The sequence below is a fragment of the Palaemon carinicauda genome, chromosome 38, assembly GCF_036898095.1.
Source record: "Palaemon carinicauda isolate YSFRI2023 chromosome 38, ASM3689809v2, whole genome shotgun sequence".
In the NCBI taxonomy this organism is placed as follows: domain Eukaryota; kingdom Metazoa; phylum Arthropoda; class Malacostraca; order Decapoda; family Palaemonidae; genus Palaemon; species Palaemon carinicauda.
In genome coordinates this window covers 1,276,761-1,331,760 of record NC_090762.1, presented here as the reverse complement: position 1 = coordinate 1,331,760, position 55,000 = coordinate 1,276,761, and the positions used below count along the sequence as shown (strand labels likewise).

Genomic DNA, 55,000 nt, shown 5'->3' with positions numbered 1-55,000 from the left:
GCACCCTCTCAACCCGGAGCCTACCCTATCCAAGTTTTTGTGACTTTTCTGCTCATTTTATTTTTATCTAAGCTTTTTGGAAGTATGTGCACATTGTATTGTTTTATGTACATTTTAACATTTTATCCGGGCATTTTATTTGTATCAAAGTTATTGGGGATGTTTTATGTGCACATTTGATTTTTATCCAAGTTTTTGGGGCTATAAAAAATGAAATGTGCACATTGTTTTAACAGTTTCATTTGTCAATTTTTGGTTTAAAAACAGTTTCATTTGTCAATTTTTGCTTTTATAATACAAAATTAACAGTTTCATTTGTCAATTTTTGCTTTTATAATACAAATTTTTAACAGTTTCATTTGTCAATTTTTGCTTTTATAATACAAATTTTTGTCTCTAATATTACTGCGAATAATTGTCTATCGCATATTTTAAATTTTGTTTAATTGTGTTCCATTAGATATTTTCCACATTTTAGAAGTTTATTCCATTTTGCATATTAACTAATTGTGCTATTATTTTGCATAATAACTAATTGTGCTATTAATTATTTCGCAGGTAAATCATTAGCCGACGGTGTGGTGACACGGTGAGATGAAAGAGGCAAGAGGATCACCGGTACTCAAGAACATGACACGGTGAGATGAAAGAGGCAAGAGGATCACCGGTACTCAAGAACATGACACGGTGAGATGAAAGAGGCTAGAGGATCGCCGGTACTCAAGAATCATGACACGGTGAGATGAAAGAGGCGAGAGGATCGCCGGTACTCAAGAATCATGACACGGTGAGATGAAAGAGGCAAGAGGATCGCCGGTACTCAAGAAACATGACACGGTGAGATGAAAGAGGCGAGAGGATCGCCGGTACTCAAGAAACATGACACGGTGAGATGAAAGAGGCGAGAGGATCGCCGGTACTCAAGAACATGACACGGTGAGATGAAAGAGGCGAGAGGATCGCCGGTACTCAAGAAACATGACACGGTGAGATGAAAGAGGCGAGAGGATCGCTGGTACTCAAGAAACATGACACGGTGAGATGAAAGAGGCGAGAGGATCGCCGGTACTCAAGAAACATGACACGGTGAGATGTAAGAGGCGAGAGGATCGCCGGTACTCAAGAAACATGACACGGTGAGATGAAAGAGGCAAGAGGATCGCCGGTACTCAAGAAACATAACACCAGACGCTGGTAATCCAGGGCGGACTGACTTTATATCTGGACGCGACACGGTGAGATGAAAGAGGATCGCCGGTACTCAAGAAACATAACACCAGACGCTGGTAATCCAGGGCGGACTGACTTTATATCTGGACGCATAAATGTATATCTCTAAAATTTGAAGTTTTAGTTTTTTTTTTTTTTTTTTTTTTGGGGCCGCGACATCAGCTGTTATTGGCATTACGAGACAGCAATCGGCATTGTATCTAGTTATCATGTTTTATGAAAAATAAAAGTAATAAGGTCATTTTGTAATTTTATTTGAATCCAAAATTTGTATTTTTTATAATGGTAACAATACAGGTAGCATGAGGGAGCAGAAATATTGGCGTGAAGCACGAGAGTTGCCATGTAGAATATTATTTTTCATTTTTGAGAGATAGGTTTGCAGACCTTTACTCAAGGGTAGGCACAAAAGGCAGGCCACCCCTCCATGGGAACTACGCTGCTCTCTGTTCCTCTTCTGCACCCGTCCGGGTCCGTTTACCTCAATTACCTGGAAATACCAGATTTCAGTAGTTTTAGTAATTTACACAAGGGAAACAGACACTGTTGCCTTTACAATATGATCAATTATGCCACCACACTCACATGGAAACACATTTGTATAACTAAAGACAGGAATATATCAATAAAAATGGTGAATACAATAGGAAAACTGATCTAATAATTCGAAAATATGGTCAATTAGACATCAGAACTAATATATTTAAAGAGTGGAATAAATCTGTGGAATAAATCTATAAAAAAGGACAATACAACAGGAAAACTGACCTGATAATTCGAGAACATGATCAATTAAGCTTCCAAACTCATATGGGACATCATTTATATTTCTAAAGAGTGGAATAAATCTATAAAAATGGTGAATACAAGAGGAAAACTGATCTATTAATTTGAGAATATGATCAATTAAGCTTCCAAACTCATATGGGTCAACAGTTATATATCTAAAGAGTGGAATAAATCTATAAAAATGGTGAATACAAGAAGAAAACTGACCTGATAATTCGAGAACATGATCAATTAAGCTTCCAAACTCATATGGGACAGCAGTTATATATCTAAAGAGTGGAATAAATCTATAAAAATGGTGAATACAAGAAGAAAACTGACCTGATAATTCGAGAACATGATCAATTAAGCTTCCAAACTCATATGGGACAGCAGTTATATATCTGAAGACTGAAATAAATCTATAAAAATGGCAAGAATATGACCAATTAAGCTTCCAAACTCATATTGGACAGCAGTTATATATCTAAAGAGTGGAATAAATCTATAAAAACAGTGAATACAATAGGAAAACTGACCTGATAATTCGAGAACATGATCAATTAAGCTTCCAAACTCATATGGGACATCATTTATATTTCTAAAGAGTGGAATAAATCTATAAAAATGGTGAATACAAGAGGAAAACTGATCTATTAATTTGAGAATATGATCAATTAAGCTTCCAAACTCATATGGGACAGCAGTTATATATCTAAAGAGTGGAATAAATCTATAAAAATGGTGAATACAAGAAGAAAACTGACCTGATAATTCGAGAACATGATCAATTAAGCTTCCAAACTCATATGGGACAGCAGTTATATATCTAAAGAGTGGAATAAATCTATAAAAATGGTGAATACAAGAAGAAAACTGACCTGATAATTCGAGAACATGATCAATTAAGCTTCCAAACTCATATGGGACAGCAGTTATATATCTAAAGAGTGGAATAAATCTATAAAAATGGTGAATACAGTGGGAAAACTGATCTATTAATTTAAGAATATGATCAATTAAGCTTCCAAACTCATATGGGACAGCAGTTATATATCTAAAGAGTGGAATAAATCTATAAAAATGGTGAATACAATAGGAAAACTGATCTATTAATTTGAGAATATGATCAATTAAGCTTCCAAACTCATATGGGACAGCAGTTATATATCTAAAGAGTGGAATAAATCTATAAAAACAGTGAATACAATAGGAAAACTGACCTGATAATTCGAGAACATGATCAATTAAGCTTCCAAACTCATATGGGACATCATTTATATTTCTAAAGAGTGGAATAAATCTATAAAAATGGTGAATACAAGAGGAAAACTGATCTATTAATTTGAGAATATGATCAATTAAGCTTCCAAACTCATATGGGACAGCAGTTATATATCTAAAGAGTGGAATAAATCTATAAAAATGGTGAATACAAGAAGAAAACTGACCTGATAATTCGAGAACATGATCAATTAAGCTTCCAAACTCATATGGGACAGCAGTTATATATCTAAAGAGTGGAATAAATCTATAAAAATGGTGAATACAAGAAGAAAACTGACCTGATAATTCGAGAACATGATCAATTAAGCTTCCAAACTCATATGGGACAGCAGTTATATATCTAAAGAGTGGAATAAATCTATAAAAATGGTGAATACAAGAAGAAAACTGACCTGATAATTCGAGAACATGATCAATTAAGCTTCCAAACTCATATGGGACAGCAGTTATATATCTGAAGACTGAAATAAATCTATAAAAATGGCAAGAATATGACCAATTAAGCTTCCAAACTCATATTGGACAGCAGTTATATATCTAAAGAGTGGAATAAATCTATAAAAACAGTGAATACAATAGGAAAACTGATCTATTAATTTGAGAATATGATCAATTAAGCTTCCAAACTCATATGGGACAGCAGTTATATACCTAAAGAGTGGAATAAATCTATAAAAACAGTGAATACAATAGGAAAACTGATCTATTAATTTGAGAATATGATCAATTAAGCTTCCAAACTCATATGGGACAGCAGTTATATACCTAAAGAGTGGAATAAATCTATAAAAATGGTGAATACAATAGGAAAACTGATCTATTAATTTGAGAATATGATCAATTAAGCTTCCAAACTCATATGGGACGGCATTTATATATCTAAAGAGTGGAATAAATCTATAAAAATGGTGAATACAGTGGGAAAACTGATCTATTAATTTGAGAATATGATCAATTAAGCTTCCAAACTCATATGGGACAGCAGTTATATACCTAAAGAGTGGAATAAATCTATAAAAATGGTGAATACAAGAAGAAAACTAACCTGATAATTCGAAAACATGATCAATTAAGCTTCCAAACTCATATGGGACAGCAGTTATATACCTAAAGAGTGGAATAAATCTATAAAAATGGTGAATACAAGAAGAAAACTGACCTGATAATTCGAGAACATGATCAATTAAGCTTCCAAACTCATATGGGACAGTTTTTATATATCTAAAGACTGGAATAAATCAATAAAAATGGCGAATACAATAGGAAAACTGACCTAATAATTCGAGAATATGATCAATTAAACCTCCAAACTCATATGGGACAGCAGTTATATATCTGAAGACTGAAATAAATCTATAAAAATGGCGAGAATATGACCAATTAAGCTTCCAAACTCATATTGGACAGCAGTTATATATCTAAAGAGTGGAATAAATCTATAAAAATGGTGAATACAGTGGGAAAACTGATCTATTAATTTAAGAATATGATCAATTAAGCTTCCAAACTCATATGGGACAGCAGTTATATATCTAAAGAGTGGAATAAATCTATAAAAATGGTGAATACAGTGGGAAAACTGATCTATTAATTTGAGAATATGATCAATTAAGCTTCCAAACTCATATGGGACAGCAGTTATATACCTAAAGAGTGGAATAAATCTATAAAAACAGTGAATACAATAGGAAAACTGATCTATTAATTTGAGAATATGATCAATTAAGCTTCCAAACTCATATGGGACAGCAGTTATATACCTAAAGAGTGGAATAAATCTATAAAAATGGTGAATACAATAGGAAAACTGATCTATTAATTTGAGAATATGATCAATTAAGCTTCCAAACTCATATGGGACGGCATTTATATATCTAAAGAGTGGAATAAATCTATAAAAATGGTGAATACAGTGGGAAAACTGATCTATTAATTTGAGAATATGATCAATTAAGCTTCCAAACTCATATGGGACAGCAGTTATATACCTAAAGAGTGGAATAAATCTATAAAAATGGTGAATACATGAAGAAAACTAACCTGATAATTCGAAAACATGATCAATTAAGCTTCCAAACTCATATGGGACAGCAGTTATATACCTAAAGAGTGGAATAAATCTATAAAAATGGTGAATACAAGAAGAAAACTGACCTGATAATTCGAGAACATGATCAATTAAGCTTCCAAACTCATATGGGACAGTTTTTATATATCTAAAGACTGGAATAAATCAATAAAAATGGCGAATACAATAGGAAAACTGACCTAATAATTCGAGAATATGATCAATTAAACCTCCAAACTCATATGGGACAGCAGTTATATATCTGAAGACTGAAATAAATCTATAAAAATGGCGAGAATATGACCAATTAAGCTTCCAAACTCATATTGGACAGCAGTTATATATCTAAAGAGTGGAATAAATCTATAAAAATGGTGAATACAGTGGGAAAACTGATCTATTAATTTAAGAATATGATCAATTAAGCTTCCAAACTCATATGGGACAGCAGTTATATATCTAAAGAGTGGAATAAATCTATAAAAATGGTGAATACAGTGGGAAAACTGATCTATTAATTTAAGAATATGATCAATTAAGCTTCCAAACTCATATGGGACAGCAGTTATATATCTAAAGAGTGGAATAAATCTATAAAAATGGTGAATACAATAGGAAAACTGATCTATTAATTTGAGAATATGATCAATTAAGCTTCCAAACTCATATGGGACAGCAGTTATATATCTAAAGAGTGGAATAAATCTATAAAAATGGTGAATACAGTGGGAAAACTGATCTATTAATTTGAGAATATGATCAATTAAGCTTCCAAACTCATATGGGACAGCAGTTATATATCTAAAGAGTAGAATAAATCTATAAAAATGGTGAATACAGTGGGAAAACTGATCTATTAATTTGAGAATATGATCAATTAAGCTTCCAAACTCATAGGGGACAGCAGTTATATATCTAAAGAGTGGAATAAATCTATAAAAATGGTGAATACAATAGGAAAACTGATCTATTAATTTAAAAATATGATCAATTAAGCTTCCAAACTCATATGGGACAGCAGTTATATATCTAAAGAGTGGAATAAATCTATAAAAATGGCGACTATAATGGGAAAACTGATCTATTAATTTGAGAATATGATCAATTAAGCTTCCAAACTCATATGGGACAGCAGTTATATATCTAAAGAGTGGAATAAATCTATAAAAATGGCGACTATAATGGGAAAACTGATCTATTAATTTGAGAATATGATCAATTAAGCTTCCAAACTCATATGGGACAGCAGTTATATATCTAAAGAGTGGAATAAATCTATAAAAATGGTGAATACAATGGGAAAACTGATCTATTAATTTGAGAATATGATCAATTAAGCTTCCAAACTCATATGGGACAGCAGTTATATATCTAAAGAGTGGAATAAATCTATAAAAATGGTGAATACAATGGGGAAACTGATCTATTAATTTAAGAATATGATCAATTAAGCTTCCAAACTCATATGGGACAGCAGTTATATATCTAAAGAGTGGAATAAATCTATAAAAATGGTGAATACAATGGGAAAACTGATCTATTAATTTGAGAATATGATCAATTAAGCTTCCAAACTCATATGGGACAGCAGTTATATATCTAAAGAGTGGAATAAATCCATAAAAATGGTGAATACAATGGGAAAACTGATCTATTAATTTGAGAATATGATCAATTAAGCTTCCAAACTCATATGGGACAGCAGTTATATATCTAAAGAGTGGAATAAATCCATAAAAATGGTGAATACAATGGGAAAACTGATCTATTAATTTAAGAATATGATCAATTAAGCTTCCAAACTCATATGGGACAACAGTTATATATCTAAAGAGTGGAATAAATCTATAAAAATGGTGAATACAATGGGAAAACTGATCTATTAATTTAAGAATATGATCAATTAAGCTTCCAAACTCATATGGGACAGCAGTTATATATCTAAAGAGTGGAATAAATCTATAAAAATGGTGAATACAAGAAGAAAACTGACCTGATAATTCGAGAACATGATCAATTAAGCTTCCAAACTCATATGGGAAAGCAGTTATATATCTAAAGAGTGGAATAAATCTATAAAAATGGTGAATACAATAGGAAAACTGATCTATTAATTTAAAAATATGATCAATTAAGCTTCCAAACTCATATGGGACAGCAGTTATATATCTAAAGAGTGGAATAAATCTATAAAAATGGCGACTACAATGGGAAAACTGATCTATTAATTTGAGAATATGATCAATTAAGCTTCCAAACTCATATGGGACACCAGTTAATATATCTAAAGAGTGGAATAAATCTATAAAAATGGCGACTGCAATGGGAAAACTGATCTATTAATTTGAGAACATGATCAATTAAGCTTCCAAACTCATATGGGACAGCAGTTAATATGTCTAAAGAGTGAAATAAATCTATAAAAATGGCGACTACAATGGGAAAACTGATCTATTAATTTAAAAATATGATCAATTAAGCTTCCAAACTCATATGGGACAGCAGTTATATATCTAAAGAGTGGAATAAATCTATAAAAATGGTGAATACAATGGGAAAACTGATCTATTAATTTGAGAATATGATCAATTAAGCTTCCAAACTCATATGGGACAGCAGTTATATATCTAAAGAGTGGAATAAATCTATAAAAATGGTGAATACAATAGGAAAACTGATCTATTAATTTGAGAATATGATCAATTAAGCTTCCAAACTCATATGGGACAGCAGTTATATATCTAAAGAGTGGAATAAATCTATAAAAATGGTGAATACAATAGGAAAACTGATCTATTAATTTGAGAATATGATCAATTAAGCTTCCAAACTCATATGGGACAGCAGTTATATATCTAAAGAGTGGAATAAATCTATAAAAATGGTGAATACAATAGGAAAACTGATCTATTAATTGAAGAATATGATCAATTAAGCTTCCAAACTCATATGGGACAGCAGTTATATATCTAAAGAGTGGAATAAATCTATAAAAATGGTGAATACAATAGGAAAACTGATCTATTAATTGAAGAATATGATCAATTAAGCTTCCAAACTCATATGGGACAGCAGTTATATATCTAAAGAGTGGAATAAATCTATAAAAATGGTGAATACAAGAAGAAAACTGACCTGATAATTCGAGAACATGATCAATTAAGCTTCCAAACTCATATGGGAAAGCAGTTATATATCTAAAGAGTGGAATAAATCTATAAAAATGGTGAATACAATAGGAAAACTGATCTATTAATTTAAGAATATGATCAATTAAGCTTCCAAACTCATATGGGACAGCAGTTATATATCTAAAGAGTGGAATAAATCTATAAAAATGGTGAATACAATAGGAAAACTGATCTATTAATTGGAGAATATGATCAATTAAGCTTCCAAACTCATATGGGACAGCAGTTATATATCTAAAGAGTGGAATAAATCTATAAAAATGGTGAATACAAGAAGAAAACTGACCTGATAATTCGAGTACATGATCAATTAAGCTTCCAAACTCATATGGGACAGCAGTTATATATCTAAAGAGTGGAATAAATCTATAAAAATGGTGAATACAAGAAGAAAACTGACCTGATAATTCGAGAACATGATCAATTAAGCTTCCAAACTCATATGGGAAAGCAGTTATATATCTAAAGAGTGGAATAAATCTATAAAAATGGTGAATACAATAGGAAAACTGATCTATTAATTTAAGAATATGATCAATTAAGCTTCAAAACTCATATGGGACAGCAGTTATATATCTAAAGAGTGGAATAAATCTATAAAAATGGTGAATACAATGGGAAAACTGATCTATTAATTTGAGAATATGATCAATTAAGCTTCCAAACTCATATGGGACAGCAGTTATATATCTAAAGAGTGGAATAAATCTATAAAAATGGTGAATACAATAGGAAAACTGACTTAATGATTTGGGATTATGATCAATTGAACCTCCATACTCATATGGGACAGCAGTTATATATCTAAAGAGTGGAAAAAATCTATAAAAATGGTGAATACAATAGGAAAACTGATCTATTAATTCAAGAATATGATCAATTAAGCTTCCAAACTCATATGGGACAGTAGTTATATATCTAAAGAGTGGAATAAATCTATAAAAATTGTGAATACATGAAGAAAACTGACCTGATAATTCGAGAACATGATCAATTAAGCTTCCAAACTCATATGGGAAAGCAGTTATCTATCTAAAGAGTGGAATAAATCTATAAAAATGGTGAATACAAGAAGAAAACTGACCTGATAATTTAAGAATATGATCAATTAAACATCCAAACTCATATGGGACAGCATTTATATATCTAAAGACTGAAATAAATCTATGAAAATGGCGAATACAATAGGAAAACTAACCTAATAATTCGAGAATATGATCAATTAAACCTCCAAACTCATATGGGACGGCAGTTATATATCTAAAGACTGAAATAAATCTATAAAAATGGTGAATACAATAAGAAAACTGACCTAATAATTCGAGAATATTATCCATTAAACCTCCAAAATCATATGGGACAGCAGTTATATATCTAAAGACTGGAATAAATCTATAAAAATGGTGAACACAGTAGGAAAACTGATCTATTAATTTGAGGATATGATCAATTAAGCCACCACTCTCACATGGAAACTCATTTGTATTACTAAAGACTGGAATAAATCAATAAAAATGGTGAATACAATAGGAAAACTAACCTAATAATTCGAGAATATGATTAATTAAGCCTCCAAACTCATATGGGACAGCAGTTATATATATAAAGACTGGAATAAATCAATACAAATGATGAATACAATAGGAAAAATAACCTAAAAATTCAAGGATATGATTAATTAAACCTCCAAACTCATATGGGACAGCATTTATATAATCAAAGACTGGAATATATCAATAAAAATGGTGAATACAATAGGAAAACTGACCTATTAATTCGAGAATATGATCAATTAACCAACCAGACTCATATCGTACAGTATTATATATCTAAAGACTGGAATAAATCAATTTAAATGGTCAATACAATAGAAAAACTGACCTATTAATTCGAGGATATGATCAATTAAGCCACCAGACTCACATGAGAACGCATTTGTATAACTAAAGACTGAAATAATTCAATAACTATAGTGAAAACAATAGAAAAACTGGCTTATTAACACTACGATATGATGAATTATGCCACCAAACACATATGGGACAGCATTTATATATCTAAGACAGGAAAAAAAACAATGAAAATGGTCAATACAATAGGAAAACTGACCTAATCATTCAAGGATATGATCAATTAGCCCCAGACTCATATGGGACAGCTTTTATATATCTAAAGACTGGAATAAATCAATAAAAATGGTCAATACAATAGGAAATTTGACCTAATAAATCGAGGATATGATCAATTAAACCACCAAACTCATAAGGGACCGCATTTATATATCTAAAGACTGGTTCATGGTCTACATCAGGTGACACCAAGAAAAGGTTGTACTTTATACAAAATGTTGTCGACAGCTTTTTTTCGTAAGTGGCAGAGAGATTATTTCCCTACACTCATTGCAAGGCAAAAATGGCACACAGATAAAAGAAATGCACAACCTGGTGATATTGTTCTGATTAAAGACACAAATGTTGTGCGATGAAAATAGAAAATGGGGCAGGTTGTAGATACAGAAACAGGCAGAGACAATAAGGTGAGAGATGTAAGCATTAGATACAAAATACAAAGACCATGGGTGTCCTATTTTTGTGAATTATTTGGTACTGAAACTCTGTATTTCGAAAGGAATGTTAAGCCAACCTCAGCCAAAGGATTGCCTTTACTTGTTATTTAAAGTGATAGTTCAACAAATGTTTATGGTGCTGTTGCATATGCTAGGTGGGAGTTAGAGTCTGGTGTATTTGAGAGCAGGCTCATTGTGGCAAAGAGTAGGATGGCCCCTAGTTGACAGTGATCGAGAGATCGGTTCACAAGTTGGTGGTATTGCTACCCGTTGAAGAACAATAAAGGAGGCAGGAGTGTATTATTAGTTAAACACTAATAATTATCTTTAAGTATTTTAGTAATGTTCAAGTTTTGTGAAGTTTGCGATAGTGTAAAATTGTGACGGTGGGCAGTGGTACTGTCGACTGTCGACGTGGCCAGTGACTGGCAGGTGGAGGTTGTGCACGTAACCAACTGTTCGTGCGTAGTTGCTGAGGAGTGCAGCTGTGCACTCATGCAAGCAAATGGTGTTATGTAGCTTGTGTTCTTTAAGGATGTGTTAATGTAAGAGCTGATAGAAGAAATTAGCCGATATTTAATGCACGAGATATCTGCTGGGTATCAGAGAGGAGGCATTGTTGTCGAAATGTATGCTCAGGTACCAGATATAAACTCAGCTTGTCGTAAAACGTTTAATCAATCTTTTCTCTGTGCCTTTCAGTCTAGCTACAGCTACAGATACATTATTTTGCAACAGTTTGGGATCCTTAGTCCATGGAAATTTAGCAGACCATTCTTTTCTGTCCAGGTAATATATCAACCCACTTTCAATAAGAGCCAGCTCCTTTTCCTCTTTTATACTATAATTGCCATTGCCTGTTGCACATTTCCCACAACGACTGGAAACATGATTAATGCTAATACCTGGATTACTCCTGAACACTGATAAGGTAACAATATCGGGATGACTGCCTGATCCTCACCACCGATAAATGTAGAAGAGACTCTTTAGCTATGGTAAGCAGCTCTTCTAGGAGAAGGACACTCCAAAATCAAACCACTGTTCTCTAGTCTTGGGTAGTGCCATAGCCTCTGTACCATGGCCTTTCACTGTCTTGGGTTAGAGTTCTCTTGCTTGAGGGTACACTCGACCACACTCTCCTATTTTATTTCTCTTCCTCTTGTTTTGTTAAAGTTTTTATAGTTTATATAGGAGATATTTATTGTTGTTACTCTTCTTAGAATATTTTATTTTCCTTTTTTCCTTTCCGCACTGAGCTATTTTCCCTGTTGGAGCCCCTGGGCTTATAGCATACTGCTTTTCCAACTAGGGTTGTAGCTTAGTAAGTAATAATAATAATAATAATACACACACATTCCAAACTGTGATTCCCTGAGCTGTAAATTTTCAGCCACAGTTTCCTTAACTGTTGGAATTAAAGAGCAATAATCAGAACCAATTAGGAGATCTATTTTCCCATAAGGTCTATCTAATGCACATACATTAACACCCTGGAATAAATGTTTCACTTTTGATAAATCTACCTTACCGACTTGAAATGTAATGTCATCGATTCCATAAGCAGTAACATTGACATCATTCCCATCCTTGTCGGTTAAAACCAGATCATACTCTATACTGTATGTCAGAGTTTTGTCGCCCAATTTAGTCACAGCTAATCTGACACATTTTCCTTTCAGTCCCAATGCCTTAGCCACATCATTTCTGATCATAAGGCCTTTTCTCAGTAAAATCTCATATATCTTCTATAATTTTAGTCGGAGAGCGAAAATATGCGATGACCTCATTTATACCCATAAAACGACTCTATGCTGCAGTCTAACACAAAATCTGACACCGAAAATTTTGGGGTATTTTCTCTGACCCCAGCCCTTACTCGATTCGGACCCCAAAAATAGGGCCTTTTTTCAATAAAATCTCACATATCTTCAATTATTTTGGTCGGAGAGCGAAAATATGCGATGACCACATTTATACCCATAAAACGACTCTATGCTGCAGTCTAACACAAAATCTGACACCGAAAATTTTGGGGCATTTTCTCTGACCCCGGTCCTTACTCGATTCGGACCCAAAAAATAGGGCCTTTTTTCAATAAAATCTCTTATATCTTCTATAATTTTAGTCGGAGAGCGAAAATATGCAATGACCACATTTATACCCATAAAACGACTCTATGCTGCAGTCTAACACAAAATCTGACACCGAAAATTTTGGGGCATTTTCTCTGACCCCGGCCCTTACTCGATTCGGACCCCAAAAATAGGGCCCTTTTTCAATAAAATCTCATATATCTTCTATAATTTTAGTCGGAGACCGAAAATATGCAATGACCACATTTATACCCATAAAACGACTCTATGCTGCAGTCTAACACAAAATCTGACACCGAAAATTTTGGGGCATTTTCTCTGACCCCGGCCCTTATTCAATTCGGACCCCAAAAATAGGGCCCTTTTTCAATAAAATCTCATATATCTTCTATAATTTTAGTCGGAGAGCGAAAATATGCGATGACCACATTTATACCCATAAAACGACTCTATGCTGCAGTCTAACACAAAATCTGACACCGAAAATTTTGGGGCATTTTCTCTGACCCCGGCCCTTACTCGATTCGGACCCCAAAAAAAGGACCCTTTTTCAATAAAATCTCATGTATCTTCTATAATTTTAGCCGGAGAGCGAAAATATGCAATGACCACATTTATACCCATAAAACGACTCTATGCTGCAGTCTAACACAAAATCTGACACCGAAAATTTTGGGGCATTTTCTCTGACCCCGGCCCTTACTCGATTCGGACCCCAAAACTAGGGCCCTTTTTCAATAAAATCTCATATATCTTCTATGATTTTTGTCGGCGAGCGAAAATATGCGATGACCACATTTATACCCATAAAACGACTCTATGCTGCAGTCTAACACAAAATCTGACACTGAAAATTTTGGGGCATTTTCCCTAAGCTTGGCCCTTCCTCGATTCGGACCCCAAAAATAGGGCCTTTTTGAATAAAATCTCATATATCTTCTATGATTTTTGTCGGCGAGCGAAAATATGCGATGACCACATTTATACCCATAAAACGACTCTATGCTGCAGTCTAACACAAAATCTGACACCGAAAATTTTGGGGCATTTTCTCTGACCCCGGCCTTTACTCGATTCGGACCCCAAAAATAGGGCTTTTTTTCAATAAAATCTCATATATCTTCTATAATTTTAGTCGGAGAGCGAAAATATGCAATGACCACATTTATACCCATAAAACGACTCTATGCTGCAGTCTAACACAAAATCTGACACCGAAAATTTTGGGGCATTTTCTCTGACCCCGGCCCTTATTCAATTCGGACCCCAAAAATAGCGCCCTTTTTCAATAAAATCTCATATATCTTCTATAATTTTAGTCGGAGAGCGAAAATATGCGATGACCACATTTATACCCATAAAACGACTCTATGCTGCAGTCTAACACAAAATCTGACACCGAAAATTTTGGGGCATTTTCTCTGACCCCGGCCCTTACTCGATTCGGACCCCAAAAATAGGGCCCTTTTTCAATAAAATCTCATATATCTTCTATAATTTTAGTCGGAGAGCGAAAATATGCAATGACCACATTTATACCCATAAAACGACTCTATGCTGCAGTCTAACACAAAATCTGACACCGAAAATTTTGGGGCATTTTCTCTGACCCCGGCCCTTATTCAATTCGGACCCCAAAAATAGGGCCCTTTTTCAATAAGATCTCATATATCTTCTATAATTTTAGTCGGAGAGCGAAAATATGCGATGACCACATTTATACCCATAAAACGACTCTATGCTGCAGTCTAACACAAAATCTGACACCGAAAATTTTGGGGCATTTTCTCTGACCCCGGCCCTTACTCGATTCGGACCCCAAAAATAGGACCCTTTTTCAATAAAATCTCATATATCTTCTATAATTCTAGCCGGAGCGAAAATATGCAATGACCACATTTATACCCATAAAACGACTCTATGGTGCAGTCTAACACAAAATCTGACACCGAAAATTTTGGGGCATTTTCTCTGACCCCGGCCCTTACTCAATTCGGACCCCAAAACTAGGGCCCTTTTTCAATAAAATCTCATATATCTTCTATGATTTTTGTCGGCGAGCGAAAATATGCGATGACCACATTTATACCCATAAAACGACTCTATGCTGCAGTCTAACACAAAATCTGACACCGAAAATTTTGGGGCATTTTCCCTAAGCCTGGCCCTTCCTCGATTCGGACCCCAAAAATAGGGCCTTTTTGAATAAAATCTCATATATCTTCTATGATTTTTGTCGGCGAGCGAAAATATGAGATGACCACATTTATACCCATAAAACGACTCTATGCTGTAGTCTAACACAAAATCTGACACCGAAAATTTTGGGGCATTTTCCCTAAGTCTGGCCCTTACTCGATTCGGACCCCAAAAATAGGGCCCTTTTTCAATAAAATCTCATATATCTTCTATAATTTTTGTCGGAGAGCGAAAATATGCAATGACCACATTTATACCCATAAAACGACTCTATGCTGCAGTCTAACACAAAATCTGACACCGAAAATTTTGGGGTATTTTCTCTGACCCCGGCCTTTACTCGATTCGGACCCCAAAAATAGGGCCTTTTTTCAATAAAATCTCATATATCTTCTATAATTTTAGTCGGAGAGCGAAAATATGCAATGACCACATTTATACCCATAAAACGACTCTATGCTGCAGTCTAACACAAAATCTGACACCGAAAATTTTGGGGCATTTTCTCTGACCCCGGCCCTTACTCGATTCGGACCCCAAAAATAGGGCCTTTTTTCAATAAAATCTCATATATCTTCTATAATTTTAGTCGGAGAGCGAAAATATGCGATGACCACATTTATACCCATAAAACGACTCTATGCTGTAGTCTAACACAAAATCTGACACCGAAAATTTTGGGGCATTTTCTCTGACCCCGGCCCTTACTCGATTCGGACCCCAAAAATAGGGCCCTTTTTCAATAAAATCTTATATATCTTCTATAATTTTAGTCGGAGAGTGAAAATATGCAATGTTCTCATTTACACCCATAAATCGACTCTATACTACAGTCTAACACAAAATCTGGATAGGGCCAGTGACTAACATTAACCTTGATCAGTTTTCCTCAAAATCCACAAATAAAAAAACTCGTTCCTTGAAATACATTCAGAACTCGAAAATGTCAGGGAAAAGTAACCAAATTATATGATTTACTTCAAGATTTCTTGAAATGACCTAATGAATATCTTGCTTAAAACATTCCAGTGATATCCAATCTATGGTATACTAAGCACAAGTATCCTCAGACACTTATGAGTGTTTTAAAACATATCTGAATTCGGTGGATTTGATGGTAAAGAATTCATTATAAAAATTATATTTTCATAATAAAATAAATTTTTTAATATACTTACCCGCTGGTTATATAAGAATGGCTAAAGTCCCTTGGGCGTCCAGGGACTTTAGCCATTCTTATATAACCAGCGGGTAAGTTTTATATTAAAAAATGATATTTTCATAATAAAATAAATTTTTTAATATACTTACCCGCTGGTTATATAAGAAAGGCTAAAGTCCCTTGGGCGTCCAGGGACTTTAGCCATTCTTATATAACCAGCGGGTAAGTTTTTTATTTAAAAAAACTTGTTTCGATGGGGGAGATTTTAGGATAAAGAACTAGAAATCTATTTGGTCTAATTGGAAAGGTAAATGAAAAAAAAAAAGGCTTTTGATGTGTAAAGTGTCCAAGAACTTTCCCGATATATTTTTAAAAATTCAAGGAAAAACGACAGATATATAGTTGTATCAGAGGATATTTAAATTCAGATTAGTGTTAGCCAGACCGACAAACAAGATAAGATAGATTTAATGGTATAATAACAAATAAAGTCATCAGTATTTTCAAAGGGGCCAAGGAAACAAATCGTGTAAATGGTGTCCTTGTCTTATTAAAGGTAAGGCTATCTACACACACACATGTGTAATTGATCTGATGCTGATATCTAAAGCAATTGGAGTAGAAATCTTTCACAGTCTTAGCTATTATTTCAGGAATGATAAATACTAGTAATGATGAGTAAATATCTTGAATCTTAAGGTGTAAATACACGTTAAAAAAAAAGCGTCAAAATTTTGCATCAAAATTTTGATATCAAAATTTTGATGCAAAATTTGAGTTTATGTAGGACGTTTTGATGTCAAAACTTTGCTTCAAATCTTTTTTTTGACATCAAAACGTCCTACACACACTCAAATTTTGCATCAAAATTTTGATATCAAAATTTGATGCAAAATTTTGACGCTTTTTTTGAACGTGTATGAGCCCCTTAAGACAGTAGCTAGAGCCACACCAGTTCTGAAAATACCCTTGTAATTCTTGTACTACTAGTTAGTCATTTGTGAACAAAATTGAAACATTGCCGGATAACCAGTCAGCATATAGAGAACTATATTGCAGAAACAACTATATGCACTATTGTAAATATCATTTCCTGGTAATAATGGATGAGGACAAATGTGGCATCCTGATTTTACTTGATCTGGGCGCTGCTTTTGACAGTTAAGAATGATTTATTACTCGATGATATACGATCCATTGATATTGGGGATGAAGCTTTTGAATATGTAAAAGATTGCTTACTTATTCATTAAATGGGATTTTTTTTCCTGGTCCTATCACATAAAGAAAATTGAATACAAGCTACTATTACTAACGTTTCAGATACTGAACCAAAATGAACCAAAACATCTAAAAGAATACCTGAACAAACTAGAACTAGAAACAAATATTACCATAAGATACATGAGTGACAAAAATAGACTATCTGAACCAAGAACAAATGGTAAATTTGGTGAAAGGGCTTTTAGCTACTGTGCGCCTAGACATTGTAATAAACTGCCAACTGAAATGAAGGACCTAAAGGGAGCAGTTGATTTTAAGAAGAAACTAAAGACATTAATTTTCACAAGATCATATGATTTGGAAGATGCGACAATCAAAGAATTGTATAAGTTATAATGAAAATGTTTCGTTAGATGATTATTATGGACCCGCCCGATTAGTAGTTCACTCGACTTCAGTGAAGGGTTGGATTTAAGCACAAAACAAGTAACAAGTAAGTATCTAAGAGAGTTTTACGCGTTAATTTTCCAATACCCTTCATCTAACACTTAAAAGAACTATAGTCTTTCCTTTCTTCTTGAAACCCTTAATATTTTCATTCTTTTTTATGGCTAGTGGGAGCATGTTACAAAGTCTCGGAGTCTCATATATTTGAAAGCTCTAAACCTCTTGGCTCCAATAACTTGAAACCATCTGTTACTATTCATGGGTTAACAGAACCTATTTTCTACGAATGAGATTTTGGCACGCATCATATGAACCATTAAGCAGAGAGGTGTACTACACCCAATCCCAATCCTATTTGTATCCATACTAGAAGTCTTTCAAAAGTATCTCAGAGACGTGGAGTGAAGGGCAAGCTTTTACTTTTACTTTTCGACAAACGACACTGATGACAACCTACAACTGGAATTCTAAAACAAGTCCTCACTAGTGTTAGGGAATAGATGACAAGCAATAAGTAAATGAAAATAAAACTGTAGTTTATGGTCGTAGGAAAGAAAATAATTAAAATAGGTTAGTGTGGCCCATTAGAAATGATCCCCCGCCCGTCGTTCTGCTGGATGGAAGATTGGGTCCCGATCAAACTCAATAGTTTTTTTTTTTTAATAGTGTCAGCAACAGGGGTGGATCAAATACAATTGTGTTTGTATTTGAATTGTATTTAAATACAATTTTAATGTATTTGTATTTGTATTTGTATTTTAGCATCCAGAGAAAAAGTATTTTGTATTTGTATTTGTATTATGGCACCCAGAAAAAAAGTATTTTGTATTTGTATTTATATTTGATATTTCAAGTCAAAATCATTTGAGGAGAGAGAGAGAGAGAGAGAGAGAGAGAGAGAGAGAGAGAGAGAGAGAGAGAGAGAGAGAGAGAGAGAGAGAGAGAGAGAGAGAGAGAGAGTCAACAACCATGGTTTACGAAACTATGCAAGAAATATTCTAGGGTGCTGTGCCACGTCGGCACCATCTGAAAGAGTCTTTAGTAAGGCCGGTAATTTTTTCACTCCTGAGCGAGCAAAACATGGCCCGGAAACCTTCCAGGCATTAATGATGATTAAATGGAATTATGATATGTAGAATGCAGATATAAACTTGTGTGAAAAATGTTATATAGTTTGCAAATTTTCAGGAAGATTTTTTATTAGTAGCTTTGAAATCTAAAATAAGTGTACTTGTATTTTCATTTGTATTTTCTGAATCAGTGATTTATTTTTATTTGTATTTTTAGATTTAGGAAGAAAAGTATTTGTATTTGTATTTGTATTTCTAGATTTAGGAATAGAAGTATTTGTATTTGTATTTGTATTTTTGGATTCCAAAACAAAAGTATATGTATTTGTATTTTGTATTTTTGGAATCCCAAACGAAAGTATTTGTATTTGTATTTCAATTGTAAAAAGTCAGTATTTGATCCAACCCTGGTCAGCAACCTCACCATCCATGTGAACTAAGGATGGGGTGTTTGGGGGAGCTTATAGGTCTACCCTACCTGGTGATTTATCAGCAGCCATTGCCTGTCCCTTCCTGGTCCCAGCTAGGGTGGAGAGGGAGCCTGAGTGCCGATCATATGTATACAGTATTTGTTCAGTCTCTAGGGCATTGTCCCTGTCCCTTGCCTCTACCGTTCATGAGCTGTCTTTAAACATGGAAAACCTTGGTGACATCTAAATAGACATTATGTCGAGTTCGTTAATAGATGTCACTGGATTGTAATGTGTCTCTTAGTGGATATCAGATTAGAAATATTGTTTGCGTAAAGAAATATCTGGATGTGGGTTATTAAAAAAAAAAAAAAAAAACTTGTGATTAACAGAGTTATTACCAGAATCAACAACAGTAACTATCTATTACAACCCAACCAAAGTTTAAGTCACAAAACATAAGCAGAGAAGCATTATTATTCAAATGAGTCCCACTCCGAGTAGGCACTGATTGCCTCTGTACTGATTGAACTACACTGCCTGCTTATTAACCCTAGAATAAATTTTAAGATATTGCATGGCTCATCAAATTACCAGAATTGGACGTCCAACTTATTTCAAAGAATCGCTGCATATCATGCAGGTAACAAATCATGTGGATACAAGAGTATTTATGGGTTCTTGAGCTTTCATTTCAAATATGCGTTCCTAAGATTGCATGGCAAGCTTCGAACAGACATCCAAAGGACTGACGATATTAAAGCTTTCAAAAGAAGATGGAGGCTTTTTAAAATTCATGCAATCTTATGGCACCGTTGATTTGACACTTGACAGAGATTACGCAATAGGATTCTATAAATACTCAAAAATATATACCACAAACAAATATAGATCCTCCAGTGCAGGTTCATCCTTGCCAAGATTCTTGGAAATGATGTGTCCTACCATGCAAGTGGCATTTTTAGATTTATTTCAGAAGCAGGTCTTCTGAAAAATATTTAACTTTTATGACATTCAACTTTTATGATTTTAATTGAATACTCTTTTATTTTTTATTTTATTTTATTTTTTATTTTTGTAAACATAAATTAAATGTTACCGGCGTCAATTACCTTAGATGTCAGGATGCCTGAAAACTTTAAATCAATCAATCAGTGCACCGGTTCCTTTGCATGGGATGCAGGACAGGGAAACAGCCCTTAATTTAAAGGTAAAGCAATTGAGTAACTGCTTCATTAGTATTTGAATCTAAATAATTTTTCGTTGTGATACTACCGCTAGAGTTATGGGCTCCTTGGACTGGCCAGACAGTACTACATTGGATCCCTATCTCTGGTCACGGTTCACTTTCCATTTGCTTACACATTCACCGAATAGTCTGGCCTATTCTTTACAGATTCTCCTCTGTCCTCATATACCTGACAACACTGAGATTACCAAACAATTCATCTTCACCCAAGGGGGTTAACTAGTGAAATGTAATTGTTCAGTGGCTACTTTCTCTTGGTAAGGGTAGAAGAGACTCTTTAGCTATGGTAAGCAGTTCTTCGAGGAGAAGGACACTCCAAAATCAAACCATTGTTCTCTAGTCTTGGGTAGTGCCATAGCCTCTGTACTAAGGTCTTCCACTGTCTCAGGTTAGAGTTCTCTTGGTTGAGGGTACACTCGGCACACTATTCTATCTGGTTTCTCTTCCTCTTGTTTTGTTAAAGTTATTTATATTTTATATAGGAAATATTTATTTTGACGTTACTGTTCTTAAAAAATTTTATTTTTCTTGTTTCCTTTCTTCAGTAGGTTATTTTCCCTGTTGGGGCCCCTAATGCTTATAGCTTACTGCTTTTCCAACTAGAGTTGTAGCTTAGCAAGTAATAATAATAATAATAATAATAATATTGAATCTCAAACGAAAATGTATGAACTAGTAAGTTCGTGTGCTGTCACCAGGTGGATAATGAATCTACACTCGGCAACTCGTCAAATCATTTTTTTTTTCACATCCGAGACAAATAGTAAGATGCAACAATAATGATAACTTTCAAACACCTGTTGCCTCGTACACAATTGTTTTCCTATTCCCAGTAACCTATTTCCCATAAAAAAAGGTTACTATATGTACAATTGGATACAACCTAAATGTTTGGATAGACGTTGCATAAAGCATATTATTATTATTATTATTATTATTATTATTATTATTATTATTATTATTATTATTATTAGCTAAGCTACAATCCTAGTTGGAAAAGCATGATGCTCTAGGCTCAAGGGATCCAACAGGGAAAAATAGCCTAGTGAGGAAAGGAAACAAGGAAATAAATGAACTACAAGAGAAGTAATGAACAATCAAAATTAAATATTTTAAGAACAGTAACAACATTAAAGTAGTTTTTGCATTTATGAAAATAAAATAGACAATTTATGACCAATACAAAGAAAATCACATGTCAGTTGGGCAAATGTATTGTTTATTCTGATTTGGTTAAACAGTAAAATGTGCTAAATAGAATTATCAAAATCTCATTGTGAATATGAATTAAGATTTTGGTATGCGAATTCAGTCTACAAGGTGCACATTCACGTTATAATGATGATACTGTTAAATTGCATGTTTTGCAAGACCAACTTAGTGTCTTTGAACATTTGCAGAGGATTGTTGACCAAAAACTGAACGATTTCATGAAGATATGCATGTCATTTGAATTCGAATCTAGGATTGCTTCTATTGCACAAATAATACTGAATCATTGGATGAAGCTGCGATGAAGGTTAAAGACGTCTAATAATTTTGTTTGTGAATATCTGATTTATCCTAATAAAACGTATACATTTACCGAATTACTCTGTCCTTACTTTCCCTTATCCTATGAACAACTCGATTTACTAACACTATATCTCATACTGCTGAGTAGCAGCAGTAGGGGACTCAGCAGTATGAAGCTTCATCTGTGGTGGAAATGTGGGAGGTTGGGCTGTGGCACTTAGCAGTACCAGCTGAACTCGGCTGAGTCCCTGGTTAGGCTGGAGGAACGTAGAGAGTAGAGGTCCCCTTTTTTGTTTTGTTTCTTGTTGTTGTCGGCTACCCCCCAAAATTGGGGGAAGTGCCTTTGGTATATATGTATATCTCCTCTCGATACAGGATTTCTCTCTTTCAAAAGCAATATATAAATTGAATACAAGCTACTCTTACTAACGTTTAAGATAATGAACCAAAATGAACCAAAATATCTAAAAGAATGCCTGAACAAACTAGAACTAGAAACAAATGTTACCATAAGACATATGAGTGACAAACATAGACTATCTGAACCAAGAATAAATAGTAAATTTGGTGAAAGGGCTTTTAGCTACTGTGCGCCTAGACATTATAATAAACTGCCAACTGAAATGAAGGACCTAAAGGGAGCAATTGAATTTAAGAAGAAACTAAAGTCATTACTTTTCACAGGATCATATGATTTGGAAGATGCTACAATCAAAGAATTGTATAAGTTATAATGAAAATGTTTCGTTAGATGATTGATATGGACCCGCCCGAGAAGTAGTTCACTCGACTTCAGTGGAGGGTTGGATTTAAACCCAAATAAGTAAAACGAAAGTTAAATTTCAACTCACTCTAATGGTTTCCCTAAGCTTTATAACCAACAGAAATAGATTTTGATCTTGTTTCTCTTATGAGCGGAATTAGTAAAAACTATTTCAATAGAACTCTCTTGAAATTAGTAAAAACTATTTCAATAGAACTCTCTTGAACATGGGTACGGAAAATTATAATTCTTTGATATATTTAACGTCAATTTGCGATAAATATGAGAAGGCAAAACACGAGAATTGCTTCAAACCTCAGAAATCAAACTTGGTATTGTCTCTGTCATGAAGTGAATTGGTAATCAGTGTTACTACTGTACAATTGAACACGCCTGGATGAAGATATAACATGACATGCATTTCCTTCATACATCTAACGGCAGTTTGCATTTAAGATATGAAAGTGCAAAAACTCAATATTAAATTAGTTGTAGTATCAATTCCGATATTTAAGAATATAAACCCCAATTAACCAATACAACTGGACCTCACTTTTACCTGGTGTGGGTAATACCTTACTCCCCCCCCCCCTCCCTGCCATAGCCAGATCCAAACCAATAGGAACACAGCAGGAAATTCGTTCTAACCCACTACAATTCTGCAACCAGCATATGTAAAATGATAATAAATACCCATACAAATAATGCATGAATAATTACTAGAACTAAACCGTACCTCAGTTTCAAAACCAAAACGATAGAATAATAAGTTCACGTATTTGCCAAACCATACGAGAGGCCATTTACAGTCGCCATTACAGGCAAGACTTCCAACCTGACTCAGAAACCTAAGCCAAAGGATTATTACAGACAATACTATTTATGATTGTGTTTAAGGTAAAACTACAATTATTACAAGATGCGCAACTCATCCAAGATTGCCTAAGCCACTTAGAAACACAACCATGATTTACCAAAGAAGTACTTTTGAATTTGGTACTTAGAAATTTTAAATAAAGATGGACACCATTGCATGGTGTCACTACCTACATTTTACAATAGTGGAACCGATGCTTAGATACGAACACGTATCGTCAGTTTTGTACCATATTGCCAAGTTTGAACTTTAAATTCATTTGTAAGCTAAGTTATATTAAAATTATAATGGTAGGCTACTTAAAACTACATTAAGTAATTCAGGGTTAATACTCAACATAAGTTTTAATTCTTTATAACCATCCTTAGCTAGGTCCAAATATTCATGTCACTAATATTATTATTATCAAAAGAAGGAGTTTTATCAGCCCAATGAGTCAAGCTTGATTCTCACAGGGCTGACCCGAAATAAATTTGGGATATAAAGAATTATAAGATTATCAAAATTCAATTGATAAGGGAAAAAATATATAAATGAAAAAAAAAATAATTGGTTATTGTAGATACATAAAACGGCATATTTGCTTACATAGAAATTACCTCTATCAACAAGTAGCAAACTTTTAATAAATACTACGATCTGCCAAGAACACTAAATTGACAAAACTTCCATCTAGTTAAATAGGAATTGCAATACACAAATAAATAGTTATAATCTCGCCTTCGACTCACCTTAGGTCACAAAACATTCAAAATAGTACTGAAGCCTTATTCAAATAAATAGTTATAATCTCGCCTTCGACTCGCCTTAGGTCACAAAACATTCAAAACAGTACTGAAGCCTTATTCAAATAAATAGTTATAATCTCGCCTTCGACTCGCCTTAGGTCACAAAACATTCAAAACAGTACTGAAGCCTTATTCAATCATGCGGATCACCAATAATCTTTTTTGTTTAATCAAAAAGATATTACTTGTTTACTTGCTTTGGGTTTAAATCCAACCCTCCACTGAAGTCGAGTGAACTACTACTCGGGCGGGTCCATATCAATCATCTAACGAAACATTTTCATTATAACTTATACAATTCTTTGATTGTAGCATCTTCCAAATCATATGATCTTGTGAAAAGTAATATCTTTAGTTTCTTCTTATTGCCGCGGGAAATTTCCACATGAAACCACACATAATTTAGTAATTGAAAATTTTATACGTTTAAAATGAAATGAACTTATCTTTATGTATAACAAAGACTGCTGGTGTGTTTTTATTTCCATATTAAAAACTGAATTTACCTAAATTCACGGGGAATGAGTTGCCCAGCCTCGTAAACGAAGAGCAAATATGTAGAAAACCACTTTTGCTTGACTGGTCGAAAACAGACAAGAGACAACTCCACCCCCCCCCCACCCCTACCCACTTATGGTAAGTGCTAAAGTTATTATCTAATTAGGTGATTATGACTGTTCAATATTGAAATATGAAATAATTAATTGATAACTTGATACAAAGTAAATCACACCAATGAAGGTTTTTCCATAGAATATTTTCTCAAATATCAGAATTACATATGAAATTCGTCCTAACTTGATTAGATTCTGCAACTAACATATGAAAACTAATGTACAGTATACACATTATATATATATATATATATATATATATATATATATATATATATATGTATATATATATATATATATATATATATATATATATATATATATATATATATATATATATCCAGTATATATATATATATATATATATATATATATATATATATATATATATATATATATATATATATATATATGTATATATATATATATGAATATATATATATATATATATATGTATATATATATATATATATATATATACATATATATATATATATATACACATATATACATATATATATATATATATATATATATATATATATATATATATATACATATATGTGTGTATATATATAAATCTATATATGTGTATATATATACATATATATATATATATATATATATATATATAATATATATATATATATATACATATATACCTATATATATATATATATATATAATATATATATATATATATATATATATATATACATATATACCTATATATATATATATATATATATATATATATATACATATATACCTATATATATATATATATATATATATATATATATATATATATATATATATATACATATATATATATATGTGTGTATATATATGCGAAAAGAAAAGGCGGGAATGAATAATAAACCTAAATCGTGTTCCAGTTTCAAAACGATAATGTTAAAAGTTCACGTACGGGCAAAACTGTATCGGAAGGCCATTTACAGTCGCCAACTAACTAGATTCTACTACACGAAAAATAGTTAATAATTAGAATAAGGCAATTTATTACCAAGATTAGTTAAAGCTATGATTATTGCAAGATGAGCAACTCATCCAAGACTGCTTATGTCACCTGGAAACACAAGCATGATTTAACAAAGACCTACTTTTGAATTTGGTTCCTATACAGTAAGTTCGAATAAAGATTGAGAACTTTTGCATAGTGTCACTGGTCACACTTTGGAGTTGTGGAACCAGTTCCTAAATATTCACAATTTGGAGTTGTGGAACCAGTGCCTAAATATTCACAATTTGGAGTTGTGGAACCAGTGCCTAAATATTCACAATTTGGAGTTGTGGTACCAGTGCCTAAATATTCACAATTTGGAGTTGTGGTACCAGTGCCTAAATATTCACAATTTGGAGTTGTGGTACCAGTGCCTAAATATTCACAATTTGGAGTTGTGGAACCAGTGCCTAAATATTCACAATTTGGAGTTGTGGAACCAGTGCCTAAATATTCACAATTTGGAGTCGTGGAACCAGTGCCTAAATATTCACAATTTGGAGTTGTGGAACCAGTGCCTAAATATTCACAATTTAGAGTTGTGGAACCAGTGCCTAAATATTCACAATTTGGAGTTGTGGAACCAGTGCCTAAATATTCACAATTTGGAGTTGTGGAACCAGTGCCTAAATTTTCACAATTTGGAGTTGTGGAACCAGTGCCTAAATATTCACAATTTGGAGTTGTGGAACCAGTGCCTAAATATTCCCAATTTGGAGTTGTGGAACCAGTGCCTAAATATTCCCAATTTGGAGTTGTGGAACCAGTGCCTAAATATTCACAATTTGGAGTTGTGGAACCAGTGCCTAAATATTAACAGTTTTGGTTCGTTTTGTACTACATTGTCAATTATGAACATTCTATTAATTACGTACCAACGTCTGTGAACCCTGCCAAATTAGCACATCCCCGGCCTTCTCCATCACGAGGCTCAATACTACGCAGTACTCTAGAAGTTTTATTCCAGCTGTGACCAAGTTGTGGAATGATCTTCCTAATCGGGTGGTTGAATCAGTAGAACTTCAAAAGTTCAAAGTTGGAGCAAATGCTTTTTTGTTGACCAGGCGGACATAGTCTTTTTATAGTTTATTTATGACATATTTGTTTTTGATGTTGTTGATAGTTTATTATATGACATGTCTGTTTTGACGTTGTTTCTTATTTTAGAATGATTTATTGTTAATTTGTTCTCTTCATTTATTTATTTCCTTATTTCCTTTCCTCACTGGGCTATTTTTCCCTGTTGGAGCCCCTGGGCTTATATAGCATCTTGCTTTTCCAACTAGGGTTGTAGCTTGGATAGTAATAATAATAATAAAAATAATTTCCAAATGAAGCTAATTATCACTTAGTAATTGAAAATCTAACGAAGGCAAATAGAATCGACTTTATACCTCTATATTAAACAAAGGCAGTTGATGTGTTCCTCACTAAGAAAGTCTTCCTATTTACAGAATAAAAACTGAATTTATTTCAATTCACTAACAATGAAGAGCAAATGCTAAAACCCTCTGGCATTACGATACGGTTGATATCTACCGTACCGTAATTCCTTACTGTACGGTAATTTTACCAAGTACGTGAGGGTTCGATTTAGGTACGGAAAATGAGCAAAATTCCGCAATGTATCGTGTATATAACTAGGCAATTACTAATGCATATTTGGCCATGTCAGTGACTTCACATGTCCATCACTAATGCACTTAAAATATCAGTTTGCATGTGTGTTTTTATGTCTGGATTTCCTTAGTCGACATTTATATGCAATTCTTGAGGTACATTTCCTTAGTCGACATTTATATGCAATTCTTGAGGTACATTTCCTTAGTCGACATTTATATGCAATTCTTGAGGTACATTTCCTTAGTCGACATTTATATGCAATTCTTGAGGTACATTTCCTTAGTCGACATTTATATGCAATTCTTGAGGTACCTCGTTATAATAATTTACAGCATCATCTGTATAATCCCATACTGTTCATTCGACTCCTCCACTGCTTGGTTGTACACGCTCATGCTGCCCAGAACTGATCATATTGCGTTCTGCAAATTATTCATGCATTATACTTCATTGACTTGTGGAAGAGAATTGCGTCATAGTTTATTACAAAGTAAATCGTATCAATGAAGGCTTTCTAAAGATTTGTTTTCGTAAATATCAGAATTACACAAGAAATTCGGGCTAGCTTCTTACGAATCTGCAACCAACTCATGAAAAATAATAGTAAATATCTCAATCAGGGTTTAAAGTTTTAGGGTAATTACAATAGTTTGAGGTAATTTGTAGGGTTTCAAGGTAATTTTTTTGACAGTTCTAAGGTAATTTTTTTGACAGTTCTAAGGTAATTTTGGTTTCACGAAATTACTAGCTTCACATTTAAGGGAATAAAGTTCTAAGGTAATTTTTTTGACAGTTCTAAGGTAATTTTGGTTTCACGAAATTACTAGCTTCACATTTAAGGGAATAAAGTTTTAAGGTAATCTAAGGTAAAAAGCAGCACCATCTAAAGTAATTGTCACATGCTCAAGTTTAAACACTGATATCAATGCAAATAAAGTGGGGCCAAATGCAAAACCTAAACCGTGAGGAGTTTCAAGACAAAAGCATTTGATAACAAAAACGAAATATGATACACAAAATACCCAAGAATGCAAACGATAAACTAATCTTGTAGGTCCTAAAGTGCGTAAGGTTCCCCTGGGCGATAGGGCCAGGAAAACAGCCCTTAAAGTAAAGTTCATGTATGGGCCCAACTATATGAAAAGCCAGTTAAAAAAAAAAAAAAAAAAAAAAAAAAAAAAAAAAAAAAAAAAAAAAAAAAAAAAAAAAAAAAATTCAAGATTGACTACGTCCCCTGGAAACACAACCGTGATTTAACAAAGAAGTACTTTTTAATTTGGTCCCTAAACAGCCAATTCAAATAACGATTGACACCAATGCATGGTGTCACTGTCCACTTTCCCCAATTGTGGAACCGATGCTTAGATACGAACGCTTTTGATTAGTTTTGTACCACATTATTATTATTATTAAATGCTAAGCTACAACCCTAGATGGAAAAGCAAGATGCAATAAGCCCAGGGGCTCCAATAGGGAAAATAGCCCAGTGAGGAAAGGAAACAAGGAAAAATAAAATATTCTAAGAACAGCAAAAACATTGAAATAAATATTTCCTATATAAACTATAAAAACTTTAACAAAATAAGAGGAAGAGAAACTAGATAGCATAGTGTGCCCGAGTGTACCCTCAAGCAAGAGAACTCTAACCCAAGACAGTGGAAGACCATGGTACAGAGGCTATGGCACTACCCAAGACTAGAGAACAATGGTTTGATTTTGGAGTGTCCTTCTCCTAGAAGAGCTGCTTACCATAGCTAAAGAGCCTCTTCTACCCTTACCGAGAGGAAAGTGACCACTGAACAATTACAATTGTGAACATTTAGTTCATTAAGTACCCCAGTCTGTGCACACGCCAAATCTGTACGTCGGTAAATTGAAATTATAAGTGTTAAATCATCGCCACTAAGTTTTTTAGGGTTAACATTCAACAGAAGCACTAATCCTTTATAACCAACTTTAGCTAAATTCAACGACCTTACTTTACTTACTTTTACAGGTTTATTTCTCGCCCTCCATCAAACACTAAGGTCTGTTCAGGCGGGCCTTGGTGTGTGAAAAAATAATTTCCTTTCCAGTTAATATTTGCTCTGTATCGTTATCAGTTATTTCGCTAGCATTTGTATTCAGGCTTAATAGTTTTCAGGTCACTATTATAACACTTTCTAAAAAGATAAGTCTTCAGGTTTTTCTTGAAGACAGCCACATTTGTGCTATTCTTGACATCGACTTGATGTCAAGAATAGCCAAAATGTGGCAGCTTTCAAGAAAAACCTGAAGACTTATCTCTTCGGAAGTGTTATAATAGTGATCAGAAAACTATTAAGCCTGAATACAAATGCTAGCGAATAACTGAAAAGATGCAGAGAAAAAATATTAACTGGAAAGAAATTATTTTCACACACCAAGGCCCGCCTGAACAGACTTTTAGTGTCTGGAGGGCGAGAAATAAACACGTAAAAGTAAGTAGAATAAAGCACCATATTTGCTTACTTAGGAAATACCTTTATATTCAAAGCAAACATTTTTTTATCAACACTACCATGTACCACGACCACAAAATTGTAAAAAAAAAAGAATAACCTACATTAAAGAGGAATTGAAGTACGCACAAAATTATAATCATGCCTTCAATTCGAGTTCCTTCGTCCACTAAGTATTAAAGGCAGTATTGACGATATGTGCAATCATTAACAACCACTTCTGTTTCATGAAAATTATATTGTCGCCGGAATTTTCCACATGAAACATCGGTAACAAATTAATTCCAGGAAAAAAAAAAACATTTTTTTTTTACCTTTATACCAAACGATGTTTCATGATTTTAGATTAAGTTTATTTTTTTTCTTAAATTCACTGACAACGTGTCGGCCAGTCGTCCAACGCCCAGCAAATCTGCAAAAACCACTTTTGTTTGACTTGTCGAAAAACCAGACAACAACAACAACCCCCCCCCCCCCCCCCCGAAGGGCCAACCCCACACTCAGTTGAGGTAAGAGTTTAGTCATTAAAGAATGAAGTGTTTAATACAAATATAAAATTTACTCAAAAAGAAAATTAGATAAAAAAAAAAGTTCTGACATGCGTTTTTTTTCATGGTCATTTCCTGCTTCACTTTAAACTAAATTTCAATGTGTTGGCGATATAGAATCCCTTGATATCTAAACTAAGCCTCCTATTCCACAAAACATTTGTGTAAGTGCAAGTGCTGACATATGGGCAACTTAATCTAAACCTATAAAAAATCTTTATCTGGGAATTCAATCTACGGATACTATACACATCCGAATATTTCAAAAAATTAGAATCTGCTTATTGCCTTCAAGTATGTCGCTGAGAGAGAGAGAGAGAGAGAGAGAGAGAGAGAGAGAGGAGAGAGAGAGAGAGAGGAGAGGAGAGAGAGAGAGAGAATCGGTACTTGAAAAGATAAAACTTTAAAAGGGTATTTTTTTACTCTCTCTTTGAGAGAGAGAGAGAGAGAGAGAGAGAAGAGAGAGAGAGAGAGAATCGGTACCTGAAAAGATAAAACTTTTAAAGGGAATTTTCTTACTTTCTCTCTCTCTCTCTGAGAGAGAGAGAGAGAGAGAGAGAGAGAGAGAGAGAGAGAGAGAGAGAGAGAGAGAGAGAGAGAGAAAATCGGTACTTGAAAAGATAAAACTTTAAAAGGGTATTTTCTCTCTCTCTCTCTCTCTCTCTCTCTCTCTCTCTCTCTCTCTGAGAGAGAGAGAGAGAGAGAGAGAGAGAGAGAGAGAGAGAGAATCGGTACTTGAAAAGATAAAGCTTTAAAAGGGTATTTTCTCTCTCTCTCTCTCTCTCTCTCTCTCTCTCTCTCAGAGAGAGAGAGAGAGAGAGAGAAAATACCCTTTTAAAGTTTTATCTTTTCAAGTACCGATTTTCTCTCTCTCTCTCTCTCTCTCTCTCTCTCTCTCCTCTCTCTCTCTCCCTCTCTCTCTCTCACTCTCTCTCTCTCTCAGAGAGAGAGAGAGAAAGTAAGAAAATTCCCTTTAAAAGTTTTATCTTTTCAGGTACCGATTCTCTCTCTCTCTCTCTCTCAAAGAGAGTAAAAAAATACCCTTTTAAAGTTTTATCTTTTCAAGTACCGATTCTCTCTCTCTCTCTCTCTCTCTCTCTCTCTCTCTCTCTCTCTCTCTCTCTCTCTCTCTCTCTCTCCTCCTTATCAATAGTATGTAGGCAATTGCTATTCTAAACTGATTCACTTTTATTAGCTAATCACCGAAAAAATAATTACATTTCAAATACAAGCCACCTTCCCCCTATCCTCTTAAGTGAAGGGATTTGACACGAGGAAGGGTGTTAAGACTTTCAAGAATATGAAGACTTTTGTTTTGTGCTCAGGATTCTACGAAAGAGAGGATTTGGCAATTAACTCTGACTACGCCATTGTTCTCTATATTCTTAATTAGATGAAATAACACAAACAAATCTTAACATAAGTATTGGTTTTGTACAAAGAGGATTGTTGCTACATGAATACTTAAGGATAGGATTAAACAATTATTAATGGGTACACAGATATTTGTATTCATACGTAAGAGAGAGAGAGAGGAGAGAGAGGAGAGAGAGAGAGAGGAGAGAGAGAGAGAGGAGAGAGAGAGAGAGAGAGAGAGAGAGTACGGGAAGGATCATATCTTGACAAGTATGTTCAACCTCTGAAAAATTAGATAAATTAATATTCTAATATCTTATGTATTGCATTCAGACAACCAATACAAGATAGCATTTGTAGTGAGAGAGAGAGAGAGAGAGAGAGAGAGAGAGAGAGAGAGAGAGAGAGAGAGAGAGAGAGAGAGAGAGAGAGAGAGAGAGAGAGAGTACGGGAAGGATCATATCTTGACAAGTATGTTCAACCTCTGAAAAATTAAATAAATTAATATTCTAATATCTTATTCATTGCATTCAGACAACCAATACAAGATATCATTTGTAGAGAGAGAGAGAGAGAGAGAGAGAGAGAGAGAGAGAGAGAGAGAGAGAGAGAGAGAGAGTGAGTTTGTCTGAACTCTTTTCAAGTATGAGGTGATAAGTCTTGAGTTAAACGTCCCACAATTAAATTCCTGACGAAATGGATTAGAATCAGTGGAAGTGAATGGGAATAACTGCGAGGAATGATACTAAAATATTGGCTATATACAAAATATCAAAATTCATACAAATGAAATCCGTACTGATACACGTGACGGCTGAAGCTACAGGTACCTAAAACAAGATCATATGTATTCTTTTATATGTCTAAGTAAATGTGGTTTTGTATCAGAGAGCAATTTATATTAATTAAAAGGTTCTATACTTAAACTTCACAGATCTAAGTAAATATGGTTTTAAACCAGATGTTAATTTCGATTGATTAAAGGTCTTTATGAATAAACTTTATACCCGAAGTCAGCAGGACATATCTCAGTATGGAATACAGTAAACGCTTGAGGTTGACAGTAATTCTAAAACTGCCACTCCTGTCAATCAACGGTTTGCTGTCTATTGTATATATTTAGACAGTTGTGGGAGCTGTAGAGTTAAAACCCTGAAGGTTAGAAAATGGTTTAAATAAAAGGTGGCGGACTTTATGATATGCATTGCAAAGAAGAGAACGTAGGTTTATTTGTGAAACGATGACTGCTTTGGAATTTATACGCAAAAATGACTGTGAAGGTTCTGTACAGAGTAGGATTCCTTTGCAATACAGGACCAGAAAAGAGGCCCCTAAAGTACAAGTAATTTGCACACAGGAATGAAACGAGAGGAGAGAGAGAGAGAGAGAGAGAGAGAGAGAGAGAGAGAGAGAGGAGAGAGAGAGAGAGAGAGGGGGGGGAATTTGAGGGGAATTTGGGGGGGGGGGAATTTGAGGGGAATTTGGGGGGGGAATTTGGGGGGGCGGAATTTGGGGGGGGGGGATTTGGGGGGGTTTGGGGGGATTTGGGGGGGGGATTTGGGGGGGGATTTGGGGGGGATTTGGTGGGGGGGGGGAATTGTGCGGGGAAGTGGTGGATGCGAGCTGCCTAAACTACACTGTTAAAAAAAAACCGCAATTTTAATACCAGGATTTTTACCGTTTTATCTGCAGCACATTTTCAACAGCGTAGGTTATAGACACCATGGAATGAATTTTGAATTACTTGATTTAAAAAAAAAAAAAAAAAAAAAAAAAAAAAAAAAAAAAAAAAAAAAAAAAAAAAAGGCAAAGCTACACAAATGCTGAATTTCCTAGAGGTACTGTTTAGTGAGAATGAAAAATATTTCAAACGAACAATTGTGTACAGACTTCTTATCAGGGACTGTGTGTATACACTAAATTCCTAAAGAATGTATAAGAGTTACTGAACTTGTAGATCCACTATGAAAGGGTTTCCATATGAGATACGACCAGGAAAACAGCTCTTGAACTAAGTAGATCAAGTTAGTGGTTTCTATGTACTCGCATGTGTACAAGCTGGGTTATAACAAAGGATTAATTTTGTCTATAGTAAAATAATGAAGTGTTTATTATATATGTAAATACTGCGTAAGCTGAAGAATTTACTGACACACTTCATGTCAACTAATTAATCATTTTGTGTGTATGTACAATCTAGATCAAAATAACTCCCACACCTGTCACAGAAAATTCATGGATCCTTCTTACGCTTTTGCAAGGCAAAATTTTCGATAATTAAACAGACTTACGATGTGTCATCACGACCAACAGTTTTCACAATCTTAAAAAGGCGAAAAAAAATCGTTTGTCTCCCACATCAAATCTGAAAATGTATCTATGACCCAGTGCGGTCAGTTTTCCATAAAATGCTACTTACACCTTACGAAAATACGGCCTTTTAACCTCATCACTGGATTTAAAAAGGAAATTTAGGTACAGAGCCAGGCACTGGTAGGTCATGTCTCGGTTTCTTCCTTTAACATCTACGACGATTAAAGGTAACTATACAGTAGCGTTCTCAACTTGGAACTCAAAACCACATTGTAACAGCCTAGTAATGTTGAGGGATGATACACAAAATGACGGGTGAGAAATCCTTTAAATACCGCTTTTGGGGAACCACGAATTACTGGAATCCCCAGGTAAATACTGAAATCCCCTTGGAAATTACAGAAATACCCTTGGAAATTACAGAAATACCCTACAGTATCACTGCAAACCCTTAGAAATTGATAAATGTTTCTTTTTTTTTATTTAATTTACATTACTTTTTAATAAATTGATTAAATAAAATGTGTATTTTAAAGCATTTTTCTATATACCCTTTGCACAATATATAAAAGGGTACAGAACCGAACAAATCCACTTAACCTAACCTAGTACTTCTCAGGTCACAACCCCTACCCGGGGGCAAGCCCCTGGACCTTCTTCCCAGGTCACAACCCCTACCTGGGGGCAAGCCCCTGGACCTCCTTCCCAGGTCACAACTCCTAGCCGGGGGCAAGCCCCTGGACCCCCTTCCCAGGTCACAACCCCTAGCCGGGGGCAAGCCCCTCGACCTCCTTCCTAGGTCACAACCCCTAGCTGGGGGCAAGCCCCTGGACCTCCTTCCCAGGTCACAACCCCTACCCGGGGGCAAGCCCCTGGACCTCCTTCTCAGGTCACAACCCCTAGCCGGGGGCAAGCCCCTGGACCTCCTTCCCAGGTCACAACCCCTAGCCGGGGGCAAGCCCCTGGACCTCCTTCCCAGGTCACAACCCCTAGCCGGGGGCAAGCCCCTGGACCTCCTTCTCAGGTCACAGCCCCTAGCCGGGGGCAAGCCCCTGGACCTCCTTCCAAGGTCACAACCCCTAGCCAAGGTTCTACCTACTAATATATAAAAAATATAAATGCTAAAAACATGAAGATAACGTATTTTAATAAAAACACATATTTATCGATTTCTAAAGGTTTGCAGTGATAGTGTAGGGGATTCCAGTAAATCCAGGGGATTGATTGATTGATTATTAGGTATTATCTGGCATCGTAAAATCCGGGGGATTCCAGTAATTCAAGGTACCGCGCTTTGGGCGCAAATCAAAATGAAATTTCTGTACAAATTCAAGTTGTTTTGAAAGAAAATCACCGGGTATTCAAATTTTTAACGTTGAAAGTAATAAAAATCGGCAAAAAACGTCGGAAAAATAAGCCTGAAAAGTATGTTCTCACCCGCACTGTCTCCATTGTTTACAAAAACACTAGCTAAAAAATAACACGTCCTTCCCTTCCAAGTCGATAACTCGACTGAATCTTTCACAGGCGAAAACTAGATCCCTAGACAAACCCTAGAATTTCCCTAGATTAGAGGTTATTTCTTTTAGTATTTACTCACTTTTACTTTTACTTTTAGGGGTTTATTTCTCGCCCTCCATCAGACACTAAGAGTCTGTTCAGGCGGGCCTTGATGTGTGAAAATAATTTATTTCCAGTTATTATTTTGCTCTGTATCTTTTCAGTTATTCGCTAGCATTTGTATTCAGGCTCAATAGTTTTCAGATCACTATTATAACACCTGCCAAAGAGATAAGTCTTCAGGGTTTTCTTGAAAGCTGCCACATTTTTGCTATTCTTGACAAGTGGAAGGTCCTTATATAAGAAATATTTATTCTACATACTGTTGCATCTTTTTTTTAACTTTAATATGATATGAACAAACCTTAAGATTATTTTATTTAACATAATATTCAGAGTTTACTCAGACTTTAATTCCAATGTGTGCTCTAGAAGATATATTCACAAAATCATAATTACATTCTGTCATAACAAGTAAAGCTTAACAAACGCAAGTAATTAACAGTAATTAAATATCATAACGGACTACTTTTTTCATTGCTGTTTTTACATATAAAAATCAAATATCAATAATTGTTTAATATCTACGTATATAGATAATTACTGTTAAATCCTAAGGAACATTGGGGATATTAGATTACTAACATTAAATTTACCTTAAAAAATCCAAGATTGATGGATATTGATAAAGCACTCAAGTTGTATGCACTGAACCGCAAAAAGTCCCCATTCGTGAACAATTTCCCTAGAGGTGGGGCCCTTGGTCGAAAACTTACTTCAGCCAATCAGAGACCTCCACCGTACTCTGCGTTTCTATGGTTACTCTTGTATTTTGGTAAGGAAATATCTACTTAATCCCACGGTAAAATATTTGGACTATAATGAGCTTTCAAACGAAATTTCTATAAACACAATTGAATATCTAATAGATATATACAAATTGTGACTATTAAAACAAGGTAATTCATATTTATAAAATTAAACTTTATGGATTATTAATAGTGCATAGTTTGAAAATACTTTTGCCTAGAGCATTACACTAATTGCAGTGCACACATAAGCGCAGAAGCAATTTCTGAATTATCTATCATCTGAACCAATGTTCCTATATTTCTGATCAAGGACATAATCAACTATTTCAATATATGTCTTGACCAATCATTTGAATTGACATTTTGTTCATTACAGATCTTGATATACAGAAACTATAGATTTTATTCAGTATGATCTATGATTGCAATATATGAAGGCCTTATACTGTATTGTGCAATTATTATGACTAATTTGGTTTTTCACAAGACCAGGGGTGTAACTCACGGAGGGACGGGGGAACATGTCCCCCCCAATGTTTGGGTTAGGTAGGGCTCAGTATACTTTGCACCCCAACCCCTAAAATAGGGAATATTATGCTTAAATATCACGCTCCTACGAAGACAAAGTAAAGAGAATTGAATTGTTACCACTTGAAGACAGTTTGTCTGTCTGTCCCAGATTGCCTTACCATTGTGTAAGACACGGGCTCTTGTCTTAGGTAGCCCGTAAGACTTGAAGACAGTGTCCTGAAGTTTTATTCTTACTTCCTGAGAAAATTTATGTAAGCTTGGAAGAAAATATATGTACAATACAAAATCATTTGAATATTTATTCAGTATTCATTTAGATATCAATTCATTTATGGAAATGAAAGATTAATTTATTTCTATAATTTTTTTTTCTCAAATGCTGAACTTTAAATTTGTTTGTTTACTTAAGGCCCGGTCACACCGGCCGAACGTTGCTGGAGCGTTCCTTGAACGGTAGGGAGGTGGACCAAACCCTCGAAAATTTAATTTAACGTTTTTACGTCCAGTCTTTATTAGGCTGCTGAACGTAGCAAATCCTCGCATATTTCCTGAGTTTTCTTACACCTCTATTATGGAAGTTGCTAATTTATGCAATAAGGGTATTGGTATACAGGATGTCGAAAAGTTTCAGTGGCGTTTTTTTTTATTATTAACAAAACTGTTAAAAAAAAAACCGTAATTTTAATTAAGATACAGCGACCATAATTTTTACCCTACTTTGTTATTATCTTTTACAGGTTGGTGACAGTAATATCACTCCGCTACGCTTTTCGACATCCTGTATACCAATACCCTTATTGCATAAATTAGCAACTTCCATAATAGAGGTGTAAGAAAACTCAGGAAATATGCGAGGATTTGCTACGTTCAGCAGCCTAATAAAGACCGAACGTAAATACGTTAAATTAAATTTTTGAGGGTTTGGTCCACCTTACCGTTCAAGGAACGCTCTAGCAACGTTCGGGCGGTGTGAAAGGCTTTTATGAAGACGAGCCACAAGTCACCGCACCAAATAACAGTTGATTCATAATGTTAGTGGTTCTTAATAGGGGTGTCTACCTCCTAAGGGACATTAGAGGTTTTTATTAGAGATTGGGGGAACAGGTGTTTATGCAAAAAGTATATGCTATGTAAAATAAAGGTTTTCATGTTATTCATTTTCTTATTAATATTCATCATCTGTACACTTACCCTTTGCCCATAGATGATGTATAATCTATCATTGAACAATTATAACATAATTAACATACACTGCATATGAATATTACTATTTGACATACAAATAAGTTCTATAGTATCTTAATTCTTTACAATTAGTGCTTCATGATACTTTTATAAAGTTAGACTCTGTGTGTCATGCACTCTAGCAATATCTTGTACTGATTTGAGTGTTTCTTACAAAATCAACAAGCTTTCACTGTCTCTGAAATCCATATAGGTAGAAGTAAAGATGTCTGGTTTTAGTTCCAGTATCATCAGAATCAGAATAGATCCACATCAGAACATTAGTCGAGCAAACCCAACCCCTTACTATGGTGCCCAAACACATCAGTGCTATCCCCAGTAAACAGCTTAAACTCACGGTCCCGGGCTAAGATCATCCTTCTGTTATGCGAATACTAGGTCAATGCCTGAACACTGTACTAGCCTGACGGCTAATCGGTCAGTGTTACTCCTTGGCTCTATTTGAATATTATACATATATATATATATATATATATATATATATATATATATATATATATATATATATATATATATATATATATACACTATGTAGCTGGAGAATAATTGCACTCTACCTTTTTGGGACTGTCATATACACAGGTGTAACAGTAAGACTTAAGTTTAGTGTATGTAGAAAGCCAACGAATATCACAGCATATGTCCATTACTACTCAAATCAAAGCAACCGAGTTAAGAAACCTGTATTTATTTCTATGTTTTTAAGAGCATTTTGAATCTGAAGCCCAGAATATATTGATGATGAAATAGATGAGATTAGAGCAATAGTTAAAAAACTGAAGTACCCTGAAATGGTGTTAGAGGATGCGCTGAGAACATCAAAAAGGACCCTTTTTCGGTAATGATAACAGGAAGAACTACAATACACAAGATTTATAGTGTACCAACCGTGTGTCACACAATTGTACATAATTATTTTGTATATATTATGCTTGTGTCTGCGCTCTTCCCTCGCACTAAAAAGAACCTGAATGATCATGTCTCCGTTTTGCTCAGTAACATTATCTGTCTCTCGAACAGGTCATGTCCTGTTGCCTTGAGGTTTTGTATATAAAGAAGAGTGTTCCTTAATAAATAACTCAGTCGTTTCCAATCTGCCTTTGAGTTCACAACTCCTCTCTCGGCCCGTCACAATAGTAATTTTTTAAAGAAATTCCCCAACTGTTGAAAAATTTCATTGTAAATGTAGCATTTAAGAGTAGTAATACAGTCCTAATAAAGAATTCTCATGGCATTCCCAACGGATGTGCACTGTATACCGTATTCAATGAAATTCATGTGAAAAAAAAAAAAACTATATTGGTCAAACTGGTAAAGCCCTAGAAAATAATATTGAACAACATAAGAAAAGTGTCAGATATGCTCAAGATAATGATGCACTCTTCGCCCACGTTAGAGATAAAAATCACACTATTAATTGGTCAGGTGCAAAGAAATTGGTTCATTCAAATAACTAATTGGAAAGAAACATAATAAGAGTCCAGTTTCTGAAAGGAAACCTTTGAAAACAACTTGAATATAGGACAGGGAATGTATAAACTCGACGCCTTTATATGTAAAGAGATTTGCAAGCTATATAAAAGACTTTAACCATTTAATGTAGAACTGAATATAATGTGAATAATTAACGTTACTGTGAAATTAATATTTAGACCTAAACTACCATTCACTGATGGGTACAATTATTTCATATAGTATACATAAGTACTTGGGCACTATACAGTATATTGTTATGTTAGATATACGTACTGATATATTGTATATTTATGGCAATAAGGTTATATGTGCATAACTAATTCATATACATGTTAATCATGTGTAAAAACATGTATATGTAAGTCTATGTATGTGTCTCTATATGTATACCTGTATGTGTACACGTAATATATATATATATATATATATATATATATATATATATATATATATATATATATATATATATATATATATATATATATATTTACCTCATATTTACCTCATAGGATCAATTGACTGTTTCTTTCCGGATGTCCCACGAGCATACATAATTCCAATTACTGCCAGAATTTCTTCATGAGATACTTTGAAATCATTTTTTTTTTTTTCAAGACTCGTCTAACTTGAGCTTCAGTTCATTTCCTGATATGCTGAATGATAATCTCATTTCTACGTATCACAAAGGCACTCATGTAGCTGCATTTTTTTTTCTTTTTACTAAACGTTTTGCAAAAGATATAGGGCCAGGAGTTTCTCTCCATACGTTTTGCTGAGGCAATCTACAATCTTCAGCTTCTTCAGATAATATTTTCAAAACCGTACTTCGTTTAACTGTAATCGTGTTTGCTAATGAACCGTCGTCTTGAGAAGGGAGTTCCTATGTGAACAAGAAGGCATACATATTCACGACGAGGGAAGAAAATACACAGTATCCTGAGTCAACGTCCTCGTACGAGACATATTGATAACGGGAATGTTATTATTATTATTATTATTAAATGCTAAGCTACAACCCTAGTTGGAAAAGCAGGATGCTATAAGCCCAGGGGCTCCAACAGGGAAAATAGCTCAGTGAGGAAAGGAAACAAGGAAAAATAAAATATTTTAAGGATAGTAACAACTTTTAAATAAATATTTCCTATATAAACAATAAAAACTCTAACAAAACAAGAGGAGGAGAAACAAGAGAACAGTGTGCCTGAGTGTACCCTCAAGCAAGAGAACTCTAACCCAAGGCAGTGAAAGACCATGGTACAGAGGTTATGGTACTACCCAAGACTTGAGAACAATGGTTTGATTTCGGAGTGTCCTTCTCCTAGAAGAGCTGCTTACCATAGCTAAAGAGTCCCTTCTACCCTTACCAAGAGGAAAGTAGCCACTGACTGACTACAGTGCAGTACTTGACCCCTTGAGAGAGAAAAAAAAATGTTTGGTAATCTCAGTGTTGTCAGGTGTATGAGGACAGAGGAGAATGTGTAAAGAATAGGCCAGACTATTTTGTGTATGTGTAGGCAAACGGAAAATAAACCGTAACCAGAGAAAAGGATCCAATGTAGTACTGTCTGGCCAGTCAAAGGACCCCATAACTCTCTAGCGGTAGTATCTCAACGGGTGGTTGGTGCCCTGGCCAACCTACTACTAACCAAGAAACGAGTGGAAGTTGTAATAGAAATGAACACGGACCTCCGTACGCGTCTTATACAGGTTGGATTACTTGCCTAGGTTCGAGGCTTGTAGACCGACCGGTTAAAATGACTGTTCTCCCGTTTGTGGTAGTTTGGACTGTAGTTCAAAAAGTAACAAGCCAATTTAAAAAAGTCTTATTGCATAATCAACTACTCACTAAGTTACGAGAAGCAAAGCGTTTCTATTTTCCAAAGCAGTCAACATGACTGCTTGCCCGTTCTAGTGTTGAAAGCTAAAGACAGAGACAACTGGCGTGGGAGGAGATGATAATATATATATATATATATATATATATATATATATATATATATATATATATATATATATATATATATATATATATATATATATATATATATATATATGCGTGTGTGTGTGTGTGAGAATGCAGATGAAAGTGTAGATTTAATGTTCAAGGCATGATGGATACCCAATGGCAGGCGTAAACTCAGACATTGGGTGAGTAAAGTCTCAAGATTTTTAGGCAAGGGACTTAAAACGGTTTTGGGTGTCCTGGTAGATTTCAATCGAGTGGTGCAACACAAACCACTTCATTGTTCCCACCAAGACCCGCTCTGTTTTGGGGGGTTCCAGAGACTCTCCTGTGTTGGTAACTTGTGCTTCCAGCATGTGCTGACAACAAATGCTGGTAGTGCGTGGTACTGACCCTGCTTGGACGTCTCCCCATTCCCCGTGTCTCAAAGGTCATGATCTTATCGTGGTGAGACAGTGGCAACATGCTTCATATATGGTGGGCTCCAATATAGTACATTTTATGAGCATGGCTAACTATGACCATAAAGCCATTGGTTTAAAGCCTCCTGCTGTTAAGAAGCAGGATGCGATAAGCCCAATGCTTGCAACAGGGAAATATAGCCCTGTAAGGAAAGGAAATAAATAAACTACATGAGAAAGAATGGATAATTAATATAAAATACCTTAAGAGCAGTAACGGCTTTAAAATTTATCTCATATATGTCAGCCAATGGATACCTTAAATGGAAGGAACTCCTTTTATCAGCCTGTTTAATAACAAAAAACAAAAACAAAAAAATATTCAGGGAAATATAGCCCTGTGAGGAGAGGAAATAAATAAACTACATGAGAAAGAATGAATAATTAATATAAAATACCTTAAGAACAGTAACGGCTTTAAAATTTATCTCCTATATGTCAGCCAATGGATGCCTTAAATGGAAGGAACTCCTTCTATCAGCCTGTTTAATAAAAAAAAAAATAAATAAAAAATAAAATATTCAACTGGCCGATTAGTAAGATCTTTCCACAGTCTAGTCACAGTTGGAAATAAATTTCTAGGATACTGTGTAGTATTGAGCCCTATAATGGAGAAACTATGGCTTTTAGAATTAACTACATACCTAGTACTACGTACAGGATGGGTAAATCTGAATGCAACTAACGTGATGCAGCAGCTCAAGACCAAACAGAACTATATACAAAACAAGGTAGAATAAAAAAATTATATTAAAACACTTCTTTAAAATAGATTGCTCACTGGTAGGAAGTAGGTTGGCCAGGGCACCAGCCGCCCGTTGAGATACTACCACTAGCTGAGTTAGGGGGTCCTTTGACTGGCCAGACAGTACCATATTGGATCCTTCTCTCTGGTTACGGTTCTTTCCCTTTGCCTACACAGACACCGAATAGTCTGGCCTATTCTTTACAGATTCTCCTCTGTCCTCATACACCTGACAACACTGAGATTACTAAACAATTCTTCTTCACCCAAGGGGTTAACTACGGCAATGTAATTGTTCAGTGGCTACTTTCCTCTTGGTAAGGGTAGAAGAGACTCTTTAGCTATGGTAAGCAGCTCTTCTAGGAGAAGGACACTCCAAAATCAAACCATTGTTCTCTAGTCTTGGGTAGTGCTATAGCCTCTGTACCATGGCCTTCCACTGTCTTGGGTTAGAGTTCTCTTGCTTGAGGGTACATTCAGGCACACTGTTGTATCTAGTTTCTCTTTCTCTTGTTTTGTTGAAGTTTTTATAGTTTATATAGGAAATGTTTATTTTAGTGTTACTATTCTTAAAATATTTTATTTTTCCTTGTTTCCTTTCCTCACTGAGCTATTTTCCCTGTTGGGACCCCTGGGCTTATAGCATCCTGCTTTTCCAACTAGGGTTGTAGCTTAGCATTTAATAATAATAATAATATCTTAAAATACTGTTTCTTTGAAGAAGAATCAAACCGAATGTGTTTGTCAAAAGTAAATTTTCAATCGAGAATCACACATAAAATCTTAAAGTTGTATAAAGTTAAAGTAACATTATCAAAGCAGAGATTTGGATATTGAGAAGCTACGGTTCTAGAGCTACTTTTTGACGGTGTTAATAGTTTATATATGACATATCTAGGCTATTTTGACGTTGTTACTGTTTTTAGAATGATTTATTGTTAATTTGTTCTCATCATTTGTTTATTTCCTCATTTCCTTTCCTCACTTGGCTATTTTTCTCTATTGGAGCCCTTGAGCTTACATCATCTTGCTTTTACAACTAGGGTTGTAGCGTGGCTAATAATAATAATAATAATAATAATAATAATAATAATAATAATAATAATACTTTGAATTTTGTTAGGATTCGTGCTCCATATTTTGCACCATGCACTAATTTTAGCTAGATCTCTATCAAGGAATTCTGAGATTTCTATTATTATCGCTTTTATCATTATCATTTTTACGTGTACAGTTATTCTATACGTTTTCACAAAACATGATTAATACGGTTTATTAACTACTCTCTATTATGTCTAAACAGATGGAAATGGAATGGCATGTCTGAGGGCTTTGATCTGCACTGGACTAGTGTATGCATACTTATTATTATTATTATTATTATTATTATTATTATTATTATTATTATTATTATTATTATTATTACAAGCCAAGCTATAACCCTTGTTGGGGAAAGCAAGATACTATAAGTCTAAGGGCTCCAACAGGGAAATATAGAATACCCATAGAATATAGTTTATCTCTTTGATATTGAATATGGACTCATACCGTATAAACAAGCTGAATTATAAAGACAATTCTTGACAAAAATTTATTCAACACAATAATTACCGTTGGATGCAAATGGTATTTCGAACGCTTTTCAGTGAATTACTTCTGTTCATAAATCCTACGGAGTGACATGATAGGGCTGAGCACCGGAAGCGGTTGACATGTCGGATTATGTCATAGGATTTTCAACTTTAATAGATTAAAAAAAAGAGAGAATACTTTTTTTTTTTTGGGGGGGGGGGGGGGACCAATCTGTTCTTATCCCGGTAAATGATAACTTTTCAAACGTGTACTGCATTTGCCATAAACTCCCATTTGTTACTACACTTATTTCGAAGAGATTTCTTGGTCCCGCCACATAGATAAGTTTTGCACAGCAAGGCCCACGAGATTTCTTTTGCTTGCTATATACATCTTTTAAGTATTTTGAGAATCATATAGAGTAGTCTGCATTTATTGTTAAGTCCATGTGATCGTAGCACTTCATGAACAAAACATTTTCAGCTTCCTTTGTGGAATGCTCCCAAAACGGTTCAGATAATAAAATTAACATTTCTGTGACAGATTTTGAAAAAAGACTCTCTCTCTCTCTCTCTCTCTCTCTCTCTCTCTCTCTCTCTCTCTCTCTCTCTCTCTCTCTCTCTGTAGGCCTAACGAGGTCATAAGTTTGAGTAACCCCTTTCTTCATACCCACTTTTATATGTAAACAGAAACATGAATATTTGCCAAGAGAGATGTATAGGCCTATAGATGGAAACGTGGTATACAAAAGCTGAAAAGCAGTCACAGTAATATACATTTCCAACTAAGCTAACTATTAATTTCAAGCCATCTAAATCTTTACACAAGACTATACAATAAGCTCCCACTGAACATCCGAAGGACTGAAGATATTATGGCATTCGAGAAGAAACTGAAGACTTTCTTGTCTTCTAAGTTCCTCAATAGTTTTTATAGTTTATAAAGAAAATATTTATTTGGGTGTTGTTGATGCTCTTAAAATATTCTATTTTTCCTTCTTTCCTTTCCTCACTGGGCTATATTCCCTGTTGGGGACCCTAGGCTTATAGGATCCTGCTTTTCCAACTAGGGTTGTAGCTTAGCAAATAATAATAATAATAATAATAATAATAATTCCAAGTTCCTTTGTAGTTTATAAAGGAAATATTTATTTTGGTGTTGTTGATGCTCTTAAAATATTTCATTTTTCCTTCTTTCCTTTCCTCACTGGGCTATATTCCCTGTTGGGAACCCTAGGCTTATAGGATCCTGCTTTTCCAACTAGGGTTGTAGCTTAGCAAATAATAATAATAATAATGATAATAATAATGTGGATTTGACATAACAAGGATATTTATGTGATCACTAACAAAATAATCAGGAGATTGAACAATTATTTCAGATGCTAAAAATGAACCTATTCGAAGAGAGCAAACGTTATTTCAAAGTATCAAACATTATACTTAATTTTTTTTTTTTTCAGCGAAATTTACTGATTAATTGAAATACCATGGACAAAAATTATATTTAATGTCAATGGGGAAGTAAGCATTACTCCTCTCTAGATACTTTCCGTTTTTTCAAGTTGTTATGGGTTAATTACAATAGACCGAGTTGCAGTAGTTTAGTCTATTAAATAGGGCAATATTTCTTGGACATCATGCATAAGACAATTGGGTGCTATTATAGTATGCTATCTACCGTCGAATTTCTACTATAGTATGCTATCTACTGTCGAATTTCTATTATAGTATGGTATCTACTGTCAAATTTCTACTATAGTATGGTATCTACTGTCGAATTTCTATTATAGTATGCTATCTACCGTCGAATTTCTATTATAGTATGCTATCTACTGTCGAATTTCTATTATAGTATGCTATCTACTGTCGAATTTCTATTATAGTATGCTATCTACTGTCGAATTTCTATTATAGTATGCTATCTACCGTCGAATTTCTATTATAGTATGGTATCTACCGTCGAATTTCTATTATAGTATGCTATCTACTGTCGAATTTCTATTATAGTATGGTATCTACTGTCGAATTTCTACTATAGTATGGTATTTACCACAAAGTATGTTATCTACCGTCAATGTTAATCCTCCTGTTTGATGAGGATTATCAAACAGATTACTTACCACCAGTATGTTATCCTCATTGGACTTTAATGATAGTTTAATAATACTTATTGGCTGGACAACATGGGTGCATAATTATAAGCAGTTTGTAGGGAAACTTTTTTTTTTTTTACAAATTATTCAAAGCTCATCATACAACAATGTTACTAGTTAATCAAATGAAAAATCAAATATTACAAAACTGAAAGAAAATAATCTATGAAACATATTCAATCAAAAATTTATTCTACTACATCATTCAAGAAAGCAGGAAATACATCTTCGCCTTTTCTCAGAACTTTCCAATTGAAACCACCACATTACACACTTCCAGACACATTAAACCAGTCAGTGACAGTATTAGGTGATTTCCCAGTTAATTGTAAAGTAGTGTTAATTGGGGGTATCATAAACAAAATAATAAATCAATTCCAAAATTTCAGAAAGGGGTGGTAGATAGCAAAATTTCAGAAAGGGGTGGTAGATAGCAAAATTTCAGAAAGGGGTGGTAGATAGCAAAATTTCAGAAAGGGGTGGTAGATAGCAAAATTTCAGAAAGGGGTGGTAGATAGCAAAATTTCTGAAAGGGGTGGTAGATAGCAAAATTTCAGAAAGGGGTGGTAGATAGCAAAATTTCAGAAAGGGGTGGTAGATAGCAAAATTTCAGAAAGGGGTGGTGGTAGATAGCAAAATTTCAGAAAGGGGTGGTAGATAGCAAAATTTCAGAAAGGGGTGGTAGATAGCAAAATTTCAGAAAGGGGTGGTAGATAGCAAAATTTCAGAAAGGGGTGGTAGATAGCAAAATTTCAGAAAGGGGTGGTAGATAGCAAAATTTCAGAAAGGGGTGGTAGATAGCAAAATTTCAGAAAGGGGTGGTAGATAGCAAAATTTCTGAAAGGGGTGGTAGATAGCAAAATTTCAGAAAGGGGTGGTAGATAGCAAAATTTCAGAAAGGGGTGGTAGATAGCAAAATTTCAGAAAGGGGTGGTAGATAGCAAAATTTCAGAAAGGGGTGGTAGATAGCAAAATTTCAGAAAGGGGTGGTAGATAGCAAAATTTCAGAAAGGGGTGGTAGATAGCAAAATTTCAGAAAGGGGTGGTAGATAGCAAAATTTCAGAAAGGGGTGGTAGATAGCAAAATTTCAGAAAGGGGTGGTAGATAGCAAAATTTCAGAAAGGGGTGGTAGATAGCAAAATTTCAGAAAGGGGTGGTAGATAGCAAAATTTCTGAAAGGGGTGGTAGATAGCAAAATTTCAGAAAGGGGTGGTAGATAGCAAAATTTCAGAAAGGGGTGGTAGATAGCAAAATTTCAGAAAGGGGTGGTAGATAGCAAAATTTCAGAAAGGGGTGGTAGATAGCAAAATTTCAGAAAGGGGTGGGTAGATAGCAAAATTTCAGAAAGGGGCGGTAGATAGCAAAATTTCAGAAAGGGGCGGTAGATAGCAAAATTTCAGAAAGGGGCGGTAGATAGCAAAATTTCAGAAAGGGGCGGTAGATAGCAAAATTTCAGAAAGGGGTGGTAGATAGCAAAATTTCAGAAAGGGGTGGTAGATAGCAAAATTTCAGAAAGGGGGTGGTAGATAGCAAAATTTCAGAAAGGGGTGGTAGATAGCAAAATTTCAGAAAGGGGTGGTAGATAGCAAAATTTCAGAAAGGGGTGGTAGATAGCATACTATAATAGCACCGACAATTGTCCGTGTATTTGAATATTCCTAATTCACGATAAAAATAATTTAATATTGATTATTTCTCGTAAACTAAGATGAATTTAAATAAAAAGCTTACTGATTGCGTTATTCTATTGTATTATTATTATTATTATTATTATTATTATTAACTGCTAAGCTACAACCCTAGCTGGAAAAGCACAATGCTATAAGCCCAGGGGCTCCAACAGGGAAAATAGCTCAGTGAGGAAAGGAAAAAAAAAAGGAAAATTAAATTTTTAAGAAGAGTAACAACATTAAAATAAATATCTCCTATATAAACTATAAATACTTTAACAAAACAAGATGAAGAGAAATAAGATAGAATAGTGTGCCCGAGTGTACCCTCAAGCAAGAGAACTCTAACCCAAGGCAGTGGAAGACCATGGTACAGAGGTTATGGCACTACCCAAGTCTAGAGAACAATGGTTTGATTTTGGAGTGTCCTTCTCCTAGAAGAGCTGCTTATCTAGTTTAAAGGTAATAAGATAAAACCCTCGTGGTTTATTTAGAATTTTCGTGTCAGAACTACGATATCTGCGCATACGTGCAGCACAATTTAGTGGTGTTTTGAATATTTATTAATTGGAGTATTAAAGAATAATAAAAATATATATTTTTTCAAGTTGAAACAATATAAACAATTTTATACTTAACCGTGTCAACTTGTTCACAGTCAACGCAGAAGGCACTGCATCCGATAAAGATAAAAAGTTGCAATGACAAGATTATATCGAAATAACAACTGGAAAAATGATAGGGAATTACAATAAAAATATATGGAATTTTATTTGAGATGTGCGTTTATTTATAAAGGTCAGGAACGCCAATGTACTTTGTTTGCAATGGGGAACTAGTTGCTACGGCGTCTTGGAAACTGAGTTACGCGGATTGACTATGTTGTTCCGCCACTCATACGGGGATTTATCCCCTAGATTTGGAGACTTATCCCTACATTTGGGGATTTATCCTTAGCTTTGGGGATTTTGGATGACTAGTGACGATATTATCTACATGTATCTACGAAGAAGAAACAGAGATGAGTAAACCTTTATATATAATTAGTTTATTTACAATTACGTGAAGTATAGCGAGTCATTTCTGTAATAGGAGAAAATATATTTCTGGAAATGGGGATTTTTTTATCGAGAGTTCTGGGGAATTTTACACTAACCCACCTGGTAACACTCGAGTGACTCGGCAGTGGCAGTCAGTGAACAAGGAACAGTGGAGGGGTGAATATGGTCTGTCCGCGTCTCGGTAAAAATGAAGTGTGTCGTTTGATTTCAAAATGAAACGCGAAGGGAATCATGGCTAAAACAAGAGAGGAAATAGTGGGCAAACGATTTCTGAGTGTTTTCAAGTGGTTCGAAATTAAAATTATCCAAAATAAACGAATGGGATTGGCGCGCTGGAGTAATTAGAGCTTGTACCCATGCAGATTCCAAGCATCATGATCTACAGGTAAGTCATTTTTAATGATTTTTTAATGAAAATATGATTAATAAAGGATCAATGACTTTATATTCAATGATTTTCAATGACCTGCGTTCGTGGGACGAATGGAGGAATTGACATTTCTCGGTAATGACGTTTTAGCACGTGAAGTGTCATTTGTTTACATCGCTCGCGAACACACCTACCTACCCTCTCTCTCTCTCTCTCTCTCTCTCTCTCTCTCTCTCTCTCTCTCTCTCTCTCTCTCTCTCCTCTCCTCTCTCTCTCTCTCTCTCTCTCTCTCATTTCTAGTCTATTTGTATACTAAGAAAGTTAATCTGTCCCTTACGTGTCAATGCAGGGTTCAAAATTCTGGGTCTCTCTCTCTCTCTCTCTCTCTCTCTCTCTCTCTCTCTCTCTCTCTCTCTCTCTCTCTCTCTCTCTCTCTCTCTTCATCAAGTATTAAAATGTCACAATTTGAAAAGATGTAATCTTGGAGAAAATATAGGGGACAAAACATTTTCTCTCTCTCTCTCTCTCTCTCTCTCTTCTCTCTCCTCTCTCTCTCTCTCTCTCTCTCTCTCTCTCTCTCTCTCTCTCTCTCTCTCTCTCTCTCATTGGGATTATGCCCTTTTCCTCAAGAAAATAAAGACAAGAAATTTTGTCTTAAATTTATAAAATTAAGACAACCAAATTAACTCTCTCTCTCTCTCTCTCTCTCTCTCTCTCCTCTCTCTCTCTCCTCTCTCTCTCTCTCTCTCTCTCTCTCATTTCTAAGTCTATTTTGTATATTATAAGGTTTGTAACAAAGTTAATCTTTCAAAATTCTGGCTTACGTGATGTAGTTCAGACTAGGTCTAGGCATACAGAGGTCAATTTTAGAAACTAGGTCTAGGCACTGTGTACTTCGAGACTAGGTCTATGCAAACTATGATGTGGTTCGGTAATAAAATTCTGGTCTTAAATTCTTATCCTAATTGAAGGCTAACGAAAGGTAGCTAATTCAAAATGTCTAGGTTATAGTTTTTAAAAGTATATGTTCCAAGTATGAGCTTAGGCCTAGATTCATGTTCCAAGTATCAGCATAGGCCTAGATTCATGTGATATATTTTATTATACCAGGCTGGTTTTCCCTCGAGGGAAAACGGTTTCATTTTCGACATGATGATGTAGGTTTTGGTTCAAAATGTCTCTTAGTTGTAGTTTTAAAAGTATATGTTCCAAGTATCAGCATAGGCCTAGTTTCGTGGGATATATTTTAATATATCAGGCTGACTTTCCTTCGAGGGAAAACGGTTTCATTTTCGACATGATGTAGTAGGTTTTGGTTTTCAGAAGCCTACTCGGATGTATGTTACAGGTCACTAGGCCTAATGCATGATTTTGATTTGTGATATGTTACAGGTCACTAGGCCTAATTATTATTATTATTATTATTACTACTATCCAAGCTACAACCCTAATTGGAAAAGCAAAATGCTATAAGCCCAGGGGCTCCAATAGGGAAAAATAGCCCCAGTGAGGAAAGGAAATAAGGAAATAAATAACTGAAGAGAACAAATTAACAGTAAATCATTCTAAAAAAAGTAACAACGTCATAACAGATATGTCATATAATAAACTATTAACAACTTCAAAAACAAATATGTCATATATAAACTATAAAAAGACTCATGTCCGCCTGGTCAACAAAAAGCATTCTGGTATTTGGTTGCTTGCCATCAGGTCAGCACAAGAACAAAGGAATATGTTACAAGTTGGGTTCAATGTGTGTATGCACAGTCTGGCATGATTTATTTATATGGTTCTCTTTTGACATTACTTTTTTTAGAATGATTTATTGTTAATTTGTTCTCTTCAGTTATTTATTTCCTTATTTCCTTTCCTCACTGCGCTATTTTTCCCTATTGGAGCCCCTGGGCTTATAGCATCTTGCTTTTCCAACTAGGGTTGTAGCTTGGATAGTAATGATAATAATAATAATATTATTGTTAATTTGTTTCTTCAGTTATTTATTTCCTTATTTCCTTTCCTCACTGCGCTATTTTTCCCTATTGGAGCCCCTGGGCTTATAGCAATTTGCTTTTCCAATTAGGGTTGTAGCTTGGATAGTAATGATAATAATAATAATATTATTGTTAATTTGTTCTCTTCAGTTATTTATTTCCTTATTTCCTTTCCACTGGGCTATTTTTCCCTATTGGAGCCCCTGGCTTATAGCATCTTGCTTTTCCAATTAGGGTTGTAGCTTGGATAGTAATAATAATAATAATAATAATAATAATAATAATTGCTTTCTATGAAAGAAGCAATTGTCAACTACGTTCACTTTTTTAGACTAGATTACGTAATATCTTCAGTGTTTTAGATTCAACCCAAGCAATGCTAAACTATTCTATACTGGGGAAATATATGTAACCCAAAATGAGAGAGAGAGAGAGAGAGAGAGAGAGAGAGAGAGAGAGAGAGAGAGAGAGAGAGAAATTCTTTAATTATTATATTTTTGAAGAAGTGTCAAAGATTAGAGGACAAAGCAGAGTAGTTGGAATTCTTGGAAGAGAGAGAGAGAGAGAGAGAGAGAGAGAGAGAGAGAGAGAGAGATTATAAACATTTAACTCAAAGGAGGAGAAATTCACTAGCTGGTGTATTTAGGCCTCGAACTAAAATTTGGAGTATGGTAGAGTAATGAACGTATGTAGGCAAAATAAGACTACGGTTTGTCATAACATTATCGTTTACTGCTTTTAATTAATAGCAGTTATGGTTGGAAGTTCATTGATATGGTAAATAATTTTTTCCCCCATTATACAATACACATTCCGTTAAAGTTATCAAGTAATTATACGGTTGCCTTTAGGCTAACAAGGTATAGTTTATGCTGAAGTTAGGCACATACACTTTTCAGTTAATTCAACTAATGTCATGTCCCCTCTGCGTTGGTTATGACATGTCCGGTAAATTGTTCGGAAATCTGTTTCGTTAATTGGGCTATTTCAGAGGCTTGTAATTTTTTTTATTTAATGCACATAGCATTAATCTCTCTCTCTCTCTCTCTTCTCTCTCTCTCTCTCTCTCTCTCCTATACCGTAGTTTTCTGTCGGTAATAATCTGCAATTTTTACTTTTCCTTTACCCCCTATAATATAGTTATCTAGAGATGATATGACCATAAATTCATTTTTCCCTCTCCTTTCACTTATGACCTAACGCTAAATGTTGTGTTCATCTTATATTCCATATATAGGCCTATCAAGGTATTTTGCAGTTTGAAAATCATTATTAGGTCAAACCATTGGTGGCACGGTAACCGTGCAATGCTAGTCTTTATTTCATTCCCTTGTATAAGGAATCTTGCTTTTTCAACTAGGGTTGTAGCTTAGCTAGCAATAATAATGATAATAATAATAATTGGTATTAAGCGTATAACCCGAGTTATCGTTAAATCGTGTACGGAATTAGCGACATCGTTCATTTAGGGTTCGTTGACACCTGGTTGTCTGTGGTCAGTTTGGGTTTCTTATCTACCCGAGAAGCCTAAAAAGGTTTCCGACCCTAACAGTGTAATAGTGATGCGTATCTTGAACAAGCTCATTCTATGGCCAATTTGTGGGAGCTGCTGTTTTATTCCATCTGTAACCAGTTCAAACTCTGTAATTTTTCGTTTATAGATGATTGTTTCTATTTTAACGTTGTTATTGAACTTGCAATATTTTCTTACTTATTGACTATTATGTAGTTTATATTACACCCCCTTATTTTCGTTCTCACTAGGCTACTTTCCCCGTTGGAGCCCATGGGCTTGAAGCATTCAGCCTTTAATTCTATGGTTGGATCTTGGCTGTTCATTCATATTATGGCCTCTGGGTCAATATATAACCACGGTGTATTGAATGCTCTTCTTTTAATAGCCTAACACCAAATACATTTTATTTTTAGTGCTCAACTTTCAATTACTGGGTTTCATCATCTTTCCTTATTTCCTTTTGTCCTCCGGAACTTCACTGTAGTAGGTTGGGCAGGGGCAGCAGCCACCCGTTGAGATACTACCGCTAGAGAGTTATGGGGGTCCTTTTTGACTGGCCAGACAGTACGTCATTTGATCCTTCTCTCTGGTTACGGTTCACTTTCCTTTTGCCTATACATACACTGAATAGTCTGGCCTATTCATTACAGATTCTCCTCTGACATACACCTAACAACATTGAGATTACCAAACCTAGGGGTTAACTACTGCAGTTATCCTCTTGGTATGGGTAGAGGAGACTCTTTAGGTATGGTAAGCGGCTCTTCTGGAGAAGGACACTCTAAAATCAAACCATTGTTCTCTGGTCTTGGATAGTGCCATAGCCTCTGTACCGTGGTCTTCCACTGTCTTGGGTTAGAGTTCTCTTGCTTGAGGGTGCACTCTGGCTCACTATTCTATCTAATTTCTCTTCTTGTTTTGTTAATTTTGTTATAGTTTATATAGGAAATATTTATTTTCATTTTACTGTTCTTGAAATATTTTCTTTTTCTGTGTTTCC

At 34.6% G+C, this 55,000-nt stretch overlaps 1 long non-coding RNA gene across 1 annotated transcript; it reads right to left on the bottom strand.

Moving 5' to 3' along the window:
- Positions 1-1,467: 1,467 nt before the first annotated feature.
- Positions 1,468-36,366, bottom strand: LOC137630157 (uncharacterized). Its single transcript, XR_011041681.1, has 2 exons — positions 36,306-36,366; positions 1,468-1,720 (listed from the first exon to the last, which is right to left on the bottom strand). It is a non-coding gene; the product is annotated as an uncharacterized lncRNA (long non-coding RNA).
- Positions 36,367-55,000: the final 18,634 nt, after the last annotated feature.